At 38.4% G+C, this 72,089-nt stretch overlaps 1 protein-coding gene across 3 annotated transcripts; it reads right to left on the bottom strand.

Moving 5' to 3' along the window:
• Positions 1-18,120: 18,120 nt before the first annotated feature.
• IRAK3 (interleukin 1 receptor associated kinase 3) lies at positions 18,121-69,654 on the bottom strand. Of its 3 annotated transcripts, XR_013763797.1 has the most exons (13): positions 68,559-69,648; positions 54,996-55,178; positions 50,345-50,406; positions 49,676-49,730; positions 48,175-48,326; positions 43,492-43,556; positions 37,237-37,351; positions 36,216-36,334; positions 25,693-25,891; positions 25,177-25,239; positions 24,913-25,077; positions 22,211-23,053; positions 18,121-18,771 (listed from the first exon to the last, which is right to left on the bottom strand). XR_013763797.1 is itself a non-coding variant. In XM_079139685.1 (12 exons), the coding sequence occupies exons 1-12, from the start codon at positions 68,689-68,691 to the stop codon at positions 22,577-22,579; spliced, it is 1,785 nt and encodes a 594-aa protein (XP_078995811.1). In that variant the 5' UTR covers positions 68,692-69,654; the 3' UTR covers positions 21,765-22,576. The 3 variants fall into 3 exon arrangements, 2 of the variants coding, with proteins under 2 accessions (XP_078995811.1, XP_078995810.1); XM_079139685.1 differs by lacking the exon at positions 18,121-18,771 and having other exon boundaries at positions 21,765-23,053; positions 54,996-55,175; positions 68,559-69,654; XM_079139684.1 differs by lacking the exon at positions 18,121-18,771 and having other exon boundaries at positions 21,765-23,053.
• Positions 69,655-72,089: the final 2,435 nt, after the last annotated feature.

Below are 72,089 nucleotides of genomic sequence, written 5' to 3'. Positions count from 1 at the left end.
TTTTTTTTTTTTTTTTCTTTTTTTTTAATTAAATAGGGGCTGGGTTTGTGGCTCAGTGGTAGAGTGCTTGCCTAGTACATGTGAGGCATTGGGTTTGATCCTCAGCACCACATAAAAATAAATAAATAAATAAATAAATAAATAAATAAATAAATAAATAAATAAATAAATAAAATAAAGGAATTGCATCCATCTAAAACTAAAAAAAAAATTTTAAAATAACTTGCCCTTTAAAAATCAGAAGATTTCACATTAAAAATGTAAGCATCTCTTAAATTTGAAATAGCCGGCAATAGTGGACCAGCATTCCCGCATGACAAGAGTTTAACTAAGTGCTTTGTGCCTCCCTTAAATGAGGCTTGCTGACTATTTGGTCACACTCCTCACTGGCCCTCTTAATGACATGTGTTTTTTCTCGCTTGTTCACTTCCTATAGGCATTTGAATCTCTGACACCTGGCCTTAACCAAGGCAGGGGTGTGAGAGGAGGAGATGGGGTCAAGGAATGCTAAGGACAGACTTGAGAGAGCTTGGTGAGCAATTAGGGTGGGGGACAAGGAAATTTGGATGAACAATGATGTCACTAGCAAGATCTGGAATGCAGCTTGGGGAAAAGAGGAAACAGAAGAGCTCAGTTTTGGATAGTTTGAGGTATCTGTGGAACATCAGAAAAGTAATACCCAGATAAGAGTTGAATGTATGGATCCTAGGGAAGTGTCAGGAGTGAAGATAAAGATCTGAGTCAGAGAGGTGGTTTTATGGCAACTAAAACAATGACAGTATCAGTTGAAATTGTGGAGGGAGAGTGATAGAGTGAACTCAAAGGAACATTCCTTCTTCTGGGTAGAGAAAGACAAAAGTGAAGGAGGCAGAGAGAGAACCTCCTTGGTTATAAAGCCAAGGACCTAAAGGGTTTCATGGGAGAAAATGTCACCAAAGGACACAGAGTTGTATCTAGTCCTGCACAACCTAATCTTAGGCACATAAGAGCCCTTGATGACAATTGTCTATAATTTAATTAAGGAGAATGTATATAGGGAGTTAATGGAATGAGGGACTGGAAAACTGCACTGGGGGCAGGATCTTTGAATGCTAAAGCACAGTGACAGCATTGTGCAGTACCAAAATGGATGCAAGGAGGCGTGTAGGAAGGTTCAAATCCCAGCACTCTCACAAGTTCTGTGTCGAACTTCCTACAAATCTTTACATTCTGGGCCTGGGCACCCCATCCATAAATGAGTAGGTTGGACCAGGTGCCTGATTCCTAGGTTCTAAAGTCTTAGGATTCTTAGATGCAGAGGATTTCTACTCTGGTTTCTAGTGATTTATTTTATGAAGTAGAATTCCTTCCTTCCTTCCTTCCTTCCTTCCTTCCTTCCTTCCTCCCTCCCTCCCTTCCTCCCTCCCTCCCTCCCTTCCTCCCTCCCTCCCTCCCTCCCTCCCTTTCTCTCTCTCTCTCTCTCTCTCTCCCTCCCTCTTTTCTTTCTTTCGGTACCAGGGATTGAACCCAGGACGATGCCCCACCACTAAGCCACACCCCAGCCCTTTTATATTTTGAGACAGGGCCTTACTAAGTTGCTGAGTCTGGCTTTGACCTTGTGACCTTCCTTCCTTAGCCTCCCAAGTAGCTGGGATTACAGCACCACCATGCCTGGCTTAGAATATAAATTTCCAAATGGTGAAAACTTTCTTTTACACAGTAGATACTCAGTATATGCAGACCTAAATGAACGTGTTTCAAATGATTCAACATTTGTATTTATCAATTAGATTAAGAATTAATATCTCCATTTAATTAGAGAAAAGTACATTCAACAAGTGGAAGTATGGAGGTCTTTCAAATGAAAATGAGCCTTAGGGAAGAGGGAATATTGCAGAAAATCATGTAGAAAACTAAGATTCTGGAAAAATGGAAATGGATTGTTATGCAAATTGAAAGACTCCCCAGGTCAAAGAAGGGGGTTAATACAAGTTACAATTGTTAACGTCAAGTTAAGCCATGACTACTTGATCTGTGATCACATACTGAGGTTTTGCACATCTTCTTTCTACTGTCACCATCTGTTGCATGGCATGCATGCAGGACCATGCCCCATATAGGAGGTGACAGAAGAAGGCCATGTCACCTTGATGGTTCCATTGTCCACCATAGAGTCTGTCCTCCAGGAAAGCCTGTGATATTGACTTGAGTTAGCCAATCCCTTGTGCAATAAGCACTCATATTTGCTTTTTGTACGCTCACCATATGCTGTTCCCTGTCAAATTCCTTCCAGTGTGTTTCTCATAGCCACTTCTTGAGTATCAGGTTCATGTGCAATAGTACTTGTTGAGGTTTCAGGTAAAATGTAGGACACCTAGATGACTTGTATTTCAGATAACAACAAATAACTTTAATATAAGTATGTCCCATAGTATCCTATGTTTTGATTTGCTAAATCTGACAACCACCCACTGTGTTCCATGCTGTGTCTGACTTCACCTTGGCCTCAGTATTTCAGCAAGCCCCTTCAGGGTTGGTGCTTTGTGCCTCTGCTGCCCTCAACTGGCCATAGGTGGTCATTGGCGCTGAGGGGAAAGGCAGGGTAGCTTGGGCTCTGATCCCTGCTCCACCATGTAGCCTGTGTCATCCTAAAATTAATCTCACCAAAGAATGTTGAAGTAATGTGAACGAAGCAAGCTCATTTAGCAAACATTCATGGAGCATAATCTTACTACGCTACAGCACTGAGATGAGCGACCAAGCACTGCCACGTCCTTAAGTACCTCTCAGGCTGGAAAAAGGAGATTTAGACAAAACATATATGGGACTGGAAGTGGAAGTCTCGGGAAAAAAAATGCTCTGTTCTAAAAGTTATCACTGACAAGCTATTCAACTTTGAAGTCACCTAGGTTTTGAGGATTTCTGTTTTCTTATCAAAATAAAGTATGGAGAACAGGAAGGAAAAATACCACTTGAAAAGTGCAGCAGAGTTCATCTTGGGAACCTGTTGGTTATTCAGTCAAGACCCAGAGCCTAGTGCAAAATGAAACATAACTAAATAAAACCGGTGTGGATAAAATGGAAAGGGGAGAACTTTTTTGAATGACAGCTGATGTGGGAAAGGAGCAGAGGACAGAGGATTGGGGTCTTAAGGAATAGAGGGGACAAGCCAGGTGAAGAGATATATTGTAAATGAAAGCATGTCCAGCCACATGGCAGCTGGCAGGGATAAGGACGCTGGACAGAACAGACAGTGGGTTAAGGGAAAGTCTGCTACCTCATTCTAATGGTTTGTGTTTTGTGTAGTAACACCACTCTATTTTCTTTCAGTCTTTTGTTGTGCAAGCTACAGGAAACAGCACTGAGTTCATAGCATCTTACAAGTGCAAGGTCATGGCTGTGAGATCAAATTAGAGTGAAGTGGTCCAGAAAAAATTGGAATATTCTGGAGAGTAAAAGAGGTAATAGACAGAGGGTTATGTAGAAGACAGGAGTATGGGCGATTAAGGGGACAAGAGGCCATGAAAACATCCTCCTCGGATCAGTCAGAAATAGCTAGGGCAGGACTGTATTTCCTGCAACTCCACACCATATGAACCTGAGGTGTTTTATTTAAGGAGACTACTGAAGACTGAAGTATTCTGTGACTCCTGAAGTTCATATATAATGAGGTCATTGCAATTCTATGAGATCCAATGCAGCCCCAACAGTCTAGAGTCCTGATATATGTTCTAACAGAAAAAGAAATGATAAGTAAATGAACCCAGAGAATGGGTGACCTGTGTGAGTCATTGGAAAAGTGGAGTGACTTCCCTACATATGTTAGGACACCTGTCCATCTGACAGAGTCCACTATCCCATTGAATGATCCTGTTCTGCACCTGACTGCTAAAGCTAGAATCTTAGAGGCATCTCCAGCTTTTGTCCACTCCTGCTCACTTTGTTATAAGCTCAATTAAGTACCACCATGTATGATTACACGAATGGTATGAATCTACATTGTGCACAACCATAGAAACAAAATTATGTACCTCATTTGTGTACAATGAATTCAAATGCAGTCTGTAAAAAATTAAAAGCTAAATAATAATAATAATAATTTTTAAAAAATAAGTACTACCTCCTGAAACTATGCTTGCTCTTCCCTCTTCTCCCCATCTTCTCTGGGCTATTCCAGTCCTGGTCACCATTCTCTCTTCCTGACCAAACTCCTGTGTGGTCTTTCTGACTCCCTTCTGCATGCTTCTCTGATCCGTCCTCCACAATGCATCTAGGGTCATCCTAAAATTAACCCCATCAACAGCTCTCATTGCCCATAGCATAAAACATGATTAAAAGTTTCTTTCCAAGCTGTGTGAGCCTAACTCCTGAGTTTACCTTCTCTCCTATTGCTTCTGTCTTTCACATCACCCTAAGCTCCAGCCATACTGAACTTCACACAGTGCATCCCATTCAATGGGCTCACTCTTGCCTCCAGGTCTTTGTACAGTTGCAAATTCCTCTAGGGAGGCTTTCTTATTCCCCCATAGGAAAAGTTTCTCATTCTGTGTTGGCATTTTTCCTAATGATGATATTGATCATGATGAAAATTATAATGCCTACTGCAAGCCTTGCACTGTTTTGAGCTCTTTGTATGTAATTACAAGTAAATTCCCCTACACTGCTGTTTTTCTATCAAAGTACTCATAATATTTCAATTAAGTAGCTTCCTTAATTATCCAATATCCTTATTTTTATGTGGATTCCAAGATGAGGACTTTCTTATTCACCCTGTAGCCACAGCACCTAGCACACATGAATATCATTTAGGTTGAGCCTTAAGTAGCTAAGAATTGGTGCATGCCTGTAATCTCAGCTACTTGGGAGGCTGAGGCAGAGTGTTATACGTTTGAGGCCAGTCTGGGCAACTTAGAAGATCCTATCTCGAAAAAATAAAAAGGGTTAGGAATATAGCTCAATGGTAGAACATTTTCTTAGCAGGCTTGAGGCCCTGGGTTAGATTGCCAGCACCTCAAAAAAAAATTTTAAAAGCTAAAAAAATTAAACATCAGGCATTAGCATCATTAAAATGCTTCATCCTTCCTTAATAGAGGTTGCTACATGAGTAGCCTCCTACCAGCTGTGCCTCCTCAGGTGAATTCCTTGACTCGTGCATCTTCGTTTACTCATTTGTAAAATTAAGAAACAGTAAACTTGCTTCCTAGGGTTCTTGTGAGGATCAAATAAGCAATATACTTGAAAACTTAGACCAGGTCCTGGGTTAGTAAATGATGTCAGTAATAGATGGGAGAGGAGGAGGAGTAGCCTTTTTTCTTTCACTTGGTGACATATTCCTGAGACCATTTCCCCCCTGCTGAATCCCCTTTCCCATCTCTTCCCTGCACTGAGAATGCCAAATCACGAATTTCTTGGGCTGCAAAGGAAAACAGCTAACATTTCTGTTTCTTTATCATACAGAACATTTTAGCTTCCCTTGTCTCATACTCACCCATCCAGAATAATCCAGGACCTTTCTTCCATTTCCAGAAGTTTCCTAAAGAATCCTGCACTCTACAGTTGGGAACTCTGCCCCCAAAGAATGGAAAGAAACTTTGAAGATAGAATTCTATTCTAGAGAGGGTTCAAAGTCAAAATACCTCTGCCTATGTCTGTCATCTCAAGACTTACTGAGGAGGAATGGTAACACACATTTATTCTCTCCTGTTTTACAATAACTTGATGGTGTTACAGGTTAAATTATTTATTCATTCCTTGTAACATCCATGCATGCACTTATTTATTCACTTATGCATTTATGTATTGAATTCTTATCTCATTTCAGACACTCTGCAGGGTAATTGTGGGCAAAGACTCACCTGGAACTCTCCTGAAGCATTCAGCTGAGTTTGAGGGACAGTTATTGAAAAAGAAAGTTAGCAGAATCTCCATGTAAATAGTATAAAGGAGACATATGTAGAGCTAAAAGAGGACTTAAAACAAGTTTAGCTTAATCTGAGAGGTGAGAGAAGGTTTTCTCCGAGGAAAGGATGGAGCCAAAACCTGTAGTTACCCTTCTGCTCATGTACAGAGGAAGAGGAAGAGGTCACTCCATGTGGGCAGCTTGTTCTAGGTATTCAGAGCAGAGCTAAGGCAAGCCAAGATTGCTCCAAGAATTCTTTCAGGAATGGGTGCAGAGATGGATACAAAATCCAAAACAGTAACAACAGCTGCAACAATGACAAATCAAAGTTAAGAAACAAAAACTTCCTCCAGTTAGGTGAAGGCAGAGATTTTTCCAAAATGGTGAGACCTTTCCTAATAGGAAGATTTCTATGCATTATGCTCACACAACACAGACTAAGTTGTTTTTTTTCTTTTTCTTTTTTTTTTTTTTGATGTAGATATAATTTTCGTGGCATACTATAAAGAAATGACCTGCATTCATAGTTAGTCATTGAAGAAGGAGACTTTTGTGATGAGAGGGAGACATCTCATAGGAAGGCTTTCCCAAAGTTTACGGGAAATAGTCCTCAGGGCCCAGTTCCATCAGGCAACCATCCTTTTAGTAATTCCTCCCGTGTGCTCTTACCTCGTGGTGTTTAATCATTGATTGATGTCTCTGTGTTTTCTAAACGTTTGACAGTGAATCTAAGCTCCCTGTCTAGCCATTAGCTGTGCCATTACAAGTTTAATGTTACTAAGAACAATGTTTTTCCTTAACAGAATCTTGGTGCCACAGCTGCTCTGAAGACCAGTCGAGAATATTGCATTTGAGGAAATCAACCAAAATATTTAAGCATTATATCTGTGAAAAGTATATTTGTGCTGTATTTAAGTGGCTATTTATGGCTACTGAATCAGCTTTGCACTGATCAGCTCCTCTTATTTTTTTCAGATTTTTACTGGTGTATTATAGTGGCACATAATGGTGGGATTTGTTATTATGTATTTGTACATGCACACATTATAACAATAGTATTTGACCAATATCATTGCCCAGTATTTCCCCCTTTCCTTCCTTCCTCCATCCCTCTGGTTCTGTTCCTCTACTAATCTTCCTTTGATTTTCATGTCACCCTCCCTTATTAAAGCTCTGGGGTAGTAAGTAGATCAAGATGATTGTAGGAATAATCATTAATTTTGCAACTGATGTTAAATGAGAGTGTGTGGAAAATAAATATTTAGAAGAACAGATCTTTGAGATAATTTATAAACGTATTTTAAATGAACTAATTAAATATGAACCTTATCTAAGGATAATCATTTAAAAACAGGCAATAGCCTTTCATGTGAGTTCAGTGATCTGAATTCTTAATATGCAAAATTAAATGCCATATTCAATTTCATTTTTTACACAAACATGAATATTGACATTATCCATAAAATCAGATAGAGCTGACATTCATACAGTGCTCCAAGGCTTGTACGACATGGCAGAATTTCAGTTTCCATTAAATAAACAACAAATGACTTTAAAAATTAAACACAAAGCTGAATTTTTCATAGAACTGGTTCACCAAGTGCCTGCACTGTTTCTGCCTAACATGTAGAGAAAGTGACCCCTAGTGGAATTCTAATAGAGCATTTCTCCAGAGTTTTTCATTTATCTAGTCAATCCAAGTACAGATGCTTAATGTGTGCTCTATGCCAGGCATTGTGCTGGGCTCTGGGACAAAGATATGACAGAAAAGTGAAGTTCAGAATGGTTGAGAAGCAGGCACCAGTAGAACGTGATCAGTGCTGCAGGAGAGAGAATGGAAGTAGTCAATCTACTGGTGAGCTGATAGAGAGGTGGTTGGGGTAGCTGGCAGAGGAAGGTGGCAAGGAAGAGAGGCATTCATGTAGAGAGGCTAGAGCGGCATGGTGCCTTCTAGAACTGCCAGTGGTTTCATTGGGTAAGGCATGCCTATGTGGGCATGCTCCCGATATGCTTTCTGCATATTAATGGAGTTGACAAACACTGCACAGAACTGCATTCAGATTGCTCGTGTTAACTAGTCTTACGTAGGCATCAAAGGCTGTTTCAGTCTACACCGTGTACAACCATAGAAACGAAATGATGTTCCCCATTTGGGTACAATGAATCAAAATGCAGTCTGTAAAAAATAAATAATTTTAAAATGGACTTCTTTGTTTGCAGGCCTCCAAATGGTCAAGTAAAATAGAACAGATTTTTTTTTTTTTTCAAGTCAGAGAGCAAAGTTCAAATTGGGAAGTAGATATATTACTACTATCAGGTAGATTATTGATCTCATTTACAGATGAGGAAACTGAGGCTTATGGAGGTGAACTGAGTTTCCCAAGTTCACTCAGCTGGCAAACTTTGTAGTTGATTGATACTACTCTGATTCAGAGAACCGGGAGCCCAGAGTTTGAGGAGTCATCAGAAAATAGAGGGTGGTTAAAGTCACAGGAGTAAATGAATTCATTAATGGAGGTCATGAGAGAATAGGAGAGAGGAGAGAGGAGAGAAGAAGGAAAGGGAGTGGATGGGAGAGGAGGAGAGCAGAACAGAAGAAGGGAGGGATAAGAAGAGAGGAAGGGCAGAGGTAGAAGCCCAGAATATTGCAACCTCTAAAGTAATAGCGGAGGAGGAAGAGGTGAAGGAGGAAGTAATATCAAAGTGGTAGAAATATTACCAAGGGAGAGCTCTATTCTGGAGGCGGGGGGAGACAGAGATTTTTCAGAAGAAAGTATTCAATAAACTATGTTAACTTTTGAGACAACCAAGTGAGGTGGCACCTTAGTATTGACTCTTAGGTTAGGATTGACCCTTAGGAGGCCATTGATTGTTTGGAACTGGAGTGGAGAGGATGGCAAACCTTTTATTAAAGGAACCAAGGAACAAAGAGGAAAGAAAAAGGGTGAGCCAGTACAATCTGCTTTCTCAAGAGCCCTGTTGAGAAGAAAAGGAGGCTAGATGAAAATAGATGTTTAAGGAAGGGGTTTGCCTCCTAAATATTGAAAAAAGTTATCATCAGGGGTATATGTTGTGAACAAGCAGACATAGAAAGTAAGCAGTTGATGGTGAAGTGCAAAGGATAGTTGACTGAGCAAAGGAGAGAAGAGGGATCCAGAAGTGCAGAAGGAAACCTCTGGGTTGGTGGAGAGGGAGTGCAGATGCATGGGAAGCTGATCTGTTGACAAGCAAAAGAGGGGACCAAGGGGCCACTGGATGCCTGCTCTTTTCCCTGTGAAGCTGAAAGCAGGTTCAGGGGCCAAGTTGAGTGGGAAGATAGAAAGGCAAGGAGGTTGGAGGGGCAGCCTTCCAACAGCCACTGTGCAGAAAGGGGCTGGGACGGCCTGAGACATACAGGCTGCTGAGCAGCAGGGTAGGACTGGCCCAGGTAGGTACTCTAGATGTCGGATGGCACAGAGTCAGCACAATGCTGCAGATAACTCTAACAGTGCTCAGGTGCAGAGAAAGCACATTGCAGGTCAGATACAGCAGAAAAGAAAGTGGGGAGGCTGCCCAGATTCTTTAAATAAAAAAATAATAATAATAAGATGTGAAGCCTGGTGGAGGTAGGCAGGGGTAGGGTGTCATGAGAGACTAAGGGAAAAGGAAGAAATGGAAGGACTGAGGTCTTGGTGTTAGGGACCAGTTCTGGTGGAAGTTAGAGAAGGACAGCCTGATTCAAGGGAAAGAGCTCACCACCTATTATGAACATCTTCAGTGCCAGGCACTATGCTAAGCACATCATCCATATTATTTTATTTAACCCTTACAGCAAACCTGTAAAGTCAATGTTATTCTCCCTACACCACAGACAAAGAAATTGAAGCTCAAATGCAATAGCTAATTTTTCTGGTGTCCTACCTTGGTTGAGTTGCCCCTAAGCCTGTGCACTCAGTCCCAGTGCTAAGGTTGAGAGACTGAGTGGTGGGGAGATGAGAAGGATGAGGGTGGCCACAAAGGGAATTGTTCCTCTAGACTGGATTTTGAAGTCAATGAAAGGCACAGTTAGTTTTGAAGATGACTGGCACATTAACAGTGGCTGATCACAACAAGGTGGCTGGGAGGGAGATCAATATACTAACCAAAGGGAGTAAATTAGTACAGAGAAGTGGATGGGGTGAAATGACCAGAGAGTATGAACCCTAAAGTGGTGACATTTTCAAATTGGGCGAAGCATGGCTGGTTTATGTAATCTGAGGCCCCAAAGTGAGAAGAAAATGTAGGGGCCAGAATATAGTGTGTTCGATGTTCTAAAGTAAAAAGGGTATCCTTTCTCCTACAATCTCTCTCCTGACTTGTATCTATTTGCTATTTCATTTTGGGTTCCCTTGGACATGGGGTAGCACAGACCCTGACAGACACCCAGCAGTGCCCTGTCCCATGACTCATGGCATAGCCCACAAATTTCTAAGCTCTGCCTCCCCTGATGTGCTGCAACCCATTGGAAGCAGAGAAATCAGTCTCTCCTTCCCACAGTCTAACATCCCGACTGTTATGGTTTGGATGCGAGGTGTCCCCCAAAAGCTCACGTGTGAGACAATGCTAGAAGGTTCCAAGGAGAAATGACTGGGTTAGAGCCTTAATATAATCAGTTAATTAATCCCCTGATACAATTAACTGAGTGGTAACTGAAGACAGGTAGGGTGTGACTGGAGGAGGTGGGCATTGGGGGCATGCCTTTGGGGTATATATTTTGTTTCTGGTGAGTGGAGTCTCTCTCTCTGCTGTCTGATCATCATGTGAAGCTGCTTCCCTCCACCACACATTTCCCCCATGAAGTTCTGTCTCATTTCAGGCCCTGAGGAATGGAGCCTGCTGTCTATGGATTGGGACCTCTGAAACTGTGAGCCCCCAAATGAACTTTTCTTTCTTCTATAATTCTTCTGGTCAGGTCTTTTAGTCACAACAGTGAAAAAGCTTACCAAAATACCAACCTATAGCAGAAGGGCCAAAAGCAAGAAGGGGAAACCTCTAAAACAAGATGCACATTGAACTGGGATCAGGGTGGTGAGAGGCTAACTCCTACCAAACACACTGTGGCACTGTGGAGGGAGATGGTGCTGCCATGCATTACCCAAAGATGCCACAGGGGCTGCTCATCCAACCTCTACCAACAAGGTGTCTGCATCCACTCCCAGCTGCCTGTCTGGCCAGGGCAGAGGACAGTGGTAGAACACACGTGGGCTTGCTCCACTGTCATAACCTCAGGAATGGACAGGAAGGGGCAGACTGAGCAAGACTTGAGTGTGGGGAACAGAAGGCCAAGAACCTATCCTAGGAAGGTGGGGAGATCGCAAGATGTAGAACTCCATGCAAACTGAGGCTCCAAATCCCTACTGCATGCTCCATTGTTTCATCAGATTTCCCTTAAAAAACACAAACAAGAATGTTCATTGTATTACCTTCCAGGGCTACTGTAGAGGCACATAGACTGTACTGTAGGGGCACCATAGACTGCCCCTCTGTCTTTACATGGTCTTTTCTCTGTGCAGTCTGTTTTCATCTCTTAAGGATACCAGTCACATTGAATTAGTGCCCACCACAAAGGCCTCATTTTTAACCTAATTATCTTTTTAAAGATACTATGTTCAAATACAGTCCCAGTATTCTGAAATAGTAAAAGGTGTGGATTTCAACATATGAATTTGGGGGAATATGCAACTCAGCCCACAAGAATTGTTAAGAATTTCAAAATGGCAACTGCAAAGTATTAAACCCCAAGAATGGAGTGTGTGTGCAGGAGCCTCTGCGACTGCACTAGTGAAGCCAGCCCTGGGCTGGGAGACCAATGGTAGAGGATCGACAGTGTGGAGCGCGGGGGATCTGACTCCTCCTGTCGGACCTATGAGAGTCAAGCTTATGGAAGAATGTGCAACCTTTGTGGGACAGAGTTATAAAGGAAGTTAGCCGTGTCTTTTGAGTGAGAGCTAGGTTTTGTTAAAATAATGAAAAGGGTGAAATGTCATTGAGCAGGTTGAAAATGAATGGTTTCTTTGAAAACAAATGAACATTCCACTGAACAGAGTAGAAACGTCTGGGAGGGAGGTCAGCAAGGAGCAAATAAACCCCAGAGGAAGAAGTGTATAAGGATGAGAATAGGAGAACGAATACCTAACCAGAGAATTTTGCATTTCATTACTTTTGATTACAATGACTTCTAAGTTCCTTGAATTTAGAAATTAAATTAGAAATTTAATTGAATTTAAATTAAATGTTAACATCCCTGATCCAACTGCAGCTGAACTTCACATGCAAGTATGGTGTTTGTTATGGTTTGGATGTGAGGTGTCCCCCAAAAGCTCATGTGTGAGACAATGCAAGAAGGTTCAGAGGGGAAATGATTGGGTTGTGAGAATCTTAACCCAATCAGTGAATTAATCCGTTTGTGGGATTGGCTACGTCGTAATTGAAGGCAGGTAAGGTGTAGCTAGAGAGTCATTGAAGGTGTGCCTTTGGGGTATGTATTTTGATGTGGTGAGTGGAGACTCTCTCTCTATTTCCTGATCATCATGTGAGCTGATTTCCTCCACCACACTCTTCCGCCATGATGTTCCGCCTCACTGCAGACACAGAGGAATGGAAACTGCTGTCTATGCACTGATTTCTCTGAAACTGTGAGCCCCTAAATAAACTTTTCCTTCTCTACAGTTGTTCTGATCAGGTCTTTTAGTCACAGTGGTGAAAAAGTTGCCTGATTAACCAGGATAAGGACATTTCAGGATAATCCTCACATGTTTTTTGGGGTTCTCCATTCCAATCAGAGTGGCATTTTACAGGTGGACTATTTAGAGGTATATTCTGTGACCTTAGCACAGGGTTTACTCTCCCACACTGGAAAGAAAATCATAATTATTATCACATTGCTGTAGTACCCTAACAAATTAAGCTATTCCTTGAATACTTGCTTAGGGGTTGTTATCCTCAATATCTTATAATAATCTCTCCCAGAGAACAAGAAAAAAGCCTTGTCTGCATTTACATGGATAGAAATATAGGCAATTAATAAGTTTAAAGAGCTATAGCAGTGCACTATCACTACAGGAAATTAATAACATGTTAAGTAGAGAGATAAAAGCAGCTTTCTTACATAGAAAGCTACATAATAAAAATACTGATATATTGTGGTATGTGGTTTTCATTGCCTACCCAAATCCCATGAAATAAGATTCCAAAAATTAATTTTTACCTATTTTAGTAGTGACAATTATTTTTAAATTAAAGTAATATGTTCTCATAGCATAAAATTCAGAAAAATATAGGTAAACAAAAAAGAAAGGGGGCATCACTTCAATCCTATCATTTGCTTTCTCTTGGATACATTTATTTTCTTCTGGTCTTTACTATGCATCCACGCATTTTATTTTTGCAAAAAGTGGATGCTATTTTACTCAATGCAAAGTAACCTACATTTTACCACCTAGCAATGTAGGGTGAACAATCTTGCAGGACATCATATTAATTACAATATTTAGTTATATTTAATACATTTCCTGTTAGACATTTTTTTGGTTCTTTTCAACTATTTACAATTGTAAAAATGCAGTAATGAACGTTCTTCTAACTATTAATTTTTAAGCCTTTATGGTTATTTCCATAGAATGAATTTGTAGATGTATCAATAATCTGTCAAAGTACATGCATGTTTTAAGCCACTTGAAAAAAAGGTTAAAAAGGTTAAAAACTAGTTTGCCTGAATAATTATTAGGTATTTCCACACAGAAAAGTATAATGGAAATAAGACCAGAGTTGAATTCCTGTCTCTTTTACTGACAAGTTATAAATGTTTATTGATCACTCAATCCCTTTAGATCTCTTGTCATTAAACAGGGTTGACAATGAGGTGGAAATCCAGTTGACCTTGGAGTTAAAGTAGTTAAATTCATATACAGTACATGAGAACAGGAGTAAACCAGAAGAGCATCGAGGTATATATATAAAGGGAAACTTTAATATGAATATAAGATAATGACCAGCTATTTAATGAGCACCAGGATATGCAAAGGCATAGAAGACAATACTGTTCAAAACAACTCATGATTCAGTGCCAGAATGAGTGATTCTGGCATAAGAGATCCACAGTTGCTGTGGCAACAGGGATAAAAGTTATGTGTGGGCTTCTCCATCTCAAAGTTGACTGATGCCATGACCAAGGCCATGTGCCTAAACTGCCAACAGTAGAAATCAGTGCTGCTGTCATGAGCTGATGTCATTCCTGAAGGGAACTATCTAATGGGCTACTTGGAACAGGCTGATTATATTGGACCCCTTCTATCATGGAGGATATGATGATTTGTCCTCACCAGAATCAATTCTTACTCTACATATGAATTTGTCTTCCGTGCCCCAATGTCCCTGCCAGGATCCTGGTTGGTGGGTTTACAGTATCTCTTAAAACACAGCTCTGCCCCCAAACTCCTTTACAATAAAATGAATGAGACAATGGCTTGCACCATAGACTTCCCCTGGTGGTACAGCTGAGGTTCTTCGTCACCCTCAAGGAGCCTGCTTTCTGGATCTTTGAAGTGGCCTACTGAGAACTCCTAGCTACCAGCAAGGAGACAGCACTATGAGACTGGAGGAAATAGGCTCTAAGCCAATGACCAGTTCACAGTCTATTTCTCTCACAGCCAGAACACATAGGTCTGACAACTGAAGAATGAAGTTGGAATGACACTCCACATACCTCTGACTTTTAAATCCACTCACGTATTTTGTTAGTTGTGGGCTTCCCATCTCTTCAACTCAGAGTTCTGCTACTTTGAAGGTCTCAGGTCTCAAGTGAGATGATTCCATGTGTTAAAACAATGCTTTCAAGAGTGTGGAAGTTGAGAGGTTGTCATTTTGGATTAGTCATACCACTGAACTAAGAAGAAAGAGGGTCTTGCTAAAGGTTCTGGATATTGATCTTAAATATCAAGGGGAAATCATTTGTGAACACAGTGAAGTCAAGTTTTTAAGTTCAGAACATACAGGGAATTCTGGATACTAATATTTCCATATCCAGTTGTGCAAGTTAATGCAAAATCATAGCATTCCAATAATGGAGCCCTAGAGACTCATACCTTTAAGATAGAAGGGGAGGAAGCTTGAACAACTATGATGTTAATTGTGTGTCAGTTTGACTGTGATAGCTGGTAAAACATTATTTCTAGGTGTGTCCGAGTATGTTTCTGGAAGACATTAGCATTTGAATTGGTACACTAAGCAAAGATTGTTCTCACCAGTGCAGATGGGTATCATCCAAACCACTGAGGTCCAGGATAAAACAAAAAAAGACAGAGGAAGGGTGAATTTGCTCTCCTTGAGTCAGGCAGCATCTTCTCTTGCTCTGGGGTAGCAGAGCTCCTGGTTTTTGAAGCTTCAGGCTCAAGGATAAGTGCCCTCCCCATTCTCAGGTCTTTGGTCTCAGACTGAATTAAGCAACTGACTTTTCTGGTCCTCCAACTTGCAGCAAGCAAAGGGTGTGTGCTTCTCAGCTTTTGTAATTGTGGAAACCAATTCCCATAGTAAATCTCCTCTTATGTATCTATATATAACCTACTGGTTCTGTTTCTCTGGAGAAATCCAGTACAATAACCAATGTGCCTACTAAGAGTAAAGGAAACATGGAAGGATATTGAAGAATCATGTTATAAATATAGATTGCACCCTTAGGACAACATACGAACAGTCTATAGCAGCCACACCCATTTCCTTTTTTCCCCTTTGTGTGTATTTGTACAAATTAACCAGTTACTTATTTTTCTTTCTCTTTCCCTCTATATTACATAAGAAAGTTTGTAGCTGATTACCTTTATTCTTAGAAAATTCAGGTAGGGTATAACTAACATGAAAGAAAATCCAAGATCACATTGAGATGATGACTGGCGAGAATTGGTGTTCTCTTAGGGGAGTGAGAGATCTTCCTTATTTTAGGTATATTTGCAAAATGCTGTTATTGTTACTGGAAGTTTAAGTTGACAGTAGAAGGGTGAAAATGAATGCTGGATAGGTAAGGGTCAGGATTGTCTAGTGGCTCTTGGCTCCATTCTTGTCCTCAATATGGTACATGGAAGGAATCAAATAACCTTTTCCTTCTCTGCTTCTTGTAGGGATGCTGGTCATGAGAGCAGCAGCAGCAGCAGCACAGGTGGCAAGCCAGTCCTGGCTGACCTCCCGGGCAGCTCGGGTCTAGAGGCTCCAGTGGCACCTTGGTCACAGGCTCTTAGTGATATATTTTCACCTTCCTTGTTAGGGATGAGAATGGCTTCTTATAGTTAATAATCTCTGAGTAATTATTATATTTCCTTTTTTTGCCATTCTAGTCTTTTCAATACTTTGATAACCAATGAGTATTAAATTTCTTCTGTTTACTATACTTAGTAGGGGGTTCTATATCCCTGAAAGCACAGTTACTGGTACAGATGAACCCATGACCTAGCCAAGACAAAGGAAAACATGGAGTCGATTGAGGGGGAAGAGATGATAGTTGATAGGTCAGGAAAAAAAAATAGAAAGACTGAAGAATAGGATGTCTTTATAAAGTGAAAGACAACATACCATGCTTGGATATGGAGCAGTTGCAGGTGGCAATGGGGTCTAGAGGGTGGTCTTAAGAACAGGAACTCAAGTGAAATGGAAAGCTGGTTTCATTGTAATTGATGAGACATTTTAACCATGAAGCAATGATGCTACTTGATTCATTCAAATGACTATTGAAATCAAGAATGATAATGCCAGGATATGAGGTAGACAGAAAGATGGGGACATGTCAGAATACATCTTCTAAAACAGAATGATTACTTTTTTATTAGGGAAATACATCTTAATGGCCAAGTAGGCTATGAGTAATCACATAAATTATTTCGCTCTCTTCAAACTGCCAGACAAATGCATAATGAAAGTGTCAGGGATTGCTCTGCCTCCTGTCTCAGGCAATAGCATCAGAGTTGCCAGTGAGTTAATATAAACATGCATATTTGGCTTTATAAGCACACTGGAATCTTAAATTTTTCCCTCCAGGGTACACAAAATAAAAACAATAAAAGGTCATAGATTAATATTTACCCTTGGCTACAGCCAGCACAGGTCTTTTAAAAAAAAAATCCTGAGTTATCATCATAAAAGGAAAATAAATATCATACAATTCAGTGTTTAATGGTCTGGCAATTGCACAATAATTAGCCTGTGCAATTTCAGAATGACATGGAATTATCGTTAGTGAATAATGGAATTCAGAAGATTATGACAACTAGTGATAATTTGTACCTGAACATGCCGTTTTGAAATGGTTCCATTTTACACTGTATATAAATTAGAAGTCCTAAACTTCTCTCTTCCTGAAATCTCTGCAGTGATGTTACAACTGATATGGAATTTCCCTTCCAAGAAACACAAAATAGCATTAATATATTAATTTAGTATCAAAAGAACAAAATTTGTGGGTGTGTTATGCCTTTAAAACCTAGCATTCACTTATCTTTTAACTGGATTTGCCTAGGAAGTGTTTTTGTCATATTTACACACTGTGTAACTTAGTTATGTTCACAAAACAGTCCCTCCAGATTGAACTCATTAGAACTGGTATTTTACCCTGGTGTATACTTTGCTATTTCCCTTTATAATTAATGCATCAGTGTGGATCCCATTAGCTGTGTTACATAGTCTCCATCTCTACCTGCTACAGAAAAGCATTGTATTCAGTCACACTCTCTCTGCACTGTTTTAAGTTTTATTTCTAACCAGTAACGACAGTCCAGAGTCTACTAAATTCAGCAAGTTAAAAATTTTATGTAGGCTAAAAATGGATGGTAGAGCTCAAGTCTAGAGAGTCCATACTTCATGGTGGAAAATTTATCTCCCCAAAGATCTTTTCACTTAACTGTAGGCAACTCCTTGAAGTCCTGATTTGTAATAAGAAATTTTAAGGTCAACTTTTAAAAGATTTTTTTTTACCAAAATCAACCAATATTTAATTACAAATGCTCTCAGTTGTGCATCATGATCTGTACTCTGTTCTCCTGTCCGATTTTTTGCCTTAGATTGCTTTTTCATTTGTGCTCTTACAACTAACTCAGGGGACACCAGAAAAATCCATCTGGTAGCTGCAGTCACCAGGTAGGAAGATAAAAATCATAAAGGACAATGGAACAGAAGCATCATTACTAGTTGCTTACCAAGGGTACAAGAAAGCAAAAGGCAAGCAAATGTAGAAAGGTAGAGAATGATTTTTCTTCCAAACTAAAAAATAGCTTTATTCTTTTCTGATAATAAAAAAGATACATGCTCATTATAAAATTTTCAAATACATAAAGGTCTAAAGAAAGTGAAGATCACCCAAATACCACAGCCCAGAGTAAAAACATCATTAACATTTGGAAAAGAGCTCTCTGAGAAACATGTATCATTTTAAAGATATCCACTGTTAAAAATGGCTCCTATTAAACATGCTACTTTGTAGCCTGCTTTTTCACATAACAATATTTCAGGGACAAATTTCCATAGCAATAAAATAGATCTAAATAATTTTTAATAGCCATCACATACAATTTAATTTTATACATGTGATATGTTTTATTTAACCCATCTTCTACTTGGGATACTTAGGTTATTTCCAATGTTTTAGTTTCATAGACATCATGAAATACATCTTTGGGCTCATGTTTATACACTTCTGTGATTTTTATTGATTAAGGTAAACTCTTAAACAAACTGCTGGGTAAAATTGTGTCATCATTGAAATTTCTGCTGCATATTGCCAAATTGCTTTCTAGAAAGGTTGAACCAATTTTCATTCCTGCCAACAGTGAACGAGAATGCCCATTTGCATGTATTCTTGTCAACAGCTTTAATCTTTGCCAATCTAGGAGGATAAACTTAAGAAAAGGAAAAGAAAATAAAAATCACACATGTAGTTATTAGTTGTTTTCATTTGCAAATAGGAGATACTTTTAATTTTTTATATGTTTTTCAGGGCAGATGTTTTCTGAACTTGGTTAAAAGGGTTTCAGTTTGTATTCCCATGCCAACAGTTATGTGACTCAGGACAAGAGTCAACTTCTTTCTGGCTCATTTTTCTTGACCCCATAGTAACAGAATCCAGCTCAATAAGTAATCTAAAACTTAAATGATATATGAATAAACCAGCATATTACTAGATACAACAATATTAACTGAGCCTGCATCGCCTGCAAGTAAGATTTTTCTACCTTCTTTCCTCCTATTTTAATTAATGTTTGTCTCTGGGAATATTTTTAAATTGAGGAGAAAACAAACAAACAAAAACCATCTATGATTTTTCTCTGGCTATTTATAGAGATGTCTTTAAAGTTTGCAACAATGTCAGTGACATCCATAAGAAGGTTTGTAAGTTTGACAGGCAATATACATCTTTGGCATAAAATATTTCCAAGTCAAGGTCATGGACCATCAAATATAAATAAATAACTGGGATAGAAAGACAGGAACAAAACACAACAAATATCAGTTTATTCCCTGTCAAAAATGTTTATCATTGCTTAGAAATGGTTTGGGAATATTTTCCACCATTGAGCAAACTGATGTTAACATATATAATATTCATTTTCAAAGATAAATCAGATATTAGTATTTGAAACTCATGAGTTTTCCCCAAGAATGGTGAAATGAAATCATTTAAACAAATGATTGATAATATTTTGGATACCAGAAAGACAACTTTGTGTAAAATATGGATGGCAGTCTTGACTAGATATCAATGAATTTGAAGAAGTTTTGAATAACTATTTGATTCATTCATTTTACAGATATTTATTGGGCCACATTACATGCCAGGTACTGTGCTACCCAAGGAGGATACAAAAATGAGCAGGACATAGCCTCTGCCCTTAGGGAACTTCAGTTTTGTGCAGGAGGAAAGATAACCAAATTGGCAATTCCAGTATTTTGTGATGTGAGGTGAGGTTTGGGGGGTTTTACAGACCCCTTGAGAGAAGCATGCTGAAGATGCCACTCGTACTAAATAAATGCCCTGAAGAAACCATGAGTTAATAGAAGAATAGGGGCTATCATGATTGCCCCCTAGCATGTCACAGACCGCTTAGTGCACACTAATAGAGAAGCTACAGGCCACTCTCGGGTTATGAGAATACAACAGGGCAAGAAGAAAAGTTCCCAATCCCTTAGGAAGAGCTTGTAGCGGGACCTAAGACTGGAGAGCATGCATTCACTCAAATATAAGCTCTGTGAAGACAGGGTTCCTGGTGGTTTTGACCTTCACTGCTACTACAACAGTGCCTGACACAAACGAGGCCACTGATAAGTATTTTTTCAATGCATCGATGAACACACTTAATTCACGTCAACTAACTGCAGAGGCCATGTGTATAGCAGAGGATCAGGATGGTGAAGAAAGCAGAAGTAATAACAAGTTTTGTGTGTCTACAAAAAATTAGTGGAATCGACAAATGACTTTTCATACCCATCCCTTTGAATGTGATCTTCAACCCACAGTGGCTCCTCTGTGTAATGCAGAGTGCAAGAAAGAGAACCACATTTGGAGTTAGACAGATCCTGCCTTCTCCTCCAAATCTGGGGGGAACTTAGGTCAGTTCTTCAACTTCTGGGAGCCAGCTTCCTCACCTGTGGGTGGGATTCACACCTTAGGGAGGCTGTGAGGGTTGAACATGCAGAAACATGCTAGATTCCTCCACCCCACCCCATCCTTCCAGTCCCAGAGATGGGTCATGCAGAGATCTAGGAGGATTGGGGTCCCTGTTTCTGGGGTGCTTCTTCAGTGACCTTTTCTATTTCTCTTAATCCTTCCTCTCTTTTCAGGAAACTATTCCAAGAAGTCTTCTTTGCCCCCTTGAAAGTGCACAGTATTCCATTCTTCATCCCCCCTTTCAGCATTAGCTTTCATCCACTGGTGTGTGGTTCAAATCACAAAAGCAACTGTGCAGGTAACTTGGGTAGCTGTCCTTTGTTCCTTACTAAATTGTTTGTACTTTACTTGTAACCTAAGCAACTAACACAGTACCTTGATTCTAATGAACGCTTAGCAAATGCTACTCATGATAAACCTCACTTCCTATACTCATTGGGCCACAAATCTTAAAAGTTGTCTGACACAGGCTGATGTACCACCTCATAAAACTACACTGTTACGCAGTGAGTCACAGATCATTACAACTCTCAAGAAGTCGATAAAATTGATTACGTCAGAAATCCCATACCCATTTTCAAAACAAAAGAATATTTATCCATGTTTTGGGGCATTATACAATGGGACAAAAATCCCAAGAAGGACAGTAAATAGGATCTGCCTGGAGGACAGCCCACAGCATATTACAAGGGTGAAGATAAGTGAAATTACTGAAATCCAATCTTTGCTGCTCAGAGCTTGGAGGCTCATTCTTAGTTTCTTCATGTATCTTAGTCTGCACATAAAGAAACCATGGGGTATCCTCTGATGACCCATAGCAGGATGCAAGATTTAATTACTCTCAATTAACATTCATCAATGCTCTCCCTAGCAGGCAAATCTAGTCAGGAGGACTGAACCATTCAATAGGAGATTTAGGTCCTTTTCTATCACAGTTGCCTCTGTTGATCACATCATTAATCAGATCACTGCCAGCTAATCTGACTTGGTCTTCAAGATATGCAAAATAATCAAACTTAAGAAAGTTAATCTAGTCAATATGATCATTGATCAATAATATTTCTAGCTCCTACTCTCAGCTAGCCTACATCCTAGGGAATATTAAAAAAATTAATTTTTTTCTCATGCACAGTTAGAACCTGCCAATGCACAATAATTGGAGAAAAGTTTAATGCAGTGATTTCCAAGGAATAGGTTTCATATCAGCAGGATCAACATCTCCTGGGAGACACAGGGTGGAAGGCACAAATAGAACCAATCAGAAGTTGACCTAGACTGCTGACCAGTCATTTTCTGGAGCAAAAATTATTGACTAAAATATCATATACTCTGCTCAAGATATAATAGGTCTCTGAGTTAGTAAAAATCTATAATAATAATCAACAATTAGATTATACAATAAGTTATCCTAAGAGTTTAAATATAGAAATATAGATCTTAGGCAAGAATCCTTGCTACATGAGTACACCCTAGCCAAGGGTGAGCCTGACTTGTTTTCAGACAGGGATGAACAGAAAAACACTAAGGGTCGATCACAATAAAAAGACAGTTCTTTCAAAAGGTATCTGTTAACACTGACAAATTAGACATTTCCTGCTACCTCCTAAGCAAGCTAAACCAAACAATAGAAGCCAACTGAATGTCCTTTGCAGTGGGAGGTTCTACAGACTCACTTTGACCAGATGGTGAAGACATGAGAATCCAGTCTCTCTTCGGTAGGTTTGGAATTTTTTTTTTTTTTTTTTTTTTTTTTTTTTCTGAAGTCAGAACTCAGGATCTTGAGCAATTCTGAATGGCTCTAATTTAGTCTGGGTTTGATCATGAGGCAATTACTCTGATAAAACATTTGTTTAAACCACTCTGTTTTGGGGGGTCGAAAAGAAAGGAATGAAATTGTCCAGATTGTTCATCTGTATTACCCCAAATTCACCACCAGCCATTCTCATGGCCTCAGTTAAAGAGACCATGTCTTCCCAAGGTGGTACCTTTGCTCAAGTGCCTCAACAACACTTGTTTTTTTCCTTTACCTTCTGGGAACTTTAATCCTTTTTGTATGGTTCATATTTATTACAAGAAAATTCAGAGGAGTACCCAGGCTCCACTAGCCTGCTGCTGGAAGGATGGCCTGAAGCTTCTAAAAAGGAGTCCAAATTCACCTCAGTGGCCTTTAAACTCTGGGATGAAGCTCTGTGCTCTGAAGACCAACTTTCTTCACAAGAAGAACTGGGCATGTTGCAAGCATCCTCATTTCTCTCCCTCCCTTTCTTTCTGTCCAAACCCAGAAATGTGACCTCAGACTGGCTGCATTCAAAGGGAATTTTCTGAGTTAGTCCATCTTTTCTCAAACCTTTATCACAAGGTGGCAAATGATTATTCTGGCTTTCATCATCTTCCACTGGAATACTTGGTACATTATTCAAGAATAGAGGAGAAGGACACTTGAAGGACTTCAGTGATGTGGGAGGATCTTCTGTGAAATACAAGCTGGCTTGTGAACTTTCAAGAGCATTCAGGACCTAATTAATGAAGACCAAATGAACATTCAGTTAGGCTTAAAAAACATTCCTCTTTTTTTTCAATTAAAAAATATTCTCTTATTTTCATGAAATAAGCTCAATTACAGAATTTGAAGTAGAGGGATCTTAAAGATTAGAGAAACCCCTAAGGAGAAGTGACTTGAAGCAAGGTATAAAAGAAACTGAATTGAATTAAACATCATGAGACTCGACTTTGGCCCTAGATTTGCCACCAACTAGCTTTGTGGCCTCCGGTGAGTCTCTACATTTTTTACTTCAATCATAAGGACTGGAAGGGAGGGTAGCAATGGTGATCCACTTGTAGTTCTCGAATGCCAGAATTACCCAGGGAACTTTTTGAAAACGGATCTCCTGGTTCCATTCTACAGGTTATCATTCAAACAAATGCCAGAACAAATAAAATTTTTAAAATTAAGAAAAAAAAGGAGATGAGGGTCCATGGTTGTGCATTTTAAAAGTTTCCTAGATGATTTGGATATGCAGGCAGATTTGAGACCCTTGACTGAATATAAATCTCTCTCTCTCTCTCTCTCCCCCTCTCTCCCTCTCTCTCTCTCTCTCTCTCTCTCTCTCTCTCTCTCTCTCTCTCTCTCTCTCACACACACACACACACACACGCACACACACACACACTTTTTAAAAATGCATAGAGTTTTATAATTCATAAAGTGCTTTCACACATATTATTTAATTTATCATGCTCAAATAATATTATAATAATACCATTTATTAACAAATAATAAAATGCTCATTCTGAGTTTATAGATAATAAATCTGAGGCTCAGTAAAAGAAATAAATATCACCAGCAAGTAAGGGAGAGCCCTGATGCTTGAATACAGATCTCCTGGCCTCAATTCCATGCCAAAGCCACAGCTCATAGCTTTCTGCTGGGTCCAGGGCTCCACGCAGCTTTTGTTAGTGGCGTCAGCCTGGAATATGCTCTCCTGACTCCCACACCAGTGCTCATTACATTCTGATTATGTCAAGTCCTTGTTTAAAACCTGTCCATGGTTCTACAATGACTTGGGATAAAATCCAAAATCCCAGAATGGAATTTACATCCCTCTATCACCTGGAAGTCTCTGATATTTAAGTATTGCAGCCTTCCCTCACCTGCATCTTACATCCATGATGCTGGACTACCTATGGTCTTAATGCATTAAGACCAGATGCTACCACCTTGGAGCCCACACTGGCTGACTCTCTCTGCCAAGACCATCCTTCCATCCTTGCTGCTGTTCTCCACATCATAGCTAAGCTGTCACCTCCACCAAGAGGCTCCCTTGACTACTGTAAGCTATATACGTATTCTGGCTCTGCTCTCATCAACCAGGGCTTTTACCTCCCAGGACCCAAATCCCATGTTTACTGATCTGACTTCTCATTTGGACTGCACATTTGAGGGTAGTCACTATATAGTAACCCCTGTTGCATCTTTAGTGCTAAATACAAAGTCTGCACATGGAAAGCATAAATAAGTATGTGTTAATATGCAAATAAACAAATTAGTGAATGCATGATTATACCTATAGACAAATGAATAAATTTAAAAATGAAAAAGGGAAATATATGTTGCATTTTAATGGCCCAGATATCTTAATAAGACATTCCTTTCAAGCTATATTTCATTACATTTTTTGTGATGCTCTATTTCCACCCAACAAATGACCTCTACCAGAGTGCCAAATGATGTGACTTTTGATATACAAAGGTTAGGTTGGCATTTTCTGTTGAAAGCTTAATTTGTCTCACTGATAAATAATGCACCTAGATATACCACTTATCAAACATAGATTTTCCATGGCTCTGTTTTGAATAAAATCACATGAATACGTACTTCATCCATAGATGGTCTTGACTTTGCCCGAGTTGCGGCACATTGGGCTGCCAAAGAGAAGAGCTTGGCGGAGAAGTTCCGAGGACAGGGATGTACTTTCTTATCTAGAAATGAGAGGCATGAATCAAGGCCTCTCTTCTCCATCAATTCCATAAGGAGATCCCGCTAGGAAGAGGAGAAGAAAATCTTATTACATAATCATTACATAATATTACTGGGTCAGAAAAATGAGGAAGTGGATGTCAACCTAAAGACGGTTCTTACCAGCTGAACATGTTTGGGATCATCTAATACCACTTTACAGCCTGTCAGAACTTCCATTATTACCTATGAGGAACATTTAGAAAGTCAGCTACCTACGTTGAACACATACACAACATTTGTTGCAACTATTAACCATGAAAATGAATATAGTTCTTTCTAATTAATGCCTTTATATTTTATTACTTCACTGATGACACAAAATTAAAGTATAAGATAATGAGTGACAGAAATCAATAAGTCTAAAAGTTAAAACTTGTACAAAGTTTCTAGATGTACCATTAGGGAAGGGGATGGGGACAGGAGCAGGGAATGGAGAAGGTAAGAGAGGGTTGTAGGAAGAATGGATACAATTAAAACATGATGTACGCATATATGGAAATGTCATAGTGAAACCCATTAACGTGTACAACTCATATGGGCTAATGTTGATAGCAATAATTACGATTTCTTCTTAGAATTTAGAACATTCTTGGCAATAAACTCTCCCCAGCTTGTTAGCCAGCAGTGTACACTTACAATTCCAAAACTGTAGACGTCTGTTTTAACGGAAAGCTTCCCCTGTCTGATATACTCTTCTGGCATGTACCACAGATGTTTCCTGCTGCTGCTGGTCACATTTATAGTAGAATTCTGATTCTCTGGGTGGGGTCGGAAGTGTGCCATGGCAAAATCAGTTAGTTTGGCTTGAAACCGATCATCCAAAAGTATGTTTGTGCTAAAATGGTGCCCAAGGACAGACAAGACAAAACATCATGAAGGCTTTTCAGTAAAATGCAACATGGAAAGCTCACCTTCTATCTGGTTAGTTCAGAACACATATAAATAAAGCCAAACATAAATTTCCATGAACTAGACGACACTTCTTTTCAGTTTTTTAAAAGCATAATCTAAATGTTTTATAAAAACTAAAACAAAAACCTGACCTCTGAACAGTGCGTATTTCAAATATACAGAGATGGTGGGTAAAGTCAAGGTTTTGTCAATAGAATAAACTAAAGTTATCCAAAGCAGCTTTCCTTGTACTCTTCTTAGACTTAATAAGAATGTTGGCTGAGTTAAAACTAGCTGATTAAAATCAGCTAATAATTGGGGCTGGGGAGATAGCTCAGTTGGTAGAGTGCTTGCCTTGTAAGCACAAGGCCCTGGGTTCAATCCCCAGCACCCCCCAAAAAATTAGCTAATAATTAAGTGTTGGATATGCACATAGAGCTGTGCTGTGCAGGCCTCAGCCTACTGGCACAGAGCCACAACGCTGGAATGATTGGAGGGATCACTGGTAGCCCCTGCTTGAATGACAGCCCTACCCCCCAGTTATATCTCTATTGCTGTTTTTGTTTCTTAGTCTTATTTAGATACAAATATCTGCAGAAGTAAAGGCAAAGTGCATATATTCAATTTAAGCAGTTGTCTCATAAAATCCTTAATAAGCTTTGTTACTCAGAGTAAGTGTCAGTTTACTTTTATCTTTGAAGTGATGCCATGATGGGGGTGGAAAAGGATAAGCCGAGAAGGAAGTGCATTTCACATGTGGGAGGTCGGCCCTGCCTTTCTCTAGTTCTGAGACTGTTAGTAGGTTACTTAACCCTGCAAACCTCAGTACCCTCTTTCCTCACATGCAAAGTGGAGAGAACAACAGAGCTTCTAAGACTGACGTGGAGAATATGAAGTGCAACTATTCCCAACCCTAATCAATGAATGGTTGCCAGGGTAAAGTTCAGTAACCAATAATGAGAGCAGACAGAGAATGACAGAGAAGGTGGACTGGCCATGAGAAAGTTTCCTACTAAGTTTTGCTTAGGAGTATCCGCAATTGGCTCTTTGTCCCCTAAAACTAAATCATTTACCACCAGGTCTGCCCATTCAAAACACCAAGTGACATATTTATACTACTATAAACTGTTATTAAAAGTGGTAACAGCTATTGAATAATAAGAAAGTCTTAATCCTAAACAAATAGTGGATCTTAACAAAAGTTCTAAAAGTCTCTGCTGTCCCGAACAAGTAGGCAGACATGCAGGCCTCAGTTCCACAGGTTTGAATTGTAGGTCTTATTACTATTCAGAGGATTCACACATGGGGTGGTGGGGTCAGGGGCAGTCCAATGTTTGAAGCTAAGGTCTCAAGAATTCTAATCCTGACTTTGTCTAGGACTGATCTGACAATGGACAAAATGCCAGGGTCCTTGAAGGATAGAGAAAGACATGCTTTAAACTTTATTTGGCTCCTCCCTCCCTGTAAGGGTGGCAATAAGATTGCAAAATCCGAAGAGCACACCACGAATGAGCCCTAGGATCCCTCATCTGTTGTGTGATCTCTGCATTTATGGGGAGAAAGTCAGAGAGACCCGGTCCCCAAGACTTGTATCATTGAGCACAGTCCTCAGTTTTCTCCTTGCCTTATCTCTTCTCCCCAAGAACCAAGCAGCTGCAAGAGCCAGCCTCAGTCTCACAGAGTCCTCTCTATGTCATTCCTCACCTATTCTTTCATTTTATCACTTGAAGACCAAGCCTGACCATCCTGACCATCTTCACTGCTAAAGAGGAAGAATGGACTATGTCAGATCCCAGCTTCTCTCCAGAGATAGGTAACAACAGATGTCTAGCTCATAATTACGTCTTCCATGGGTGTACTTCACTTGTTCACATCGTGTCTGGGGCTACTCAGAGCTGGGGTAGACAGAACAATGCAGGATTTGCCAGGTGGACCAGAAGAGAAGGTGAGCAAAAATGTTCACCAGCTCTCACTGCCAGGACCCAAGTCTCTGTGCCTCCCATAGCTCCTACTCCAAGAGCCACTTCGGCATACACTCACTTCATTTTGGCACAGGGGGAGGATAGAAAAACTCTGAATGCCAGATTTTCAATGTCTTCTTTCTCCATCCCAGCTCTAAAGAAGGCATGAAATCTTAATTTGTAATTCAAGAACCATGAGAATGCCAAAGCTGAATCTGTGAAATACTTAAAAATCCCTGAATCTTTTCTAAGTACAAAAGAAAGCCGGGAGGCTAAGATCAACAAACAAAGCCCATGATCTATTCCATTTATTTGACTCTCAACAAAACTGGTAGGAAGCTTCCGGCAACTGAGCAATCGCACATCTGTGAATGTCAGAGGTGATCTGTGTGACCACAAACAATAAATTACTCAGAAACACCCACTGAGGACCTGAGGTCAGTGAGAGGCCATCAGTAAGATGTGGAATTATTTGAGGGCACTGCATTTACACAATGAATAATGACACTTGGAGCAAAGACGAGTAGTTTGCCAGCAGACCTTAGTGTAGAACATAAATTTTGAGTCTAGTGATTTACTCTGTTCTAAATAAAGGTTATCGGTAGCTGGGGAAGAAGGATATTCTGTCTTAGGAAAGTGGAAATTGCAAAAGGCCCTTTGACGATCAATTTCTACCCGGATTATTCCCACTACTTCAACCTTGGAGCGAGTGTTCAAACACAGTGACCTCAGCTACCATGCAGGTCAGTTGAGTAAGTTTATCCTGTGGGGTGAGGATAGACTAACAAAACAAAGACAACGTGGAACAGTTAAAATCATAAAAATATAATGCAAAAAGATGGTTTGAGAATTATTGTGGCCACCAAAGAGGAGACAAAAAATAATTTTGGTATACATCAAATTGTCCATACTTTCAATTTAGTATTTCTACAATGTATTTTTTATATTCTTTGCCATAAGGCTATTTACTGTGATCAAAGAGGCCATCATCTCCCCAGACAATTCTAGCAGAAAGACTCTTGGGTTGTACCCTGAAGAAATGGGGAGAACTCTGCACAGGTGGTGAGTTTGTATCCTAATGCTGGAGTTGTTACTCGATCTATTAGGAGGGATTTCTAGGATAATTATTTTGGAGAACCTGAATTTCCCCAAACAATGCTACTTTTTTAGTGAGAATTGCTTTCTTTGCTCATCAGTTCTTTCCCTAATTTAGTTGAAGCCTTCAGGTCTTAAAAATAAAGCAGATGATACACATGATTTCTCATGCAGGATTTGAATTTAAGCACCAAAGCCATGTTTGACATATAAGAGTTTGATTAATTTTCAAAGATTTACATATATATGTGTGTGGTATGTGCATACACATATACATATAAATACATATATATATGCACACATATACACACATATATCTTTAAACTCATATAAGGGGGTTATTGTTGCCAAGTAGCCCAGCCTGAGTGTCTGGCAACCCTTAGGAAAAGTTCTGACTCCACCCAGTAGGCCCCAGAGAAAAAGAGGACCTAAATGGCCTCTCTGTGACAGCCTAGGCTAATGGATGCTTGTGCCATGTTGTGGTTGTTACAGCACCAAGACAACCTGTCCCAGATGTCCCCCCTGACCTCAGATGAGGCAACACCCAGTTTCCCCAGGACCCACAGGTGACTTGAAAGTTGCCCACAGTCCTGACCTCCATGTCAGCCTGCAGGGCATCCTCCCTGGGACAGCACAAAGTGAAACATTTCAGTCCCCTGTTGGACTGGGGAGCTTTCTCTTCATTCTCCATCAAAGCTAGGCAAGTCTTAAAGACAAAACTAAAACTCACATGTACTTTACAAGTGGTGAGTCTAGGCGCTCTGTGCAAAGGCCAAATTAATAAGAGGTGTTCCTCCTGAAAGTGTGAAACTTCAACTCTAACCTAACTAGCCCAGCCTCCCTAAGCCTTGGCTTCCATGTAGGTAAAACGATCTGGTAATGCTTACTTCACCAGCTTTTATAAGGACTAAATGGGAAAAACGTCAAGTGGAGCTCATGACACATAGGAGCTCAAAATGTGCTTTAAAAGATGCAGATGGACCATTGTTCGTCCTACACCCATTACTCTACATTAAAATCCCAGGAGACTGGATTGGATATCTTTAGCAGGGCATTACTGATGTAAGTAACAATGGCACAGGTAAAAGAATGGCCTGCAGGCTGAGCACCTTTGAGTTAATTCATTTCAATCAATCAGTTGAGTTTCAAAATAATTCCAGAGACATTCTGGATAAGCCTAACTAGAGTAATATTTCTAGATAATTTAACATAACAGAGAAGAGGGAAAATAACAGTGTGTATTGTGCATGCACATACATATTTACACATATTAATAAATTAATGTTGGGGTTTGGATACAGTGGTGGCAAATAGACTTAATGGAAATTTTAATTTAAGTAATATTTAGCTGTTTTGGCATCTCTTAGAGAGAAAAATTAGACATGTGGATATCTTAAAAGAAGAAGAAAGTGGGGGTATGTATAAAAGTCTGAGAAAACATAATTGTTTGTACCTAAAATGTTTATGAGGAGCTGGGAGTATAGCTCAGTTAGTGGAGGGCTTGCCTAGCATGCACAAGGCCCTGGGTTCAAACCCCAGCACCACCAAAAAACCAAAAAGTTTATGAAAAATAAAGATAGTTTTTTTTTTTTTTCAAAGCAGGAAGAGGGAGAACAAAGAGACTAGTTAATTAAACAATCAATCAATCTGATTTTGCATTCCCCACAGACTTTGACATCCTATTAAACTTGGAACTGGAGCCTAACCTTGCCAGGCTGTACCACATCATACCACAGCCACTCACTGTCTGTACTGAGAGTAGGAGAAGGAAGAACCTGGGTCCTTGGGCAAGAGTGTCATGGTGGGGAAGGGGCCAGTCCGTGGCTCCCTACCCCCTCTTTCCAACCACTCAGTTGTCCTAGTCCTCACACAGGAAATGCTCCATGCACCCACTCACTCTGACTTTACACCTCTTGTTTCTTTCCTCCTTTATGGAGGACTGTCCAACTTGGCAGGAGACAAATGGCAATACTGACTAAAGAACAAGATTTTATAGACGCATTAGAAATGTTCACCAAGATTATCTCCTTGCTTTGGAAACATTAGTAGGAATGAAGATCTGAGATGAATGCTGAGGATAAAAAGCATTTCCATTTAAAATTGTTCATAAATGTGAAAACAATTAAGCTTACTGAGGAATAGGATGGAAATAACAAGGAGGTTGACTGCTTTCAGATGCTTTTATGTGTTCTTGCAATTCAAAAACATCTTCATTTCCTAAATAAAAATGTGAGGGTCTTTTGCCAAGAATACAGACTGCAACTCTTCAAAATGCTTTCCTTTAAATTCTTTTCTCCTCAAATTCCACCATCTGGAAGTGAATTTTGTTTTTATAAAATTTTATTTGAAGAGTTCAAATCACTAAGACATTTCTGGGCTAAATAAACTACCAGACATATTGAAAATACCTTTGAAATGTGGGCTTTACTTCCTCCTGTGGGTGTTCCTCAGCTGTGTCATTGATAGTTTCTTCCTTAGAAAGCCATTTACTCTCAATGCTAGAGCAAGCAAGAGTGCGAATGCACTCTTCAGTCTTCTTCAGTCTTCTTCTTCAGTCTCCCCCCTTAAACTCAGCTGCTTACCGCCATTGTCACTAGGAGTCCAACGTTGACATCTCCATATTTAAGCCCACTAATTACGCCCTCTTCTCCTTTCCAATTTCCGTGTCTGCAAATGAAGCCAACGTGCCCTCAGTAATCCTTTAATTCCCTAATAAGAGCATGATTATTGGATTCACACAGATGTGAAATGACACCTTCCCTTCCCCACTGCATCCACACGACAGAGGCCACTTCCTAAGCTCTGTAAGCCTAGGCTTTCTCCTGTCGAACTGAGATAACAATAATGCCTAATCTCAGGTTGTCGGAAGGATTAATAACAAGTCATTCAGTGGGTGTTTATGCCAAGCCTAAAGTCCTTTGGCTTTCACTGAGCTCCCTAATCGGCCTGCAGTGTATCTGCCACCTCAGTGGATTCTTAACCAGGGCAGCAGGGTAAACCATAAACTGTGCTATCTTGGAGTTTTCTTTACGCAGTTTCCCTCATCTTGAAAGAATTCCCTTCTCCCTTCTTTTATCCAGATTCTCTAAGGAGCCCTGAGATTCACCTCCTCCGTGAAGTTTTCACTCAACCACTGAATTCCGGCATTTCTCCTTCCTTCAAACTCCTACTGGTCAGCCTGAACTTTACCATCTGATTCTTAAGGGAGACCATCTCATTTTCTTTATATAACCATAATGCTGAATCTGTAGAAGGAACTATATAAATATTTGTTCATATAATCAGTTTCTTAAGAGGACTGGAAACCAGAATAGGCTTAGACCTCTCATCATGGAAATGGCAAATATGTGGCCCAACTGTTGCCAAACCATCCTCCCATATTATTGGCAGACATAGCTCATCAAGTTCAGAGAGCAGCCACCCTAGATTTCCTTTCAGTAGTGCACTTGGGAAATCATTACCAATCAATCCAGGATGGAATGTGAGATAAAATTGATTTGTCATGGCTGCTCTAGTATACTGATTCTTTTTCGGATGAGGTAAATGAGGCCCACATGGTTACATAACTTGTTCTATGCAAAATAACTTAATGGCAGAACCAGGACTAAATCCTTGCCCTCCTATTTCCTTGTTAGTTGTTCTTTTGATTTACTGCAGTTGACTTAAAAAAAAAAAATAAAAAGAAACTATTCAGCTTCACGAATAAAAGAGTAAGAAACTGAACTGTTGATTACAAAGAATGATGAACTTTTATCTCTTTTGTTCTTTAACTGTATTTAGATGATTCCAGAGGCAAAATCAATTAAAGGGTGAGTCACAGGATTTTACCTCAATGAAAAAAAGAAGTTCTGATAATTAGAGCTAAGCTCAGATGGAGCAGGTGTGCTGGCCCCTCTAGGATGGCCATTGTCCAAACACAGGCTGGATGAATCACTTAAGAGGTAAAAGAGGCAAGTCTCAAATTCGGTGCAAATAAATACTGCTTAATGCCAGGCCCTGGGCCGTACTTTCTATATATTTCATCCTTATGACCATGGGAGGAGGTGCATAGTACCCAGACCCAGATGAGAAAGGAGACTGAGCCTCCGGGAATTAAGTGATTTGCCCAAGGTTACAATACTAAAAGGTAGTGGAATGGGGATTTGTATCAAGATCTGTGTGACCCCAAAGGCCATACATTATTTATTTATTTTGGTACTAGGGTTTGAACCTAAGAGCACTTTACCGCTCAACAGCATCACCCATTCTTTTGATTTTTTATTTCAAGACAAGGTCTTGCCAAGTTGCTAAGGGATTCCCTAAGATGATGAGGCTGACCTTGAACTTGGGTTCTCCCAGCTTCCGCTTTCTGGATGGCTAGGATTATAGGTATGCTCCATTATACCTGGCTCCAAAGGTCATCCTCTTAATCAGTGACAAGAGACAAGGTTAACAATGAGATCACTGGGGTGGCTGCTGAATAAAGGGGAAGAACAAAGAAAAGATGAGAAGAAGGTGTTTTTGGAAAACACACATGTTGGGACTTTTCCTAAGGGTCACTCTAGGGTGTGAAGGTGGCTGGAGGTGTCTCCCTACATGTATCTGAATTCCTCCTAATTCAAAAGTGGATCAGGGTAAAACTTGGTCAGGATTTAAGAGAATATGGGGTTATCATTCTCCTATCATGATTCCTGGATTTGGTAAGTAGAACACAATACAAAAACAGGCAGGTATAAGTTCAAAGAATTGGAAAGCAAGAAGTCAACTTGAGATCATCCTGGTTGATTCTGAATAAGCAAATGAGCCAACTGGGGTCAACCAATGTGAGGTAGGACTGGGCATGAACCCAGAGGCCCCTTGCTCTTCCAACAACATCATCTTCTCTCCTCACTGGTGACAATGTGGACACTATTTCATTTTGCTCACATGTTGAGTACCAAGCTGCTAAATAATGACTTTATAATCTTCATTTTTTTAAAGTTACTTTAAGAAAACTTCAAAGCCGTAAGCTTATCATGCTTTTGTAGAGGTAGAATTAATTATAGAGAATGACTGAGATGATAAACATTTCATTTTATAACTTAAGACTCTCTTGGAACTTCTACTTAGTTGGTTTAAGATAGAAAGATCTGATGCCAAATTATTTTTTTCTAATAAGCTTTATTTTCAATATAAGAGTACAGCATACTCTTTTGACATTTTTTTAAATCACAAAATGGAAGTAAAATATAATCCATAGTCTCTCAATCCAAAGTCTTGTTGATATTTTGTTATGTTTTATATTTAATCTTTTTAAAATAAATGAATTTGTAGTTCTACAAAGTTATAATTATCTTCAGTTTGTCTTTTTCCACTTAATCTCACCTTATACCCATTGTTCCATTTATTTCCTACTATTAATAACATTACTTAAGATTGTTAAATGATTTATAATAAAGTCTTCTGTGATCCATTAATCTGAAGTCCAAATACAGAAAAGAAAATACAGGTAAAAATAACTTCCATTTTCCACTCCTCCAGCAAAAGCACTGCTCTGACTTACTCATGGAAAAGGTCACTATTCAACGCAGATTTTAAGATGCCCTTTTTTAAGCCAATTATCAGGGATGCACAATAAAAATGGCATCCCTCCTAGAAGCTGTCTTTCCTTACAAAGATTTTAAAAATCAATTCAAGAAAGGCAGAAGAGGCAGGGATTTTAGACCTTCTTAAAAGCATTAGGTTATATACACAGAGGCCAAGACTCAGGGAAGTCCAGGTTTAGAGTAATGTGAAGGGGTCACTAGAAGAGTTACAGGAAGGTAACCTTGGCCAGCTCACATTTGGCCGGGACAGCGGGGGTCTGAATGTCATTACTATCTGACAGTGAATTGAATCTGTCTCATTCCAGTTCCCAGAGAACAAGTGTGCAAATCACCAAATGAGAGGGGGAAATCTATGGTTGGAATCTCCTACCAACCCTCCTTCAGGAAAGGGTTTGATGAACTCAGCCACACAAAGGAAACTTAATAAAATCAATGTATTACCATGTGGGATTTAAAATAAACTGATGCTTACTTTAAGTTCAACTAAAGAAAGAACAAATACAGCAAAATTTCAGATACTTATTCATTCAGTAAAACATATACTTGAGCACCTACTGTACCAGTGTTGTTTGCAATCTGGATGGAAGAGGGATTATTTTAGGTTGGGGATGACCACCACATCAGCCCATTGGAATCAATGCCAATGAGTGACTTCACTGGCCCCTGGGACTTTCACTGGCCCTCTCTGTCCAGGTTCTACAAGGGTACATCAATTTTGTGCTTACTCTAGGGAGTCACTAGCAGCTGATGAATTTCCACACTGTAACAGGAACAGACATCTGTGGGTAGTTCCCCTGCTGCTCCTTCAGGACTAAGTAAAAATCTAGAGTCTTTTCATGTGGAGTTCATTTCCAGAAAAACAAATAAGCAATCAGTTCTTCTGTTCAAATCAAAAGTACATGAAAAGCTTTCCCCGCCCCCCAAAATAGTAGGAAATGGTCCAAAAGAGGCAGCAGACTTCTCAATTCAGTCTCCCCTGATATTTAGCAAAGGTAATGTTTATGGATTTTTCTACAGGTTCAAGACGAAGGGCACACAGGAAAAATTAACCAGGGGGATTTTTGCTATAGGGTATATACCCTATCTAAGTGAGTCATTGTGACCACTGAAGAAGAAAGAAAAGAGACTCTGCTTCTAACTTTCTCATGTCTCAGAAATGAACACTAGGACTGCTACTTGGCCTGTCACATACTTATATATAAAGTCATGAGCAGCAGGTTCAGTGGGATGAGCAAGACATCAGAATTCAAGGACCAAGAATTTTAGTTGCTGTTTTCTATTGTTATCTTAGAAAGCCTTGTATAAGTTGCTTTATCTTTCCTTAAACCTCAGTTTAAAAAGGGGAGGGGGTTAGTCTAGGTTCATGACACATCCTACTATCAAGTAATATTAATAAAGTACACAGAATTGTTCATTAGGAATTCCCAAAGATAATATAAATTCTCTGTCAATATAAATGCAGCTTTTTTAACTCTGGTAGACACATTTTAATTTATAAAAATGTATGATTTTTCATACCTAGATGAGACTTCTTCATATACCTGAATATGTACCAGGAAAACTATAGTCAGAAAGAGTGTGAAGGATGACTCACCTGTAATGATGAAAGGGATTATGAGGGGTAACTTAAGGTTCTGGGGTCATTTACCTTGATATATTGCCACAGATGACTGAACATGGCTGGGTGTTGTGCAAGTACCCAACAGCTTTGGACACACCTATTAATATGCTGATTCGAATGTGCCAAGAGAGTGGGGCCGTGTTATCCTGAAAGACAACAAATAGCACTGGGTTTCATTGCACTTTCTGAGTACAAGTTATCTATGTATTCATGGCATGGAAGCGTGCCACAATAGAAGCTGGGGTGAGGGGGTAAATCAACATTGTGGTTTACTAGTCTTTTTTTAATTCCAGATGAGTTTCCTGTACTACCAATAATGGTTCCAGGTTTGTCTATAGATGATGGAAATGCCCAATAATGTTTACAACTAACTTAATCATAATATGGCTAGTGGTCTGGGGCTGAGGGTATAGCTCAATGGTAGAGCACCTGCCTAGTATGCATAAGGTCCTGGGTTGATCCCCATCATCACAAACAATGACAACAAAATGTGGCTAGAAAGATGATGCTGTTTAAAAGTTCATTAAATAGGATTTTGTTTGTGGCACAATAGCGTAGGTAATTGAGAAATCTGCTTTTATTCTCATCCTAACTAAAACTTAACCTATGTGGAATCAGTTTTTAGACTGAGCCTTCAAAAAAATGAGAAATCACAGCATTTATTTGACCTCTTTCTTTTTAAGGAGTTATTATCACTTTTATGTCTATCCTTTATATTGAAAAATATTTCATATAAAGTTATGCAAATTAAATTATCTGAGAAATAAGGGAATGTAAACTCACTCAGAGTATAGAATCAATAAAGAAGAAGGACCCAACAAATCTTTTGACTACCACATTGCACAAAACCCAGTACCTGGGGTGCTTATACAACCTTCCAGGAGTAATAATTGACTGGGGAGAAGCCTCCTCCTTCCTAGGGAAACCCATTGGTGGTGGTTCTTTCAGGTGCCCACATATGGCCTCCCAACTTCCTCAGAAGGCTATGGAAGCTAAACCCAGGCCTTAGGGGATCAGAGGACCAGGCAGAATGGCAGATGTGACTTACTACACACTGTAATCTGTCGAAAAGTGTTCCATTCCTCATATATGGATAAACCAGGCAGAACTTCTCAGTCTCTGTAAAATACGCAGCCAACTCCAGTATGTTCGGATGACGAAACCTTGAAACACAAGATTTTTAAAGCCATCAAACTGTTTGTTCAAAGAAGTGTGAGTAATATTCTTGGCAAGGGGAGTGGGGAATAGGACAAAAGCAGATAAATTCAGCCAAGAGAGAAGTCATTTCATTGAACACAAACTTGCTTTCTAAATTGGTCTGTGGAGTTCAACAAATTACTAAGTAACTCTATTTGATTGACTGTGAGCATGCAAGTAAAAATAAAATTTCAAAATATAAGACAGAGATTTTAAAACATAAAATTTCTTAAGATTTGAGATTTGGGGAATTTATAAAAAATAGATAACAATGATATTAATTTATTTTTACCTATATGAAACAAAATATGACTATTAAGTAGATAGGTAAAGATAACATAATTGGAATTGTTCATTGACTGATTTAACTATACAAGTGTAAGTAAAGTCACCCAAATATAGGAGTACAGAAGCCCATTTGACCAGCTATTGAGATCCATTAGGTCAGATGTTGAGTTACACAGACTAAAAGAGACAGCACCTGCTCCTCACAAAGCTTGTACTGTTATCAAAAACCCACAAAACAAGTAAAGTTCAAAGCGGAAAAATATATCATTCACTTAAAATAAAGGACTTCTATGTCCCCGTAGTATACATTTCTCAGGCTCCTTTCCTAATTTATTAGCTTACCAACAAAAATTCTATTCCTTGAGGTACGTATCATTGCTACAAAGAACACTGGAATCCAAGAAACCCTATCAAATATAAAACATGAAGCTTGCACACGTTGCAAACTCAGTTCAATTCAATCATTATCTGTTGAACACCTGCTATGTCCTAGGCATTGCTGGGGATATTAAAATAAATTAAGCAGCAAAAAATGGTTCTATTTATAAAGGCTTACTATTTGTTTCTTTAGTAAATAAACTCCTATAAACACACACACACACACACACGTATGTGTATGTGTATCTTGTATGTTCTTGTATGTGTCTACATACACATACACATAGGCTTTTAATTTTAAACATGTCAAAAACTTCTATGAGGACTGGGGATATAGCTCAGCTGGTAGAGTGCTTGCCTTGCAAGCAAAAGGCCCTGGGTTCAATCCCCAGCACCGCAAAAAAAAAAAAAAAAAAAAAAAACAAAACTTCTATGATACAAGGTCCCAATACCTATTATGGTTCAGATCAACCAAATCTATAAAATGAAAAGCAATGAACTGAAAAGAAATTGAGGAGATATATTTAGTGGCTTAAACAGTTGATCTATGCCACAAGTTGGCTGATTCTCCTGCAACTTAAAATTTAAAGAGAAAAATCTTTTGGATGGCAGCAGATGGCAGACATCAAATGGACACAGTTGGGGCCTGGTGTTCTGCTATCTTGCCTACAGAATAGAAATGACCATTTTCTTATTTTTAAGCGGGACCGATCAGGCAGAAATACAGATACTGCAGAAGTTAGCAAGGATGGAACCTGGAGACATCATGGAGCCTATGGGCTCATGCCACCCATCCTTTCTCTTCAAGTATTTCAATCCATAGGATTTAAGTTACATAGATCTCAAAGTCAGTAACTATGTTTTGAAATCCACTCAGCAAGCATCTCTGAATGCCTACTGCAGACAAAATGCTGAAAGTCACTCATAGCGTGGTAGAGCAGACAGGCTTGAGAGACAGATTTGATCTGGCCTCCAATCTCTCTGGTCTTGTGAACTTGGGCAAGTTATTTCATCGACCTGTACACTGTGAGATAAATTATTCTCTTCTTTCCCTTCCCTTAAGGAAGGAAAAGGAGGAGGAGGAGCAGCAGCAGCAGCAGCAGCAGAAGTCATATTCTAAGGAGTTTGTAAATCTGTGTAAGTAGATTTCTCAATATAAGACTTTATAAACTCCTTCAGCACTTGGCTTAGATATCACTTCTTCCAATAAGCCCCATTTGCTGCCCACCCCCAAGCTCCCATGTTCTCCTTCTCTGTATTTTCTCACATTATCACGTACTTTATTGAAACTGCCCATCTACTTATGAACTTGTCTTCTAGCCCCACTTCAGAGGGTAGAGTCTAAGAGAAGGCCTTCCTTAATAACATTTCCTTAGTAATATCTCAGTGTCTGAGAAGAGGGAGACTGAAGGTAATTTAGAAATAAATTGTACCTTGTAGAAAATCTAGGATTTTCCTGAGTTTTCTCTTCTTCAAAATGGGGATCATAGTAGAATTTATCTCATAGGATTATTGTGAGAATTGATGCATTAATACGTGTAAAGCACTTGGAATAGTTCCTAATACTAAGTAAATATTAGTGAAATGAATAATAATAATAGTACCCCATGAATATTAAACATCATAAAGTTAATCCTCCTAAGATAATTTTGGGATCCCAGTAAACACTAACAGGATTGTTTTAAAAGAAACAGACAAGTTGTAGCTCATGTGGAACATATCTCATCAGATAAACCAAGTGGATTAGATATATGAATGTGAGAAATCAAACTTTAAAGCATTAGGGAAAAAATGGGAGAATTATTTAATAACCTTTTAGTAAAGAAGGATTATGAAAAAAGAATCCATTAAAAAATAATAAGCTCAACCATTATAAAATCATTTCTACATGGCAAAAACTAGAATAAGCAAAGAAAAAATGGTATTTAAAATGATTTATGTCTAAAATGTGAAAATAGTCTAATTTTTTCCTACATATATATATTATTCCTTCAACCAATTAAGAGAAAAACTAATAACCTAATGTTTAAAATAGGCATAGGATATTATAAGATATCTTGTAGAAAAGGAGGTATATATATTTTAAAGATGGTTAATCTCACTCAGAAAAAGAAATTGAAACTACACTGAGTCCTCTCTCTCTAGAGAAGACTCAAATAAGATTATAAACCAGAGAGGATACATTGCAACTAATACCACAGAAACAAAAAGTATCATAAGAAAGGATGAACAGCATATGCCAACAAACTATAACTTAGAAGAAATGGATCAATTCCTAGAAACCTACAATGTACTAAGTCTGAACCATGAAGAAACAGAAAATCTGAACAGACTAATAATAATGATGTTGAGACTGATTGAGTTATCAAAATTCTACCCCCCTCCAAAAAAAAAAAAGGAAAAGAAAAAGAAAAGGAACAAGAGGGCTTCACAGGTGAATTCTATCAAGCATTTTAAGAGTGGGTGCCAAACCTCCTCAAACTCTTCCAAAAAACTGAAGAGGAAGAAACATTTACCAATTTGCTTTACTAGGACCAGTATTAATTATCCTCTTACCAAAGCCAGATGAGGACACTACCAGAACAGAGAATTATAAGGTCAAGCTCACTCGTCATCATAAATACCAAACTCCTCAACAAAATACTAGCAACCCAATTCAATAGAACATTAAAAGGCTCATATACTATGATCAAGTGCAGTTTATTCCTGGGATGCAAGAATGATTCAATATGTACAAATCAACAACCCCTTAGCAAACAGAAGGATGAAATTTGTATGATCGTTTCAATAGATACAAAAAAGCATTGAACGAAATTCAATATCCCTTCACAATAAAAACTTTCCATAAATGAGGGACCACAGGAATATACTTCAACATAATAAAGGCCATAAAGGACAAGCCCACAGCTAACATCACACTCAGTGGTTAAAAAGATGAAAGCTTCTTCTCTAAGATCAGGAACAAGACAAGGATGCCCACTCGTGTCACTTCGATTCAACCTGGTGCTGGAAATTCTATCTAGAGCAATTAGGCAAGAAAAACAAATTAGAAGTATCCAAATTGGCGAAGAGGACATTATATTGGCTATTTGCAGATGACATGATCTTATATATAGGAAACCCTAAAGAGTTCACTAAAAAATCTGTTAGAATTAATAAACAAATTCACCAAATTTTCCTGATACAAAATCAACATATGAAAAAGTCATGCTTCTATACAATAACAATAAACTATCTGAAATAGAAATTAATAAAATCATCCCATTTATAATACTATCAAAAAGAATAAAATACTTAGGAATCAATTTAACCAAGGAGGGAAAAAATTTATACAATGAAAACTGTAAGATATTGATTAAAAAAAATAGACACAGTAAATAGAAAGATATCACATGCACATGAATTGGAAGAATTGTTAAAATACGTATACTACCCAAAGTGATCGACAGATTCAATGTAATCTCTATCAAAATTCCAATGACTTTTTTACAGAAATAGAGAAAACAATTCTAAAATTCATATGAAACCATGAAAGACCCCTGTAAAGTCATTTTGAGAAAGAACAAACAAAGCTGAAGGCATTCACTCCCTGATTTTAAATTGTATTACTAAGCAGTAGCTATCAAAACAGTATGTACTATTTTAGAATAGAACAGAGTCCACAAATAAACCTATATACAAATGTGGTCAAACAATCTTTGACAAGGGTGCTGTTATGGTCTAAGATATAGCGTTCTCCAAAAGCTCATGTGTGAGACAATGCAAGAAAGTTCCGAGGTGAAATGATTGGGTTTTTAAAGTCTTTTGTGTTAATCCACTTGAATGGATTGACTGAACAGTGACTGTCGGTATGGTTGAAGGTAGTTGGTCATTGTGCGTATGCCTTTAGGGTATATATTTGGCTAAGCTTAGTCTCTGCTTCCTGGTGCCACCTTCTGAGCTGAGGAAACTCTGACCCATTTTTCTGCCATGATGTTCTTTGCCTCACCTTTAGCCCTGAGGAATGGAGCTGGCTGTCTATAGACTGAGACTTCTGAAACCATGAGCCCCAAAATAAACTTTTCCTCCTCTTATTGTTCTCATCAGGTCTTTTGGTCATGGCAGTGAAAAAGCTGACTAAAACAAGGGGGTAAGAAAAGTCTTTTTAATTAATGGTATTAGGAAAATTGGATGTTCACTAATAAAATAATGAAGTTGGATTTGTTAGACATCATACACAAAAGCAATTAAAAATGTACTAAAGACTGAAACCATAAAGCTCCCAGAAACAAGTACAGGAAAAAAAAAATCTCTTTGACACAGTCTTACCAATCTTTTATGTTTTAATATGACATAAAAAGCACAGGCTTTCCTGTTGCAACATTATTTTTGAATAATAAAAGAGTAGAAAAAAAACTAAAATCTCTCAACAGGAGAGAGGAACAGTTACAGCACAGAACATGAAAATGAACAATGTGCTTACGCTATCTTTCATGTAAAAGAAGAGAAATAAAACAAAATGTGTGTTTGCCTGTGCATAAAATATCTGCCATACGCAAGAAACTGATAACACTGTTGTCTTGGGAAAATCAGCTGGGTTGTGGTGGAAAAGCTTTTCTTGGATGGCCCTTTTGTATTTTTTAGAATTCTGAAATGTCTGAATGTAATTTTCATGAGCAAATAAAGGAAACCTAAATGTAAAAATCTACTACTGCGATTTTGATTACAATTCTTTATTAACTAAATGGTATCTATTAAGTTTTAATGATCAGCCTCTAATATTTTGATTTCTGGTCCTGGGTATAAAAGGGAGAGAATTCAGCATAACATCTTACTTTCCACCTGCCCTTCCGCCCCTCACTTTACATATCTATCCAGAAAACATCTGAAAAGGGCCATTTCTGTTTGTAAGGGGTAATGAGTGAGCTCTACAGGGGTAGGGGCCTCCAATGAGGATGCACAGCTGCAGATATGAATATAGAGGACAATGAAGTCATTTAAATTTGTCTCCAAGGATTCTCGATTCATGAATGAATTCCCAGAAAATAATATGCACATCAAAAGCCCTTGATTTCTTTGTCTGAAACTCTTTCTGAAGACAGTTATACTGATGAAACAGTTTTTAGCCTGGAATGTCTTTAAGGAAGGGGAATAGAGTGACATATACACAGTTCTAATGTTTAGGGAATTACTATTCAGGCATGTTAGTCACACACGATTTAACTCACTTTCTTGTGACAGTTTCTTGTTCAAATATGTTCAAGTGAATTATGTAAATGGTCTATTTTTAAATGTATTTTAAGAAATGTACTGAAGCAGATGTCGAAAACTTCAGACTGTTGGAACATCCAACCCACATTAATTAAAAGCCAACCATGTCATGCACTATGCTGTAAATCAAAGATGAACAGAGATGAAACCCAGACACGAAGAGGGGGGATTCCAGACAAAATATACTCACAGTAGTAAAACTTCAAGCTCAGATAAAAATCTCTTCCAGTATTTCTTAAATTCCATTTTTCTCTCCTAAATATCATATAGAAAAAGATAAAAAAAATTAAGAAAAAGAGTCTATTTCTGGGATTCTTAACCCAGAGTCTACAGTTTCCCTGAAATTAGATCAACTTATTATAAATGCATTTGAATAATTTTCTGAGGAGAGGATCCTTAATTTTCATTAACTTCTCAAGAATCTATTAACCCTAAAACAGATTTAGATCCACTGCTCTTGAATTAAGTTTTTCATGTGATATATCATGTTGTCAAATTTTATGTTCAAACTCTTTGGAACCCTATTTTCACATATTTAAATAAATTCAAAAGTATTATATGCATTCAAGGAAAATCCCATGACAGAAACTTCTCATTTGATCTCACAAAGAATTCAATTTATGTCATCTGTATATCCTGCAAGTGGTCACTAATTTGACATCTATGAATTTGGTCACTTGGATAAATCAACTCATATTTACCTTTGCCACACTTTTGAAGAGATGAGCCTACTAAGCAAATCGAAGTGTGAATTTGTACTACAACAAGCTTCAGAAGCTAGCCCAGAACCTGATACATGAATAAGTGAATACTGAAAAAATTAATAAATTCAATAATCTTGTACAGAGCACCTACTCTGTACCTGGCACTATTCTTGATGCCTTCAAACATGGTATGTTGCTGCATGTCCCTTGATCTCAGGTTCCTAAATTCTATCATGAAAGAGTGAAATATACTTCTAGGTTGCACCAACCCAAGATTCTCATTTGCAAACTACTAAAGAGGGTAGAATTTTTAGAGCTCTGTTCTCAGAAATAAAAAGATAAATCCAATAGAATTTCTGGAAGCTATTTTCCAAGTTAAATCAGAAATAATAAACCAGGTTAAGAAATCACTGCCAAGAACTATATTATCAAAGTTTATGTTTTACTAGTCAACTGTCCTGAGTGTCAAGTAGATTTGGTCTGGGGCCCATCCCTACAACTTGCTATTTGTGACTTTCTGTTCAATCACTGAATCTCTCTAAAGTCATAATTTTCTTAATCTGAGAAATGAATTTTTCTGTGTTTCTGCTAATATAGCACTCACTTTGCTGCTTCCAGTTTGGGTTATGCACAAAAATCTTCAGCTATACTGGAAGATGCTGACAAATGCTGAATCTAGTGCTGGGTTCCTGCCTGGATCTGCTCAATCAAAATCACCACTATAAGATGATTAATAGGTGATAATATGCACATGAAAGTTTAAAAAGCACAGATCTAATATGTACAATTCCTACTTCAGGACTCTATGAAAGGTTATTGAAGGCAATGTCTCAGTGTTACAAAACTACATTTGTTCAAAAAATGTTCTGTGGCTAAGGCTTCATTAAGTGTTCTCACTATTCCTCATAAGTGTGGTGGTGGGGCTGGTTGGTTGGCTTTGGGTTAGAGAAGCAAGTGGAGACAAAAGTAGAACGCAAAAAGTCCCACTATACTTCCATTTACCACCTTAAGAGGGAGTTCAAATATAGGATAGGACCAGGGACAGAAGGAGTTTGTACAGTCCTTTGCAGTCTCTAGATCTTTTTACTCCTAGTATTTAGCAACTAAGTTCTTGAAAAGGGCATATGGGTTTCATTCAATTCTTCCAACAAACATTTATTGATCAACTATTATGGACCAGTCCCTGTAATAAGGCACTAAAGCCAGTTTGTCCACTGGGAGAAGCAGATGAAGAAATCAGTACAAAATAATGGAATGAAACTGTGGGGGAGTCACCAAAACCACACAAGAGTGATAAGAGGCAATGAAGGAAAAATAGTTGTTTTGGAGACAAGAAAGGATGGAGATCTATGAGCAATGGCATCCTATTCTAAAGTCAAACTAAGGGAAAGGAAACTCCCCAAACAGCTGCAGAGAGAAGACTGGAAAGGTCATTTGGGGAGGTGGATCCTGGGGCTCAGTCACAAGAGAGTGTACAAATAGAGCCAGGGCCAATGATGCATTGGCACTAAAAAACAGACTTCATTAGAACATCTACATTGTATTTGTTGAATGGTTTTACCAGTATAATTTGTTTATTAGACTGTTCATCTTTACAGGACTTTTGAGATGTCTATGTAGCATTAGTGGCCCAAGATGCAATTTGAGGAAATGAAGAAAAAAAGTTAATAATTTTTAAAGGCTCTGTTAGGTAAGCTACAAACCAGAAACTACTTCAGATCGACCTCCCTGCACCCCAACCTCCCAGTCCTACCAGTGATCACTAGATCCATTTCATCTCATCTCTTAGCCATACCTTCTCACCTTCCACAATGACTTAGCCTGGGATACGGCAGTGGTTCTCAACACCAGTTGCACATTTGTACCACCTGGGGACCTTTTAAAACACACTAATGCCTGCCACCACCCATTCTGACTTAACCAGTTGCTATTGGGCTTGTTTTATAAAAGCCCCCTAGGTGATTCTAAAATGAAATCAAGTTGGGAACACTGGTTTAAGCACCATAGATTTCTTAGTTTACACATCTGAAATATCCCTCTACCAAGTCTTTTTTCCTTCAGTCTAGTTGTTGTCATCTTTCCCCAGGTCCCAGGTCAACTTACAATCCATCATCTACCCTGTAATCAAAGTTATATTTCAAAACCCTAATCTAAGCCTTTCACTCTTCTACTTAAAAATCATCTATGTGTTAAGTAGTAGCTAGCAATAAACAGTGAAATGCATGACAAGGTCACAAGTTTAAATTACCTTAGGGTCTTCTTTAAACTACTTTCAGAGTAGGTGGGAAAGCAAAGGGTGGTAGTTAATTTTTTAGAAAACAAACATAAGCAAAGGAACTAATGGGAAAATCCATCAAAATGAAAGGATTAATGGGACTCACTCTTTCATTAATTTTTTTTAGTTGTAGATGGACACAATACCTTTATTTTATTTATTCATTTTTATGTAGTGCTGAGAATCAAACCCAGTGCCTCACACATGCTAGGCAGGTACTCTACCACTGAGCCACAACCCCAGTTTCGGGACTAACTCTTGACAGTATCCACTAATGCTGATGTGAAGCTAGGAATTATGGCTATAGGTGTCTCCATTTGTCTGGGAAGGAAGATTCCTTTAGTAGCTCAGGTGCACTAAGGTAACTTCTGACCAGCTGTTGACCCCAGCCAACATTAACATGGGATTGACTTATAGATGAAGCCCCCCAAAATAGGATGGCCCAATGACAGTTCTGGGGAGGAACAAGGAAGGTAAAAAATTCTACCACCCAACGCGGTGAAGGAGAAGGAGTTGAATATCTGATTGGCAAAGAATACAGAAGGTGGACCCCAGTTCTCCTGGTAAACATCAAACAGTAACATATTTGGAGACAGTGTTGTCTCCTTTGCTGTTCTCTGCTAGGAGATGGCGCATGCTCTCTGCTTAAGCCTCACTTTGCTTTTACTTTTACTTTCACCTCACTTTCACTTACAGTAAAGTTCTCTTGCATGGCTTTTTGTGTCTGCCTTTAAATTTTCTTTTGTTGGAACACAAGAACTGAGTTTTGGAGTTTCAGCTCCCTGCTTCCCTGTGACTCATGCACTTCACCTATTTTCATATCATCATCTTTTGCCACTTCCTTTCCACCCCTACACTCCATGCCACCAAATGAAGTGTAAGGTACACATGCTTGCATATAGATACCTCCAGACCTCAGCATCTATTTAGTCTACCTAGAATCTACTTCCCCTCCTTTACTGCCTGCTAAAATTCTACTCATCCTTCAAAATCCAGCTGAAAGGACATTGCCTTTCACCTACTTTTCCATTAATTTTTAAGAACTGTTTGTTGAGGTGGTTACCTGTGTCCAATACTCTGCTGGCTGCCAGATGCACCCCTCCTTTGGGTGGAGAGATACTACCTTTTATGTGCCCCTAGGATCTTTTATACAAATCCCTGTTAAAGTACTTCTTTCAGAACAGTTTCATTCTTTTATTGAGCTGATTATCTCCCCCCAAAATACTGTGAACACCTTGAGAACAAAAGGAAGCCTTACTCATCTCTATATTCTCAGATTTCCAGGCCAAAATGGAGTTTAGTAAATGTTTCCTGCTGACGGACCAACAGTGAAAAGAATGAAGATCAGCTCTTTTGTGTGTCTGCGTAGATACTTACCACTTATTGACTTACAAGTTTGACTTGCTAATTCCCTCTCTACTTTACTGGCTGCAGTCACTCCACTGTGTTCTAACCTACTCTGATCATTGGTTGATAGCTCCTACTTCAAGTCTCCTCTTTTCCACCCTCCTGAACTATAAAAAATAATCTATAAAGTTGCACTGAATGGTCATCTGTGGCACTGAAGTTGCCTGGAGACTATGCTGCTCATCCTCAGCAGACTGGCACAACCTGATCCTCTTGAGCAAAGTCCCAGAGGCCCTACAAGGCTTTTCAGAGAAGTTTTTCTCATGCAATATATCTGGGGATATGATTTAACTTCCACATTCCTGAAAGACAGGCATTCATTTCTCAGTCATTTCTCCAGTCACCCGAGCTCATATATCTTATTTCCATTTATGAAATTTTATTTTCAATTACACCTTCTTTACTGTTGATGAAAATGACACATTCTAATATGAAATATGAGAGAATAAATGGAATCAACATCCTGTGGTAGTAATTCTTTTCATACCTGTTTAAATAATTTAACAACGTATGTTCGGTTTTGAATCTCCACTCTGTATACCTCAAAAATATCTCCTTCCCCAATCAGGAAGTCTTTGTGGAAATGTTTGGTTCCTTCTATGATATTCTGGAAGCTGATGGAGGATTCGAGCAATATTCCTTAGGAAGGAGAGTAGAGAGGGAGAAGATAAACCACCTTTTCTCTTTTTAAAGAGTCAATGTTGCCATCTCAGAAACAAAGTAGAGCCCAGGAGAAGGTCAGTAGAGGAGGCCCAGGAACCCAAACTAAAGCCTACACTGGCTTGGGTCTGGATTTCATCATCCCACCGAGTGAATGGCACTTTAGATATTTGAAAACTAGTATAGTGATTTTGTCACCTCTCTAAAGAAATTGGCCAAACAGTTTAGTTGGGGAAAATTTTCCAAGATTCTATTTCCTCCCCCTTAGGTCAATGTATTGCAGTTGAGCCATTATGAACCAAAACCCTCTAAGAAACTCTGGAAGCGGAACTCTTCATATAACTAAACAATATTCTTCAAACATGACTGATAGAGATATTTTTCATGAACCCCTAAATGCCTAACTTATTTCCTCAGAACAAATTAGGAGGATGCTTCAGCTTTTTTCCCCATTTTTTTTATTGGTGCATTACAGTTATACATAATGATGGGATTTGTTGTTACATATTCATATGTGCATAAAATATAACAATATAATTTGGTTAATATCACGCCCCAACACTTCTCATCCCTCCCCAAAAAGCTTTGGCTTTTTGAAAAATCACCCAAAGGAAAGATAGGAAGAAAACACTTAAAAGTAATAAAAAAAAAAAAAAAAAAGCTTGGCTAAATCCTTCAGAGCCAAATCTTGGCTATAGTTCCTCAGTTACTACAAAATATTCTCTAAAGATACTTAAAGTTGATGTAGATTTTATTGTTAAAAGACCAAAATCTTATTTAACTTTCGTAATTCTCTTTTGAACCAGAAAAGCATCAGATGTAGGCAAAGGCAGGCTTAAGTAGTCTTCCCTAGTGGGACTAAATTATTCTCCTACTAATAAAATAGGAGAGTTAATATGGAAAATAACTGAATTTTCATACTGACCTTCAACATTGCTTTATAAACACCTCCAAAGATCTTTGCAATTGCTATGAAAATTTCTAAAGCAGTACAAAACTCATTTTTAAAATGTTTTTAAATGTTTTATTATGGCACATAAAAATGGAAATTTTTATTAACAAAGAAAAGTTCCTCTGTATGAAGAGACCACAATTGTGTTTTTCATTAGCCAATGGATTCTTAAAATACATGTCACTTATTAGAATTATAAATGTCAATCAAAATGAAGCTATTTTGATAACTATGAAAGTTTTGTACTGAATCTGAATACAAGGTCTTTAGTGGGTATTTCCCCTTCTAAACTCATTTATGTAAAAGGATGATTTTTATAAAGGAAAGTTGTTTATTTGTGTGTGGGGGGGTTGTTTCTTTGTTTTTTTGTTTTTACCTTTTCCATTATGTTCAGGAATACAAACATCATCCACCGTGACATTGACTGTTCCCTAAAAGAAAGAATGCATACTAGAGTAATTCCATCTCATAAGTCTAGGGAGAACAGAGCTTCAGCAGAAATCCAAAGCTCCCTAGGAACCTATACAGTTCAATAGAATGAAATATAATTTTTTAAAAACTAATAAGAGCAAAATTATTTTACTTTATTCAATGACATTCATTGCCATATATACTTAAAGTCTCCATATCAGCTATAGAAACTCAAGAATCTGCCATAGTCAGTTATAGTCAATTTAAAGTGACTTCTAATGCTAGAGTACTGCTCATTTACACTAATAAAAACTCACAGCAACATACAAAACACCAACTAGAAAAGGAAAATTAAAAGTTAAGTCAAATGCCGAACTCATACTACCATCAGTAGTTCTAAATCTCAGCTCTGACAGACCACAGATAGGCAAAAGCTCTTATTCTGCAAATATTTACAAATCTCTAACTTCCTGAATCTTCAACTAAATAAATGATAATGAGAGAACTCAGGCATTTCTGTTTTTAAAAAAGTGCCTGCATAGCCAGCATTTTTCTGTCGGAGAATTTCATTTCTTATGCTCAACTATATATGCAATGGAGTTCAAAGGTCATTTTCTAAGCACACATGATCTACCTTGGATATGTTTGGAAATCCATGCTCCTGATGACTCTGCTCTAAAGGATTCAAGCCTGCCCCTGAAAGAGAAATAAAGGGAGTTAGATACAAAAAGTTTTACATCCCTAATATGATTTTTTTCCCTTTCTGAGACTGAAAACAAATATTTTGCTAGTAATGTACATTTTTAAAGTTCAATTTCATTCAAATGGAAGGTTATAAATTTACAAATGTGAAATAGCTTTCTATATGAAAAAATATTATACACAAGCTAATTTTCTTCACTTGAAACATGAATGGCTACTTTAAATTATTGTTAGACATCATTAAAAATATTAAAGTACAAAGTAGAAAATTAAAGGAAAAAATGTAACATTGTAACCAGCTTTTTGCACATATAGTTTAAATTTTTATAGTTATGAGATTGCATCTTCCTGGGTTAGTTTATCTTTTATATTATTTTGTGCCAAAAAGGATTAGAGTTGGTGGTCACAGTGGCAGTGTGTGTGTGTGTGTGTGTGTGTGTGTGTGTGTGTCAAATACCAATACTCACTACTCCTTCCCAAATACAGAATGTAATTTTGGTCTCATAGTTTGGTCTAAACTGAGATAATCTTTGTAGCTTCCTACAAAAGGTTAAAATACTGCTGAATTTTCCTGTCATTTCTAATATTTTGATTCAGGCTTTGGACAATTTTTATTTTACCTTCTAGTTTTGCTTAGATTGTGTTCCAGTGTTTCTTAAATTATTTTGTTTATAAAACCAGCACCAAAACATAGTCAATTAATAACACACCTCTTTGAACTACACTAAAAATCAGCTAGACCTAATTGACATCTATAGAACATTGTATCCAAAAATAGAATACACAAATACTCCTCCAGTGCACATTGAACATTCTCTAGAACAAACCAGAAGTGATCCTTGAAACATTTGGAAGTTATGAAATCATATGAAATACATTTTCTGACCACAAGGGAATTAAAGAAGAAGCAATAGAAGAAAAATTTGGAAAATTCACAAATACATGGAAATTGAACAATAAACTCATAAATAACCAATGAATCTAAGAAGAAATCACAAGTAAATTAGAAAATACTTTCATATGAATGAAAATTAAAACACAACATACTAAAAACTTATGGAATGTTGAACAAGCAGTGCCTAGAGGAAAATTTATAACTGCAAACGCCTACCTTAAAAAAAGAAGAAATATCCCAAATCAATGGCCTAAATTTCACTGTAAAGGAACTAGAAAAAGTAAAGAAAACTAAACAGAAGCAAGCAGAAGGAAAGAAATAATTAAGATCAGAGTCGAAGTAAATAAGAGGAAAAAAAAACCAGAAAAATCAATGAAATCAATATTGGTTCTTTGAAAAGATCTGCAAAATTGACCATTCTTTAACTAGACTGACCAGGAAAAAAAGAGAGAAGGCTCAAATTGCTAAAATCAAGAACAACAGAGGAGGGGCTGGGGATATAGCTCAGTTGGTAGAGTGCTTGCCTCACAAGCACAAGGCCCTGGGTTCAATCCCCAGTAACCCCCCCCCCCCCCAAAAAAGAACAGAGGAGATACCACTACTGATATTACTGAAATAACAAGAATTATAAGGAATACTATGAACAAATACTTATTCCAAAAAATCAGATAATTACATGAACAGATTCCTAGAAAGACACAAACTATTGAAACTAACTCAAGAAGGAATAAACATTCTGGCTCTTTAACAGATAAAGAGATCAACTTAGTATTTTAAAAGTCCCACAAAGAAAACTCTAGGCTCAGTTGACTTCACTGGATAATTCTACCATACAGTTTGAGTTTTACACAAATTCTTCAAAAATGGAAGAGGACAGACCAACTCCCAACTCATTCAATGAAGCCAGTATTATTCTGATACCAATGTCAGGTGAAGACATAGGAAAAGTGGATCTAATATCCCTTATGGATATAGATGCAAAAGTCCTCAACAAAATATTATCAAACCAAATCCAGAAACACATAAGTAATACATATTGTAACCAAGTGGGATTTATCCCAGGAGTCTGAAATTTGCTTATTATCTGAAAATTAATCAGTGTAATACACCACATTAACAGAATAAAGGACAAAATCCAAATGTTCATCCTCAGTGGACTGTAAAAAAGCATTTGATAAAATCCAATACTCTGTCGTGATTTTTTAAAACTCCCTAGAAATAGAATGGAATTTCCTCAATTTGATACAGGACATCTATGAAAAACCCACAGTTAACATTATACTCAATGGTAATAGACTGAATATTTTCCTCTTAAGATTCAGATCAAGACAGGGATGTTTGGTCCTGACACTTCTATTCAATATTACACTGAAATTCTAGCCAGATCAACTGGACTAAAAAAAAAGAAAAAGGAAGGAAGGAAGGAAGGACAGATGGACAAATGTCCTCACCTAGAACAGCATTTGAAGGGTGGAGGCTGTAAGGGCACCTGTAAAAGTCATTGCCCCCCCCCCTTTTTTAATGAAAAGACCAGTAATACTTAATTGCATAAAATGGAAGGTTCGAAATGACTCTAAGAAGCCAGTAAAAAGCTATGGATTCATGTCAAAACTGGAAAACAACTGCCAATCATTGAAATACAAATGCAAAATAAGTCATGTATGTATGGACAAAAATATAATGACAGTAAGTAAAGATTCTAATTCCTTGAAAATGTTGGTTATACCCTGAAATCAAAGGAAATGTCTTATGGCAGCAACCTGAACTGCAAGAACAGTTCCTGGGAGGAAACTGGAGGCATTTCTCAGAAGACATTCCAGACATATCAAGTGATCCTAGAGGGTGGAAGACAAAAAGGTCAAACATTCCTGTAAAACAAAATGAAATCAAAAAATCTCACCAAATGGAACACATACTAAGGAAAAGTAGGCAAAAACTGATTATCGGGAAAACTGATAAATCTGTCTGTGTTGGCAGCATAGAAAGACTAAATCTTTTCATGTATTTTCTATCAGGAACTCCAATCTCTAATCAGGGAGTAGCTGCCACAGGACACACTCAGCAGACACGCTCCCAATGAATATCATCACATTTCACTTAGCAGTCTACCCAATTAAACTTCTCCAGAATATGATTCAATTCAAAGTATCAATTCAATAAATTACAATTAAATAATGCTATTTTGTTTGGTAAAAGACTCAGAGTGAGGCACTATCCGTTTTCTTTATCTCAAATTTATCTATTTGCTTGTACTAGAGCAGCAAATAATTGTCTGTACTAATCTGTTAATCTCACATTTAAAAAATGAAATCTATTTTGCATATGTAATGGACTAGGAATCACCCAAGAATATGGAATGTTTGTCTCCTGATAGTCCAAATCATTCTCTGCTGCATAAATAAACAACACAGAGAATGAAAATATATCCTGAAATCTATTCCAGAACACAGAAATATAAAACAAACCCAGGTGTCCTGTTAAATTGGGCGAGGTTGATCCTGTGAACAGCAAACCATATGGTGATTTGTGTGGTTGGAAAAGGCTGAGATAATGAAAGGCATTGTATTTACAGTTCCCGGAGACTTATTGCATTCCACTTGCTCAGCTTCAAGTGAAGCATTATGCTCTACTAAACCACATAAAGAAATAGTATACAAAAGGTAAAAAGAATTAGCCAAGTTAGGTAATATCATGACTGAAGCTTATTAGGAACTAATATCCCACTGATGAATATCTACTAAATAAAAGTCATTCTGAAGCAGTAACTTTCTGGTACAGATCTCTCAGAATTTCTTCTTTGTGTGTAAACCTTCTTTGTGTAAGAAGGGAGAGGCTCATACATATGAAGGATGTGACCAAAGAACATGTGTACAAATATATAAAACTGAAATGAGTCAAAGAATAAAGATATTGATTCAAAGGCTTTGGACCCAAGAGTCTTGAATCTATAATGCAAAGGCCCAAGCTCAGTGAAGATCATTATTACCAAAATGAACATATTCAAGTGGAAGAAACAGAACAGGTGATGTTAAGAGACTAATTACAAAGAATACATGGAGAAAACATCATGGGCATTATTTATTGGGTTTCTTTGACTGTAAGACATAACAAACAAGACACACAGAGCAGAATTATGGAATGAATGACAGATAAGTGAGGCAGAGTTAAAAGCTATGGCATAATAAAAAGAGCAGTGAAGATAAAAGACAAATTCCAAATTTATTCTGCAGGTATTATTTGCACTAAAATATGGGGGAGAGAGAGAGCCACTTACATTTATAACTTCTAATCATATAATAAAACAAATGACAGCATTATCCATACTTAAACACTGTGATTCTGATTATGCTTTACTTAAACACTATGATTCTGATTATGCTTACGATTCAAGGAGTCTTTGAGTTTTGGAGAGAAATCTGATTCTATTAGCTGCTAGAAAGGAAACATTTTCAAACCTGCAGTTTTGAAAGGTTTTAAAAAACAACTCTAAAACTGTAAGAAGTAATGTGTTGTATACGCTAGGCAATAAAAGAAGTGTCACACACAAATAGAAAGCTGCAAGTTCCCCTGAAGATAAAAGTGACAGGCAAGGAATCACTGACACATCCAGTATGACAAGGCGATCACACGGGCAAAACTGAAATTCCTGTAGCATGGACCGAGAGCCACATTATAAGAATGTGTTTACCGTGGTTTGTAATTAAATGTATGGCACGATGATGCCCCATCTCCTGGAGAATCTGTAAAAGGTCACCGATGGTCTTGTTCTTCTGTGCCCAGGACCACAGCAATTCTCTTGTTCCACTTTTACCTTGGTCTACATATTTTTCAATATGACGAACATCCAGCCAACTGTTTGAAAGTCGCTCTGCTGTGGAAATTGCAAAAGAAAGAACCAAAGAATAGTTTACTTTTATTGGAATATTTGTGGATTTTATTTTTCAATGAATAATTTGAACTGAGTATTATTTTGAACTATTTAGCAGGTACTCCTCACCCACCTCCCACTAATATTCACAGCAGTAACCATGGTACAATGATCAGAATCAGTAATAACTAAACTGCAGACCTTATTTGCTTTTACTCCTTGTTCCACTAATGTGCTTTTTTTTGTTTTCCAATCCTTTCCATTTTCCCACACTGCATTTGATAACTTATTCTCCTGAGTCTCCTCCAGTGTATAGTGATTCCTCACTCTTTCCTCATCTTTCAGGATAGCCAAATGACATTGTGCTCTGCTTAGTGTGCAAACTCCAGGGGGTTGTGATATGATGACTTATCACCATTTATGTGTATCTTCATTGTTGGTTAAGGTGGTGTCTGCAAGGTTTCTCCACTACCAAACCATCTTTCTCTTTATAATTAATAGCTCTGTTGGGGAAGATACTTTGAAATTATGGAAATACCCTGCTTCTCTGCAGAACTGGCCTACTAATATTTGTACCCACCAATGCTTTTGCTTATCACAAATATTACTGTAGTAGTTGCTTCCTGGTGATTTTTCTACTTTGTCTTTTTTCCTTCTACATTCATGAACTGTAACTTTTCTGTAATAGTGTCCCTCCATTCTCATTAATTTATTCAACTTTTATGTAGATTAGTATGGACTTATGGATATTTATTCTATTCTAATGGTTAAAATCCAATGCTACCTATTATGGTCTAGATTTGGAATGTCCCCCAAAAGCTCATGTAATTAAAGCTTATGTACTTAAAGGCAAAGCAATATTCAGAGATGAGACTTTTAGGAAATGATTGGATCATGAGGGTTCTAACCTCATCAGTGGATTAATCCATTTGGTGGATTAATAATTTGAATGGACTACTTGGAGGAGGTGGGAACTGTATGCAGGTGGGGTATGGTTGGAGGAAGTAGTCACTAGAGGTGTGCCCTTGGGGAATACTTCTTCTTCTTGGCCCCTTCCTCACTCTCTATTTCCCAGCTGCCATGAGCTGAGCAGCTGTCCTCTGCCATGCCCTCCCACCATGTTCGTCTCACCTCAGGCCCAAAGAAATGGAGTCAGGTGACCATGGACTGAAACGTCTGAAAATGTGAACCAAAGTAAATCTTTCTTCCTCTAAGTGATTCATTTTTCATTTTTGGTTACAGTGGCAAACAGCTGACTAACACACTATCATTATTTATTTTGTTGCTGAAGCAGTTCTAGCTTTGTCTGTTTAGGTTGGCTTTTGTGTTCTGACAAGCCCAATCTTTATTTAAGCACTTTCTCAGTTGCTGGCTCTACAAGGTGCTCAAGGCTCATATTTTTGCATTTCTCCTTCCCCAGCACTGGAATTAACTACTTGCCCAAGGATTCAACTGTGATTAGAAGCTAAGATCCAGGTAACAAATGTGCTTATGGTGGCTAGAGTTCCATTGCTTGGAGGCTCTCAAAGCAAACAGAGTTAGGAAATGAGATGTACACTTATTCACACATCCACATTTCTCTACCTGTATGTATACATGTTACAACCAAGAGTTTATTCTGATAGCTCTGATTCCAATCCAATCCCAGAGGTTCACATTTTAGTTACTCCTTATTTGCAACTTAATTCTTGAACAGTAAGAAATGCTACTCTTATCAATGATGCTATATTTACTTGTTCATTTAATTCCACTACACTTCATAAAGTACTTTCAGAATTGTTAACCTACCTCCATGAGAAACACATTCACTAAATTAAAGTGTAATGATTCTTTAGTCCTTAGCTTAAAGTCATCCAGTTATGATGCTATTTCAAAAGTTACTTAGGTTAATTCTTTTCCTCCTCACCCATTTCAGGGTGGGTATAATTTATTTGTAATAATGAAATAATAACATAATAATAATGAACAGTTAGCTTCAGCTGTTGAAGTTTTTATGCAAGAGTGTTTTAAATTCTTCTTCCACATAGTTTTGCTGTTAAATATTTTTAAGTAATTAAAAGCTAATATCTGACTGGGGATATGGTTGGTAGAGTGCTTGCCTTATAACCACAAGGTCTTGGGTTCAATCCCCAGCACTGCAAAAGCTAATATCTGGGTGGGGTTAGGAAAATGTTTCACTAGGACATTAGACTTTTCATTGCTCAAGATCCATGCATATGACTTGTTTTGGGTCTTGTACAAGTACCTTAAAGTGCTACTGAAAGTGTATGAATTTATGGTGCCCAGAGTTAAAAGGATTCTTCAAGTGAAAATTTATTTCACCTTGCTGCACAGCTTCCAAGTTTTAAAGTGTACTGTAAGGCAAGAGAGGGTGAGAGAAGGCCAATGACAAAAGGATAGCTTTCTTGTTCCTGTAATAATATTCCCAGGTTAACTCAGTCATCTTTAGTTTTAAGATGTACTTTTGAGTCATTGATGGTGATGGCAGATTTTCCTAATTGCTTTACCATCCAGAGTCCCTAAAAAATTAAGGATTCCAGATACTGATCTGTGGATGTAATTCAACTGTCATGTGAAGTTGATCATGGGGATCCCAGTAAACCACAGTAACTAGTGATGGGAGCTCAGTACCCTTTGCTTCTGCCACACATGAATATAAAAACAACCCTAAAACAGCAATCAACTCTGTTGAAGGACTCTCCTATCCACCAATGATATTCTTCAAAGGCTGATGTCCTTTCAACAGATGTTCAGATCTGAGGAAAGCAATTAGCCTCATGGAAATTTCTTCTGTTTAAAGTCTCTTTCAAGGTCCAAAGTTTGTGTAAAGGAGTTGCTATACAAGTTACAGTATTTTAAATCAAAACATCGGAAAGGCAGGCACTTTCTGCTTTAATATGGCAACCTCTTTCCCCAAATTTTCAGTTCTACATGGCTTTGCTTTAATATTCAATTTACTTCGACTTTATGTTCTTGCTGAGACTCTCAGCACATCCTGAAAGTGGAAAAAGATCACAATCTGAAATCACTACTGTCCCCCACTCTTTGGGCCAAATGTTGATATTGTAACTACTACCAATGCTCTCCAATATTTCCAATCCCCTACCCCATTACAGAGGATTACATTTCCCTTCTCTGTAAGGTTAGGCATGTATTTATTCTAGCAGAAATACTAAAGAGTCAAGGCACAATTTCCCAACCCCACCATAACAATCGTAGAAGCACATGCTGACATGGGGTTGTCTCAGGATTGAAGAAGCCTAGTATGCTTGGTCACCACATTGGGGACAGATACAATGAACTGAGTGTTCTTCCCAAGAGCAAAAAGCAAACTTATCCTATGTCAAACTACTAAAATTGTGTTATTGTTTATTATTGCAGCATAACATAGTCTGTCCTGACTAATACACACAAAGTTGCATCTTGAATTAATCTAGTCACTTCTTGTATGAGAATAGAGGGAAAGAGACTGGCAACTTTTGTGATTAGATATCAAACAGGAAGGATAAATGAGACTTTGAATTTGATTGCATGTTTAGGCTACAAGGAAAAAAATCCTGCTACAATAAAATGTCTGATATTATTGATTTGTAATGTCTTTACCCTTCCTCCTTATTTTAAGTTCTGGTAAGATTATATTCATTCCTCATTTCTTTGAAGAGACAATATCTCATGAAGAGGCAAAAAACTATCCAGATGCCAAATATGTTTTAGATTGTTATCTCTACAAAACAAACAAACAAAAACAGGAGGAGTGTAGAGTAAAAATATTGGTAGAATCTGCTGTGATGCTGTTTAATACACAGTTGGCCCTCCATATCTGTTGGGTTTGCATCTGTGAATTCAACCAGCTATTGATTAAAGATATTCAGAAAAAGATTGTCTACACTGACCAGGTAAAGACTTTGTTTCTTGTCATTATTCTCTAAACAATATTTCTGTAGTCATTTACATTGATTTAGGTATTAAGTCATCTAAGGATGATTTTAACCATGTGGGAGGATGTGGATAGGTTATATGCAAATACTATCCCATTTTATATAAGGGGCTTGTGCATCTGTAGATTTTAGGATCTGCATAGGTCCTATAACCAATTCCCTGTGGATAATGAGATAACTGCAATCCTTTCTGATATATATAGTCTACCTTTTTGGCTGAAACACATTTTTCATGAATACTTTATTTAGCTGTTTCTAGAAACCCTTGAGAGAATACTGTGGATTGGGGTGTTCAAACATGTGCCATTGTCTATGATTAGCCAAGATACAGTAATTGCATACACCAGTGGGGCACGGAGATAGGTCCCTAACTAAAGACAAGGACCCAGGGAAGGCTCTCTACAGGGGTGTTTTCCAGACCCTGAGCCATGATTAAAGCAATGGATATTTCTAAAGGGAGATCAATTCTTAAGGTAGTACCTAAGTGACTACAGCCCCCTGTTCTTTGAGCCAAAATTGACACGGTAGACATTACCAATGCTCTCCAATATTTCCAATCCCCTATCCCATTATGGAGGATTATATTTCCCTTCTCGATAAGGTTGGCAATGTGTCTATTCCAGCAGAAACACTGAAGGGTCAAGGCACAATTTGCCAGGTTCCCAATCCTGCTGCAGCAGTGGTAAAAGCACATGGTGACATAGGGGTGCCTCATGATTGAAGAAGCCTGGAATGCTGGGCCACTGCATGGGAGACAGATGCACTGGACCCAGTGCTCTTTCCAACAGCAAAAAGCAAACTTATACTATGTCATACTACTGTAAATATTGTAATATGTGTAAATATTGCATATGAGACTGAATAGGGTACACTATCACAGGAAATTTCAGTCAGAAAACCAACAAATAATTCTCAACCCTGTAGATTATCCTGTCTCCCAAGGAGAAAAGACTCCAGTCAAAACAGAGCATGGCTGTGGACCTCTGTGTGCATACAGGAACACGGGTGCTTAGCGATGGCCCTAAACCCACAGTAGGACTCTAGGCAAGCCACAGTCCCACTGAACAATCTCAAACTTCCCATCAGTAACTGTTATTTGAAGCCCTTCCACCTACAGGATATACTAAATTTGGTTTATCTTCCTTGGTCTGCTGGTTATAAGAGCATGAACTTTAAAACATCTCCAGTCTTTAGGGCTGGGGGTGTGACTCAGTGGTTGAGCACATGCTTAGCATGTGGGAGGCCCTGGGTTCAATCCCCAGCACCAAGAAACAAAATGAAGGAAAAAAAAAACACTTCTAGTTTTCAAATCTCATTAACATTCCTGTGACAGAACCCTAAATATCAGAAGAATAACCCCTTTCAGAAAAGGTGAAGTTTAGGTTTCTGTTTTTCCTACTAGAAAATTAAGTGGCAAATATTTACAGAATATTAGGCATAATGTACCATGTAAATTAATAGTAATGAATATTTACATAGCAGAAAAAATTCTGCCTTTTAAAAAATAGATAAAATAGTTCCCTCTATACTGTGAATCTCTGGAAAAAACATATTGGCACATGATTTCACAGGAGCCAAAAGGGAAAATGCTTTTGTAGAAAACCGCCGTCAGGAAAGGAACAGGAAGGTGACCAAGACTTAGTGCTAGCCTTGCAACACAGAGATGGGAGCAAGGTTGGCCTAGACTGAGGTATGTCAGACGGAGAACTGCTTCATAAGCAGCGAAGAGGCTGAGGGAGCAGAGGTGAGCCCTGCGTCCAGAGCAGAGAACAAGCTCCATGAAGTCTCCACGTGGCTTTTGTACTTCCAGGAACATGCTTAGCACCTAGATGTTCAGTACGTATTTTCTGAACGACAGAGACCCTGGGTATTCCAAGAATTTAAACTTCATTCTGAAAACAACTGACCAACCTCAGATTTCTGAAAAGTGATGTCAGTTTTACTTTTTTTTTGAAAGATCCATGTGGTAGCAATAGTCACAGAAATCTCATTTGCAATATTTACACTTGAAAGGTATAAACATTTTATAGTTCACACAATTCTCACAGTAGGAAAGGAAGAGTTTATGACTATTAGGGGAATCTAGATTTAATGTTCTAAATTCCAGAGGGTGTCCATTTTTCTGCATAATTCCATTCCCAATATTTCTTTTTCTTTTGTTAGTTGTGAAGGTCCCTTTTTAAAGCACAGTGGGTCATAACCCTATGCTCTCGTATCCGGTGATTTGACTGAGGAACTGCTAATGTAAGATGTGATGTTCTCCATTAAGCACATTCCTGAGATTGAGCTGCAGTATGAATGAACAGATGCCAAATGAGCTAGGGCTTTTAGTTTCCTAACACTGACCAAAGGAGAGTGATTTTACAAAGTTAGATTAGGCAAAGGCATTTTTCTAAAGTAGTTCTCAGTGAGAAACTGATCAGGACTCAGTTAAAATAAATACTGCCCACATGTATGAATTGCCATCAAGATGAGAGATGAACTACACTTTCTCTCTAAACTGGCAATTCATGGTGCAACCTTAAAAGCTTTTCTCTGAGGATGATGCAGCATCTGAATTGAAACACCACTAGAGTATTTTTAGCATCCATAAAATGTATATTCAGTTAGATCAAATTCTATACAACAATAGCTCCAACTTGATGCAACAAAATACAAATTCTTGATATCTTAATTACATTCTCCACTATTTCTAGCTTTTGCCAAACCTTCCTTGTTTTTCCCTTTGAGAATACAGGACTTTGCTTATGCACAGTAGAAATCAAATAAAAATAAAATGGAAAGTTTCCGACTAGTAGTGTTCTAAAGTCAAGAGTATTATAAATTGTAAAACTAACTTAGAAAAATAAACTGTAACTTTAATTTTTAAAAGCATTTTTTAGAAGGCAAATCTGTCGTTGAAAGGCATGTTGGTGTAATACAAACCCAAAAGATGACCTGCTAAGTTGAAAAATGAGTTTATGTGCAGATAATCATTGTTTAATTACTATTAATCGATGCTCAAAGGTCCTTGGAGGCTGTTTTGAGAGTGCAGGACTGTCTAGGTAGTGCTAACCACTGGGGAATTCAGTTGCAGAAATCATGTCTCCATATGCAAATATGTTTCTGAAGGGGTTTTTAGAATATTGCAACACATCCCTGTTTGGAATCTGTATTTGCATATGACCATGTGCTAAAACCTCTGGGAAATTAAGATAGTATCTTACAAAGTTTGTTTTTAGATAACAGAAAGATATCTTTCTACAAAGAAATTAGGTAATTTTTAAAAAACAACCTATAAAATTAAAGATATTTTAATTATTAAAAAAGTAAAATAAGACTCAAAAATCTAAGTTGGTTCTAACCCTCACCCCAGACTCTAAGAATGAATACCCTGCAGTGCATAAATTTTACAAGAAATAATACTCTGCCACATCTAGGCTTAAGTTCATGTGCCATACTTGAATAAGACTCATTCCATAGCCAGGGGTGGGACTGAACATGTACATTTTCTCAGATGTCCCTCTATCTATCTTGCTCTCTAAATCATAGAACCAGGTAAGGACCTAACATAAATACCTCTGGGAGAGAATAAAAGAACAATTCACCTTCAACACTAGCACTTTGGTATGCAACTCAGAAGTTGTAGAAATTCATATCCAGATGATGATCAATACAATTTTCCCATACATTCTTCCCTTATTTAACTTCTTTATAGCATGTATAAGGTCTGTTGTCTGCACTAAACTGGAAAATCCTTACAAGGAGGAGCCCCAATGTTGCACCTAATACAATGCTTTGTCTAAGATTGTGCCCAAAGAGGTTTTAGACATTTAATAGACATCTGCTCATTCGTTAGTTCATTCAAAATAGAGATTTACCAAATGCATGCTCAATACCAAGTGTAAATTTCAGATGCTAGGAGAGTTACTATGAAATTAAAAAAAAAAAAAGTTCCTGCCCTCATGAAGCTTATGTTAAGGTGGACAATAAACAAACAGGAATGAGGTGAGAGAAGACAAAAGTGGTAATAGAGAAAAATAAAGTAGGAGAGGAAAGGTATGGAAGAGTATCCATTTTAAAAGTGGTCAAGGTAGATAATAGTTTTGCAAAATGTTATGCAAGAGGAGAAGCCAGCCCCAAGGTTACCTCCAGGAAAAAATGTCCTTACTTGTTCAAGGAACCGAGGCTAATGTGTTTAAGTCAAGCAAATAAGAGGGAGAAAGGAGCGAGAGAGCCATGAAGAACTTTGGTTATTTACCCTGAGTGAGTCAGGAAGCTACCAGAGGTTCTGAATAAAGTACCAATATAATATGCTTTACATGTTTAACAGGCTCAGTGACTGCTGTGTTGAAAGAGCTTTGAGAAGTGCAAAGGCAGCTAGGAGACTACTGAAGTAATCCAAGTGAGATCTGATGGTCTGGACTCCGTGGCAGGGAGAAGAAGTGGTTAAATTAGTGGATAAGTCCTAAAGGCAGAGTTAAAAGCATCAACTGCTAAGAGACAAGATGTGGTTTGTGAAAGCAAGCAAGAAGCCACAAAAGACTAATATTTTGACCTAAGTAAAAGATGGATATGATTTCCCTTAACTAAGATGGGAAAACTTTGGGAGGAGGGGGCATTTCTGGAATGTTAAGTTAGAGATACCATCAAGTAGACAAATAGATAAAGAAAGCTGACATTCAAGAAAGAGAGCCAGGCTAAAAATTTGGGAGTTAGTGGTGTATTTTCAAGGTAGTGGGTACAGCAGGCAAACAGAAGAGAAGAGGTCCACAGCCTAAGCCAGGGGCACTCCAGGAGATAAAAAGGAATCTGTAAGAAGAAATGAATGTCAGAAAGTATAATGTTCTAGAAGTAAAGAATGTACTTCAAGTGATCAAATAAGAATATTGAGAAATGACCATTGTGTTTTGCTATGTTGAGGAGGAATTTCAAGGGGAGGAGGGGGGATGAAAGCCTGATTGGTGAAGTTTCCAGAAGGAAAAAAGGGACTGGACTATAAATAGCCGTTTTGAGGAATTTACCATTAAGGGGAACAGAGAAATGAGAGGGTAGCTTAGTGTAGAAGTGAGATCTAAAGAGCGTATTGAAAGATGGGAGAAGTAGTGTAGTAGTAAAAAAAAAAAATCTATTTTACCTTCAGGGAGGGAAGGGTATCTTTCTCCTCCTTAGATGGGAGCTACACACAATGACTTCCTTCCAAAGAGTACAATATGGAGAGAGGAGGACAGAGTCATTTTCCAGTATAGATACCTGGTGGATATACCTCAGCCCTGGTTAATAGCAACAGTGATAACTCACATAAATAGTACATATCCTTGATAAAATGTGATGAAAATGGTGCTTTACCTCTGTGGTCTTCACCCCCAAATCCATAACCTGTTAACTAATGAGAAAAGCATCAGACCAATCCCAGCTGAAGTACAACCAGTACTCCTCAAAGCTGTCAAGGTCATCAAAAACAAGGGAAGGCTCAGAAATCATCAGTCAAGAAGAGATGAAGGATACAACTAAATGTAATGTGGCAATCCAGAAGGAATCCTGGAACAAAGAAAGGACATTAGGTAAAAAAGCAGGAAGTGCAAATAAAGTATGAACTTCAGTTAATAATGTGTCCATATTGTAACAAAGGTATAATCCTAATGTAAGATGTTAATAATAGGAGAAACTGGGTATAGTGTGTATTGGAAGAATGTAGAGTATATATGGGAGCTCTTGGCACCAAATTCTAAATTTTTCTGTGCATTTAAAACTATTCTAAAAATAAGAGCCATTTAAAAATTAAATCAAAACCAAAAAAAACAATGAAGGCTCTAAACTTAATCATTTGATTAGAATCCTAGTCTGCCATTTAGTAAACTGTGATGTAATTATTAATAATACATTATTCATTATTAGAGAATAATAAATTTAATAATTACTTATTTAATAATATAATTAATTTAAATTTAATAATCATAATTTTAATTATTTAATTTAATAATAAATAATAAATTTATTATTAGAGAATAATAAATTCTCTAATAATCAATTTTCCCACCAATAAACTTGAAACAGGGAAAGTATCTACCTCAGAGAATTTTTGTAATAAGTAAATAAATAATCCATGTCAAATGCTTAGGATAGTGTCTGGCAAATAACAAGCACTTCATAGATGGCAGCTATTGTTATTATTGCTATTATTTTAAAATGTTATTAAATGTTCAAATGTACATCTAAGATTTTACATTTAAATTGTTTTAAAGTAATTAACAATAATTTATGCAGTCTTCTTTCCTTTTAGAGGAAGATAATTGAATATCGCCCTTTATATAGAATCTAAAAAATGACATCTCCTTTAATCATTAGTGCTGCAAGGTTTTATAGTGTGAGCTGATGCAATTTAAGTTAAATATCAATGTATGGATATATATAATAGGAGTTGTCATAAGAGGTTCTGTATATCCATTATTATGTCTATGAAATAAATAACATTTTCTAATCAGGCCTCTTGCTTTTATTATAAAGCCATAAAGTCATCAACATCAACATAGTATTATACTGGGATCATACTATTTTTAATAACAATAATTGATGAAGTAATTTGAAGAGTAATGTGTAGAATATTATCAAAGATAAAAAGACTTATGAGAAATAAAAAAGAGTTTGGCCTAACCAATGGTTCCCAAATCAGATCATGCATCAGATTCATACTCATTTGGCGTGCAACAAAAGATCCTGGAACCTCCCCTGAGACTTACTGAACCAGCTGCTCCAAGAGTGGATAGGGCAATTTTCTATTGGAAAGCTGGTACAGGTGATTCCAATGTGTGAGCCACTGGCCTACCTTATCCTGCATGCACTCATCATACCATGGGGGCCACTAGGATCTATTGCTTCTGTCAATGTATCCTGAAGTTCACGTCAGAAGAATCATGATCAGCTTGAGAGAGTTTCATCTATTACTATCACAGTTGTTTTCCATTTGAAATTGTGGTCCCTCTGTGCCTTAAGAATTTTACCTGGTCTAACCATAAAAGTGCACTGTGTGTGTGTGTGTGTGTGTGTGTGTGTGTGTGTGTGTGTGTGTTTGTGACTGAAAATAGAAACCAGGACCTCTCCTGTGCTGAAGCATGCGCTCTATCACTGATCTATACCCCCTAACCCAACGCAGCCTTTTGGTTCAGTATCCTATCACTATTACTTCTCCTCTCAAAGGTCAAGTTTTCCCTTCCTGCTTTCCATCCCCACTTTCTTCCTCCACTGTACCAATAGGGAAATGCAGCACATTTAATTCAGTTGCCTTGGACACCCTGAACTGGGCAGCCTTCCCTAGTGCTGAATCAACAGTTTGTGAAGCAGCTGGTCAGTTTCAGCTATAAGGTTCAGGCAATCAGTAAGCATAACTCCCTGATAGTGAATTACAGCTGGAATGTCAAAGAGTAAACATTTTAGATCCCTCCTCTAGAGAATCAAAGGAACAATGACCAAACTATATGTAAAGGTAGAACTCAGGCCTATAATGAGTATCAACTCAAGCTCAAGAAGCTAGCCTTCTATCTACAATAATCAGTCCATGACTATTATATGTAGCAGTGAGTCCAGGAAGCCAAATTATTAGCAATTGGCCCCATAGTGCCAGGACTTGATTAGTAACTGACAACTTGCTTAATTTCTGCTCCTACTTTCAGTTTAAGACCAACCCGAGAAAGCCAAATATGTACACCTAAACAATCACAGAGGATGCTCGCTCACCTCTAGTTAGCCTGCGTGCAGCTTCCTCATGCCACCAGTCTGCAATCAGACATACCTGAAGCCTTCTGCCTGCCTTTTGTTAAATGTAAGCAATAGTGGCCCTTTCCTTTGCTCTGAATAGTCAGTCTTTCTTGTCCTAGATTGAGTCCTCTTCATTTATTTCCATAACTAGGAAAACATGGCTGTATAGTTAAAGATCACTGAATTGTTTTTGCAAGTCAGAAATGCTGTACTTTAGAGAGGTTGTCAGATGCAGCAGAAAAGAACACAGCAGGAGGGGGAAGTGTTAGAGTCCCTGTGGTAAGGGCACAAGCCTTGCATCCATTGTCATGGCTCAAGTCCAAGCTCTGCCACTCACAACTGTGTGAACCTGGGCAAATTACTGAACCAATTTGTACTCCAGTGTCCTTACCTGTTAAAACACTGGTGATGGTGATAGCATCAGACTTACAGGACAACTGGACACCCATTTAAAGAAAGAATACCTAGATTTCAGTGTTGTGGAAGAGAGAGAATCCAGTAAATTGAGCTGCACTTGCTGGAAAGCCACGATGACCAGAGACTGAGTGCTGTCTGCCCCTTTTAAATGGGACATAGGTTTTTACATTTTTACTGTCACCATCAACCTGCTTCCTTCATTTATGATATCTACCTGGCCCTATTCACTACTCCTTCACAAATTCAGTAACTGTAGGAAATCTATAGGTACAAATATATATACCCTATCTCCAAAATCTCTCAAAAATATTTGGTGGAGAAGAGCTCTTATTTCTCAAATGCACACTGAAAATCTTTGCTTTCCAGAAATCTGAGTCAAGTACCTTTTTCTGAGATATTTTACTGAAGGCCATAATGTAAAATTTATAGAGCTTAAAATATATGCTTTTTATATAACTAGAGGTTATATAAAAATGTAATGGTACAGTTTCAGAAAATGTGGCCACATTATTTAAAACCAAGAAAACTTCTCTTCATAGATTTTCTACTCTTCTTCGTAAGAAAAATTACTATTTCACACAATGAAAGCTGTTTTGACATAATCACATTTATTTTCAATTAACAATAAATGCGACAGCATGGGGTATCAAATCTAACCCAAATTACCTGTACAAAACAAAGATTTTTGTCTGAAATTATTTCTGGTAATTAACCTCAACACTTCCAAAAGGCAGTTGCTCAACTTTTCAATGTCTGCATACAAAGGAGTTTTGAAACCATTTTTTCTAGATTAAAATAGCCATTCCGTAGAATAAACTTTCATTTCACTAGATTGTTAAATAAGTAAGATATGTTTAAGAACCAGGATAGTAAATTACAAATAGTAATTAACTTTAGCATTTCACTGGGAAGCAAGTTGGAGCCTCGGAAGCGCACTGTAAACACCAAAGGATACAGATCTTAAAGTTCTCAAGGTGATTTACTATGAAAGTTCTACCCCGGGTTGACTCTGCAATGACAGGCATCATACATAAGTTCTTATTTGAAGACCACCGAACCGAAAGGCAGAAATAGTTCGATGCTGCCGTGCAGTATCTTTCCCAAGTTCACTTGATCATGCAGCAAAGACACCCCAAGTTTCTTTGGACGGGAAAGGGAGCGAGCGTGTGGGTCTTGGGAGTGCGTGCGAGAAGAAGAGGCAGGTTCGGTCGGGAAGCTCCGGGCCCCGCAGCTCGGCTCCCCGCCCCGTCCCGCCCCGCCCCGCGCGCGCCGCGCCGCGCCGCGCCGCACTCACCCAGGCCGCGCCAGCCCAGCGCGCCGTCGCAGCTGTCCAGGACCGCGCACAGCTGGCCCAGCAGCGCGGGCGGCAGGTCGAACAGGAGCGTGTGCGCCGAGAGCGCGCCGCGGACCCCGCAGTTCCCGGCCATTGCGCGGCTGCTGGAGGCGCGTGGGGATGCGGAGCCCCGGCCTCTCCCGCCGTTACACAACCGCGGAAATCCTGCTTCCACCACTGTCACCAAAACCTCGGAACTCGCCGTGCCCGGGCCTCACAAGGGGCGGTCCCCACATGACGCAAAGCGCCGCTCCCCAGAGATGCCCGGGCGGACCTGGGGCCTGGCCGCGGGTTTTCCCTGCGTCTGGCTCTTGGTTGGCTTCCTGTTTTGAAAGGTCCTGTTATTCCTCTGGGTGGAAGGTGACTGAAGAGACAAACCAAAGGGAAAGACCAGGACTTCGGGACTCCTTGTGTCCCTACCTCCCGCTCTGCCTGCCCTGGGATGGGCTGTCTTCTGGCCTGGATGATTTAAGTCTTTTGGAGAGTGGGGTAATTGGGGATTTAACCTTGGAGCCCTTTACCACCGAGCTACCTCCCTCAGCCGTTTTAATTTTGAGACAGGGTTTACAGGGTTTCACTAAATTGCTTAGGGCCTCGCCAAATTGCTGAGGCTGGCTTTGAACTTGTGATATTGGTCCTCCTGCTTCAGCCTCCGGAGCTGCTGGGATTACAGGCATCCGCCACCGCGCCCAGCCGTCTTGACGTCTAATAAAAGGGTTTTTTTTCATGTTATTCTGTCGGAAGAGACATGAGTTCATTACGAACACTTAGAAAACCCAGAAAAATTAAAATAATCCCTTGTGACCCCACTCAACTGAAGACAGCCACTCCCAAGTTTTTTGGCATCTTTTCCTCCCAAACCTTTTACCGAATTTTAAACAGATTGAAAACATGCATGCATGGAGTGACTGCTGGGAAAGACGGATGTAGAGGCCAACAACAGAAAAACTGAAGGCACCAAACAAATCAGAGTAAAAGTGTGTTTCAGAAGGCAGCCCCACCTCTATACTATTTGGTGTTAGTACATTTTCTTCTCCCTAGGCTTCCCTGACGAAACTTTGACCACTTTTTCCTTCCTCAAAGTGTTTCACCGAACCTTCCTTTTGCTTCATCATGGAGTTTAATAAAAAAATGCTGCTTTGAAATCTTCTACCGTTTATACCATTAAACCCCGCCATAGGCATGATACAAATGCTACAGACAGAACTACAGAGAGAGAGAGAGAGGGAAATGCTTCAAAAATGCAAAAATGGTGGGAATTTTTTTTTTTTTTTTTTTTTTCTAAAGACTGGACAAGGAGATGGCCCAGGGCCCATTAACTGAGCTCTATCGCCACCTATTTGAAATATTTCAGGTCTTAGTCTTTGGGAATAGCTCCCCCTAGGGATCAGCAGTGATGATTCCATAGCAGTTAGCACCCCTACCTGAAGTTCCAAAAGGTAGTATTCCATGAAAAGATACTTGAAAATTGGTAAAGCCTGTGCGGTTTGGGCAGGAGTTTCCATCTCCCTTCATCCAAATGACTAGGGTTTTATTGTCAAAGTGTGCATGCCTGTGAAATTCCATATCTCTTAAAGGGGCTACCAAACAATTGAGGCAAAATACAATTAGTACTGTATTATGGAAGTCTTGAATTTCTAGAACAGGGAAGGCAAACTCAAGTATGCAGAGGAACCAGGAAGTCAATGAGGGTGAGTGTGTTCAGCTTTTTTTTCACTGTGACAAAATACCTGACTTAACTTGAAAGCAGGATGAATCATGATTTCAGAGGTTTCAGTACATGGTCTTTTGGCCCCCATTACTTTTGGGCCTATGACAAGATTGTATCTCATGGTGGGAGTGTGTGGTGAGAAGGCTGCTCACCTCAAGGTAGCTGGGAAGTAGAAAGAGGAAAGGTCAGGCTCCCCATGACTTAGTTTCCTGCCATTAGGCCCCAGCTCCTAAAGGATCCACCATTGCCCTATAGCACCAGATGCTGGTGAGCAAACCTTTATCATGTGAACCTGTAGGGAACATTAAAGATCCAAATCATAACAGTGAGGGAAGCAGTCCTCCCTGCTTTGCCAGGTCTAATTCATCAAGAAGCAAGGATTTTAAGTGAAAGCTAGATTGTGTAAAATCGGCATTTCCAGTACTGGCAGTTATCAGACCATGTTCTCTCCCTATCCTAAAACTGCCTTTGAGTTTTCAACTTTATGTCATCAGTTACAGCACTCATTAACCTTCCCTGTTGCTGTCCCCCAACAGTTCTCTCCCATCCTGACTCCTCCTCCTCATTTTTTGACTCTCCAGTTCCTGACTTACTGTCACTCTCTGCAATATTATTCCTGTATTACTTCTAGGTGATTTAACATATATGTAGTATAATCAACTAACTTTTCACTACCCTAGCTTCTCAGTTCCTTGACTCCTTTCCTCCAGTGACCTTGAGCCCCATTCTATTCTGTTTCACCCACTCATGCCAATGATTACCCCTAGACTTGTCATTATCCATAACTTTATGCTATCTATAACTTCTATTTCATGATTCTGCTCTCTGACCACTCCTCCTGTATTTCTAGTACTCTGATTTAAACAACCCTTCCCCCTCACCAGGATATTGAATCCAAATCATGCTACCTCTTTTCTGTCCCCACCCTTTTGATGTCTTCACTTTTCTCTTTATCCATAAAGTTCACAGTCAACTATTATAATCACTCCCTTGTAAGTGACCTCTGTTTCCTGGTTCCTCTCTCATTTTGCTGAACTCTCTTGGCAAATCTACCATCTTGATTACATCTAACTTTCCAAGTTTGGGCTCTGTAGCTACAGTGTAGCTATAAAAGAAAAAAAAAAATGGTGCTATTTTTAACTTAATTTTAAGTCAAAACCATGACTCTTTCATGCTGCCCAGCAATAATATTATGCACCTTTATTCCATTTATTCTCCTGGTGTCCTTGAATATTATATTATACTTTCTTTTTCCTCCTCAATCCTATCACCTTCCTCTCATCCTCAGGTTCAGCATATAACCTTAAGAATGTTTATTGAGAACACTAATGCATCAGGAAAAAAAAAATTCTACAAGATCTCCCTACCCTGTTCACCTCTCTACCAGCATGTGTACCAACATATAGTCTCTCCCCTTTTCCTATAGAAAGATGGTCCAGGGGCTCATCTAAGTCTAATTCTTTCACTTGTAAACTCAGTCCTGTTCCTGTCCCTGAATCAGAGGCATCAAGGGCAGCTGTTTTCCTTATCTCTACTATTCTATTCTAACAGAATACACATATGATGTCATCAAAAAACATAATTTTTTGATGGTACTGGGAGCCAAACCCAGGGCCTCATACATTGCAGGCAAATGCTTTACCACTGAAACACATTTTTAGCTCTCTTGCTCTCTTTTGGGGTAGAGTTGAATATTCTCATTATACCAATTTTTCTCCTCCTATTGTCTTTTAAGCCCACTGTTCATTGAAAGTGCTGGCTTCAGGTTCAGCCATGTCCTC

Source organism: Sciurus vulgaris, assembly GCF_902686455.1.
Source record: "Sciurus vulgaris genome assembly, chromosome: 5".
Taxonomy (NCBI): domain Eukaryota; kingdom Metazoa; phylum Chordata; class Mammalia; order Rodentia; family Sciuridae; genus Sciurus; species Sciurus vulgaris.
This window is presented reverse-complemented; position numbering and strand designations above follow the sequence as displayed.

What these genes read in the sequence shown, in the direction of transcription:
- IRAK3 (XM_079139684.1), bottom strand. Translation starts at nt 68,691, where the DNA reads ATGGCCGGGAACTGCGGGGTCCGCGGCGCGCTCTCGGCGCACACGCTC. An exon ending in ACATTTAATTACAAACCACG is followed by an intron (nt 50,407 to 54,995) that starts GTAAACACATTC and finishes TTTCTCTTTCAG; the next exon opens with GGGCAGGCTTGAATCCTTTA. An exon ending in ATCTGTGGCAATATATCAAG is followed by an intron (nt 25,892 to 36,215) that starts GTAAATGACCCC and finishes GCACCATTTTAG; the next exon opens with CACAAACATACTTTTGGATG.